The sequence below is a fragment of the Coffea eugenioides genome, chromosome 4 (assembly GCF_003713205.1).
Source record: "Coffea eugenioides isolate CCC68of chromosome 4, Ceug_1.0, whole genome shotgun sequence".
NCBI lineage: Eukaryota > Viridiplantae > Streptophyta > Magnoliopsida > Gentianales > Rubiaceae > Coffea > Coffea eugenioides.
The window spans coordinates 3989939-4057881 of NC_040038.1; the positions used below are offsets into that span (position 1 = coordinate 3989939).

General features: G+C 35.5%; 5 protein-coding genes across 5 annotated transcripts; 1 reads left to right on the plus strand and 4 right to left on the minus strand.

The window, feature by feature from the left end:
* Positions 1-5111: 5111 nt before the first annotated feature.
* LOC113768186 (probable protein phosphatase 2C 21) lies at positions 5112-12439 on the minus strand. Its single transcript, XM_027312446.1, has 11 exons — positions 12227-12439; positions 11096-11218; positions 10597-10660; positions 9221-9329; positions 8508-8661; positions 7565-7690; positions 7044-7167; positions 6855-6931; positions 6589-6641; positions 5662-5716; positions 5112-5553 (listed from the first exon to the last, which is right to left on the minus strand). Exons 2-11 carry the CDS (start codon positions 11210-11212, stop codon positions 5356-5358), a joined length of 1077 nt encoding a protein of 358 aa, XP_027168247.1. The 5' UTR covers positions 11213-11218; positions 12227-12439; the 3' UTR covers positions 5112-5355.
* Positions 12440-23809: 11370 nt separating this feature from the next.
* Positions 23810-28050, plus strand: LOC113768222 (shikimate O-hydroxycinnamoyltransferase). Its single transcript, XM_027312490.1, has 3 exons — positions 23810-24024; positions 24142-24589; positions 26901-28050. The coding sequence occupies exons 2-3, from the start codon at positions 24182-24184 to the stop codon at positions 27795-27797; spliced, it is 1305 nt and encodes a 434-aa protein (XP_027168291.1). The 5' UTR covers positions 23810-24024; positions 24142-24181; the 3' UTR covers positions 27798-28050.
* Positions 28051-28308: 258 nt separating this feature from the next.
* LOC113768559 lies at positions 28309-29072 on the minus strand. The gene is made up of 2 exons (XM_027312966.1): positions 28745-29072; positions 28309-28673 (listed from the first exon to the last, which is right to left on the minus strand). Exons 1-2 carry the CDS (start codon positions 28887-28889, stop codon positions 28465-28467), a joined length of 354 nt encoding a protein of 117 aa, XP_027168767.1. The 5' UTR covers positions 28890-29072; the 3' UTR covers positions 28309-28464.
* Positions 29073-30539: 1467 nt separating this feature from the next.
* Positions 30540-32981, minus strand: LOC113769497 (heat shock 70 kDa protein). The gene has a single exon (XM_027313952.1). It carries the CDS (start codon positions 32705-32707, stop codon positions 30740-30742), a length of 1968 nt encoding a protein of 655 aa, XP_027169753.1. The 5' UTR covers positions 32708-32981; the 3' UTR covers positions 30540-30739.
* Positions 32982-35787: 2806 nt separating this feature from the next.
* On the minus strand, positions 35788-39211 carry LOC113767932 (putative leucine-rich repeat receptor-like serine/threonine-protein kinase At2g24130). Its single transcript, XM_027312137.1, has 2 exons — positions 36619-39211; positions 35788-36166 (listed from the first exon to the last, which is right to left on the minus strand). Exons 1-2 carry the CDS (start codon positions 39209-39211, stop codon positions 35844-35846), a joined length of 2916 nt encoding a protein of 971 aa, XP_027167938.1. The 3' UTR covers positions 35788-35843.
* Positions 39212-67943: the final 28732 nt, after the last annotated feature.

A 67943-nucleotide genomic window follows, 5' to 3' on the forward strand; every position in this document is an offset into this window, starting at 1 on the left:
AAAAAAAAAATGAAAAAAGTGAGATTGACAGTTTTGGTATGTGAAAGTGGACCTCAATATCGCGATCAGATCGTTGGTTAATGGCATTCCTGTTCACGCCTACTGAAAACTGAACTCTCTCATCCATTGGTTTATCAATGTTATGATATGGTTTGCCTTATTAATTATATATCTGTTTGCATGTCAAGACTCAAGCCAACAAGTAGAGGATTCATTAGCTCGACGTACCGCTGCGTGGAGAATTGGATATGCAGTGGCATGCAGAGGCAAATTTAGGTTATATTTGACTTGAAATACTTATTAGAAGCCGCAAATGGCAATATAGGCAAAAGAGCTGATGATAGTCGAAAAGGGAGAACAATCTAAAATTGTGTGTGAGAAATACCAAAAACACACTTGAGAGACCAGAAATTATTCCGAGTGGCACAGTTATAGAGCTTTATATATCTAACTAAATGTATGTTATCTAAAATGAGACATAATGGACGGTGTAAGTCAAGATGATACTGCAGTGCTTCACATAATATTACTTTTCTATTTATCAGAATTACATTTACGTTGACAGAAGCAGAATTTTTTTCCTGACATGCAAGTTTCCTGTCTAAGATTCCTGGCAAAAGTGCGTGCGTCCAAATAATCACTAGCATAGCAAGAAACAGAATAAAACAGCAGTTCTCCAGTTTCCTATTTAATCAGTAAGAACCATCGATCGATGCAACTTTAGGACGAGGGGAATCAAATAGTCGTAGTTGTTGTTGTTTTTGTTGAGAGAGATGGGGTAAATGATGAGATCAATATCTTGATAAAGAAATATTTGGACATGAGATTATTTGAAATATTATTTAAAATAAGTATTATAGTATATATTTTTGGAATACAATGTATGTGAGATAAAAAATTAATTGAAATAATAAAAAGTTGTTTGAAAATTGTGTTTGGAATAATTTTATTATCCAAACATTCCGTTAGTTTCGTGAGTAAAGAATTATGTCCCACATTAGTTCGAGATGTAAAGAAAGAGCGGTTAATATGTAAGTAAGAACTCAAAATTTAATAGTTTAAACTTTTGAGTCAGAGTTGAATTCTTGACTTATATATTGGACTCTTTGATCGGGTCTATAGAGGTGTTTTTCCCTAACAAATGGTATTAGAGCTTCTAGTTGCAAGATTAAATTACTCATGGGCAAGTGAATTTGGACTCTTTGATGGACTCTCTCGAAATGTTTCTCTCTAACAAGTGGTATCAAAGTTTCTAATTGTAAGATTAGGTTATTCATAGGCAAGTGGATTTTTTTGGTGAAAATTCTCTTTTTGGTGGTGCGAAACTGGGTTACTCATGAGCAAATGGATTCTTCTTGTAAAAATTCTTTTCTTGATGGTAGATCGAAGTGTTAAGGAATTTGGTTACGAAATTGAGTTGCATGGGCAAGTGGATTCTTCCGGTGAAAATTCTCTTTTTGGTAGTGGATTGAAGTGTTAAGGTGTTTAGTTCCGAGACTAAATTACTGATGGGCAAATGAATTTTTCTCACAATTGAGCCGATGAATATTTTTTCTTGGTGGTGAACAGAAGTGTTAAGAAATTTGGTTCCTATTGAATCAAGTGCACCATGAGTTTGACAAGAGGTTCAGTACTTTTAGACCAAAGAGTCAAGAGTTGGCAGGGGTCTATAATTTAGCTTGGACGTTAAAGAAAAATGGATCCATAATTGGAAGAATAAATGACTTTAAGTGTTAAGGTGAGTTTGCATGGAGTATTAAAGTGGCAGAGCCAAGGGTTGGTAGGGGTCAAAATCCAATTTGGATGTTGAAAAATAGTGGATCCATGATTAAGAGAAGATCATCTCAAGTTGGATGCTGTGAGAGGTTACTCACAAAGGGTTGTAAACTTAGGTTTAATAGAAGAGGTTACTCGTGAAGGTTTGGATGCTGAAAAAAAGTGGGTCTGTGATTGAGAGAAGAGATGACTTTAGGTGTTAAAATGGATTTGTATTGAGTATTAAAGTGAGTTGAAAAAGAATTTGTAAATTTAGATTGAATGTGAAGGGTTACTCATGAAGAATTGTAAATTTGGATTTAATAGGAGGTTTTACTCATGAAGAATTAAATGTTGAAAAATAGTGAGTCCATAATTGTGAGAAGAGATGACCTTAGGTATTAAGATGAGATTGCATTAAGTATTAAAGTAGGTTTAGAGAAGAGTTTATAAATTTGGATTTAATATGAGGGGTTACTCATGAAAAGAGAGATTTATAAGAATTACTAGGAGGGGAATGCTCGCGCATCGCACGGGTGTTTGGTGCTTATGGTTAAAGAAGATTTTACGGTAGTTCAAGCGAATATCAAAAAACTCACGCACATTGAGTAATAAAATGAAGTAACAAAATATCTAATGTATACTGGGAGATGGAGAAGGAAATTATGCATGCTATCTTGCTCAGTTCATATATTTTGAAACAAACACTTGTATATGAGCTTTTCATTAATAAGACTAAATAAACTTTAAACAGATACCCAAACGATTCAGAGAATGGCAAATAAACAAAGTGATTATCCACTTAAAGATGCATCTACACAACATTCTTGTTGATGAAAGTAGCCAACTATGGCGGAGGCTTTTTGATCAAAGTAGCCAACATTCTTTTTGATCGAAGTAGCCAACATTCTTGTTGATCGAAACCTATTCCAACAAAACCACACCATTTAAATTATATAGAACAACCAACTTTGTGGGGAAACAATAATATCAACATTAAATTGCGCTAACGGAGTATCCAATTTTGGAATGAAAGCATTTAGCTAACAATAGAAATTACGGTTTTCCAAAGCAAATCATACCTTTAAAAAAAAGAATGAAACCTCACCTCAAGTTGAACCACCAAAAATAACTTCACTAGAGAACCATATTGAAATCTAGAGTACAATAGCAATACAAATAAGTATTTACCGGAAGATGAAAGGAACATAATGGAAGAATGTGAATGGGCAGACATTTGAAGAATTGAAGTTGAAACTAATGCTCAATCATAAATTCCTTAATAAACCACATTGTCCTTGCTTTAATTGAGATGAAAATGACGTTTGAAGTTCTTCAAGTTATAATAGCAAAGTAATAGTGATAATTGATTCAAACCAAAATGAATGTCTCTGCAAGGACATTTAAGTAATTACACCAATAAAGAAGCTATTATGGGTTGTACCTATTGTAGAAAAGATGACCAAATAATCTCACATTCCCAAATTACCCAAACCTTTGAACAAATCATCACTGCATCTTTTAGAATACAAGGACATTTCAGTAAATACAATAATACACACGCTATCTAAAGTAGTACCCAATACTATAACTACACTTAAAACCACGTCACAATCCCAAAATACCCCTACTCTTGCGGTTGAAATTCAAAGCTATTCTTTAATCCAAACTCATTCTTATATAATATAAGGATATCCTACATTGGTTCGAAAGATGAAAAAAGAACGATTAATATATAAGTAAGAGACCGAAACCTAATAACTTAAATTTTTAGATTAGAATTAGATTTTTGATTTACATATTGAACACTTTGATAAGCTTTCTTGACGTTGTTCTCCCTAACACATACTAATTGGGATGATGCCATACTAGTCTAGATCATGCTGACTTATTAGGGGGAAAATGGTGCCACCCTAGTCTAGATCATGCTGACTTATTACGGAAAAATCCTTTCTTCAATATGATAATTTACTGGAAGAAGCAAGTCTTACTTAGACATAATATTTAAAAGGGTTAAATGTAGAAAACCCTCATAAAATTTTATAGCTGTCGCATAATATACCCCAAAGCATATTTATAGACACTTTGCACCTTAAGAAAATTATCGTTCACAGATTTCACGATCAAACAAAAGCACGTGTCTTGCAAGTTTTGTCCGTTGAAATTTCTTGATAGAATTGTCCTCCTTCCAAACGAACATAAATGACTATCTCTACCTGACAAAATATTATTAAGAATAATTTTGTTGTCGAAAAAGAAAACAAAAAGTACAAAAAAATTTTCTTATCAAATGAGTAAAAATTTTCTAAAAAAGTGTCGTTAACCAATAATATACTACTACTAATATTTTTTTTATTTTAATCTTATTATTTGTCACTTTGCTATTAATAATTAGATTTATTATGAGCTCATTTGTTTTAGATGTATCTAAATAATTTGAATACTATACAAAATATGCTTTGCACATAGCTAACATATATTTGCAATTATTATTACTACTAATAATTGAACACAAAAAAGAGATGAAAAGAGAATAAGTTGAAGTTCATTAAAAATAATATACAAATAATAATAGTAAAAAATTAAAATAACTAGTCATACAAGACAAAAAAGAACAAGAAAAATGTAAAATGGAACAAGGTAAAGAGTAAAGAAAAAAGTACAAAAAATAATTGATATATAAATAATATTCCAAGTAATAGTTTTTTTCGCATACATCACATTCCAAAATTATTTAGATATTTTATTGACCATCACATCCCACTCCATGCAACACAATGGCCATGAAGGGTGCTTTTGTCCATTCAATTATCATTTAAGAATACAGTTATCATTTCAGTGGTAAGTAAATGGTGTATCCAGATTCGTTAATTTTTAGTAGAATTTGAGTACAAAGTGCCTATAAACATATTTTGGAGTGTATTGTGCAACAGCCATAAATATTTATGGGAGTTTTTTGCATTTAACCCTATTTAAAATACTAGTAGTCTTAATTTCACCTGCCGAGACATTCGTGTTTTGTTAGGCCTTGCCCAACTGATTTTCGGAAATACAAATCATGAGCTGGCAGAGGTTTAAAAATTAGGGGACACGTTTCCCTAGGTCTGTTTGTACCTTTAATTGTGGTTAATATAATGATATCATGATTTTGCCAACAATAGAAAAGGTTATCAAGATTTTACCAACGATAGAAAAGGTTAAAAAATACTGTGTTTGGATATGAGATTGTTTGAGATAATTATTTTTAAAAAAATACTGTAATATTTTTTTAATGTGACATATATGAGATAAAAAGATGATTGAAAAATGTGTTGATGATACAAACGAGTCAATCTGTAAATAAACTGTAAATAATGTGCAATCCAAACACACTCACTCCTTGACATCAAGTGTTTCATTAGATGTGTACTACAGAAAAGGAAATCCACACGTTAACAACTGGATCTTGTCATCGAACAGGATACAAAATTCCTAAAAACACTATTTTAAACAGAATCTCCAAATTTACAGAGAGGTTTCACATGAACTATTTACTTTCTGCATGACTCAGCATGGGCTTAACCTGGACTCGATTCAACATCTGCTTGATGTAGCTTAGGTTCAATTTCTGCTGGGTCTTTCATCAGATTCAGCTTGCTCATCAGGAGGAAATGGATGATCCTTGGAAGAAGCACCATTGTTCAAAGGTTTATTGAACTGGACAAGTATCATGGTCATGTTGTCACAGCCTTCCCCACCAGCAGTTGGTGCCAAACATTTGTCAAGCAACCTCTCACACACTGTTGAAAGCTTTGTCTCCTAAGTAATTTGTAAAATACCGGATGCATCAACAATCGTGTCATCAAATGACTTTTACTTTACAAAATTTATCAACAGCATTATTTGAGATATACACAGAAGACTTACGTTGTACAGCTGCTCTCGAACAAAGTCCACTACCTGTTGACTTGACATGCAATCCCTACCACAAAAAGATACATAATTAACATGGCAAACCATGTTACAAGAAGACAAACTTATGAATTAAAAGTTCTAACATTCAGCAGGGCATGCAAAGCAATGCCATCAACCAAAGCTGTAGAGGCAAAACAGTGGAGTGTCTTGTTGTACTCGTAATCTTCAGGTCCACTTTTCACATTGCAATTTTCATGCTAAACTCTTACCATAAAGAAACTATGGATGTTTAAAGTATACATTAATTTATGTATAGAGTACACATAATAGGCTAAAGGGCCAAAAAAGGGACAAAGGTTGCAGGCTTTTAATTCTTAGGGACAAAAATTCAGGACATATGTCGATGAACTACGTGACTAAGAAATGAAGTAGCAGTTAGATGGATTTGATATTGTCAATTTCATAACACACTACTCTTATCACAGAAAACATGTTAAAAGATCATCCACTATGCATCAGTTATCTTACATAAGTTTCATGAGGAGGAGATACAGCTCTTTTGCTAGAATTAAGAGTTTTCAATCTTTTACAAGCAAATCAGTTCTAACTAATTTTCCTCCTAGAGCACTATGGTAAAATCTCTGAATTAGAGACCTACCAAATTCACACAAATATAACTTAGTTTTGCCTCTGCATGAAAGTCTAACACAGCAATGCAGAGCAGCAAGTTCATGACATGCATAGGTTAGCTACTACAGACAGTTGCAACATATCCTGATATAAAACCACTGGCTCAAAATCCTTTAGAGGATGTTTTTAAGTCAAATTGATTACCAAGAAAAGTAACTATAACTAGGAAAAAGAAAGGAAGTCAAATTGATTACCAAGAAAAGTAACTATAACTAGGAAAAAGAAAGGAGACAAGCCGAAAAGCCCTACCATATCCCATCACAGGCTAGAACAAGAAACTCATCGTCATCTTGGAGATCAACCTAGTATCAAAAGGACCAATGGAAAAAGACCATGTCATGTGAAGATACCTAAATATTCCAAATCTTAACTAGGCGATTGCCAAATTGAATTAAACTTAAATCAATAGCCCTTTCCCATAAAGAAGATTGTAAAGCAAGACGTTGAACATAATATCACTTCTAAAATCATCGTTTAGCAGATTCAGCTCACAATAGCAGTCAAGTCATAAATACCATGGTAATGTCAGGATCTGCTGTTACAATTTGCCTTTCAGCAGGAAGTGCTTTGTTTTGCTTTAATTCCATGTCACCTGAAGTCATAAAAATTGTCACGTCCATGCAATCAAAAAAGAAACAAATTTCATTTTCTTGATAAATACCAAAAGTAAAGCTCTCCGCCTCCCAACAAACCAACATGGGTACCTATTGCCCTGGCCAGGTTCAGGCTACCATTGACACGTCCACATTGGACATAGCCACCAGCTTGCAGTATCCTTTCTTTTTCCAATTCATGGTCAGGCTTGTGATCTTTTGACAGAGCATAGGCCTAAATTAGAGATAGTGAATTTCCTATTAGCACAGTTAGGACTGCCCTATAGAAGTAACCAGCAACATATTCCCTTTGGATTAGAAAACTAACAAGTTGCCTAAGTTCTTTGGTCTAAAAGAGCAAGTGAGTGGGACATGGAGAGCAAGACCAGATTTACTCTTCCTTCTTCAAATAAAAAGAATGAAAAATAAAAGTACATTTAGTTAACCATACTATATAATTAACTGATAGCATAGTTTTATTTTGGTAGGGATGCTATCAGGTCTCCAAACTCTTTGTATATCACGAAATCCAGTATCAAAAGTATAACCTAGATGGATCAAGACAAATCAGACTTCTTTCAGAAAACACAAGACTACAAAATTATTACCCAAAGCTTCAGCAAAATCTCTACCTGACCACCACGAGACATCACGCAACGAGAATCACCAGCATTTGCAACAACAAGTTGATTGTCACGGATAATTGCAACACAAGCTGTGGTACCAGAAGTTGGTCCAATATAATCAGAATGTGGTCCCTTCACTCACAATCATGTTTAATATGCCTTAGTTTCAAAACAAGATCATATGGGCTTATATAAATTTAATTAATAACACTATTTAAATATTTGCTTGCTGACACAAAGGAGGACAATAAATCATCTCAAGTCTTAGCAATGCTAAATGACATACAGGTAAATAGTTAACCACAAAGAATCTGCATTGTAGCAGAAAATACAGGAATGATAAATTCCTCATCTCAACTCAGGTGGTGCATGCAAAATAAAACAATCAATCCTCAAGCCCCTGAAAAACCCATGTTATATAACAAATTCTCAGCTTTGGATCGATGAAAAATAGTAAAATAACAACATGGCACTGATGTCAAAATCATATATCGTAGAAAGAAAGAGCATGAACAATTTTCCATACAGGATATGTTTGCAGACTAGGGAAAGATGCTGCCAAGAAAATAAGATTGTCTTTAAAATTAAAAAGTGAAAAGATCTCGGTGCTTGGAAGTAAAAGAAAGTTTATCATCACTTCATTCATTCTCATAATATAGACAATACATACAGGAAAATTTATTGTTACTTTCATAATATTATCTCATGATGGAGCTAGCTTAACAGAACATGGCCATCACCTCCTCATGCAAAAACTTACAATCCCCATTAACAGAACAGCACAAATGACTTTAGTATTGCAGCATGCAAATATAAGCTCCAAAAAACATGTGATATACTAAGAGGGGGAGGTATGCAATGGAAATACATAGGAGGTGATATATATTGACATCTTTAAAAATCATATTTGTATCTAGCGTACTAGACAGATGCAAGACCAAGGGCTTACCTGCTCAGAAGGCCAATCATGGATCTGGCTGTTGGCTTCGCCGCTCCTTGGGGACCATATCAATCCTTCTATCATGCCTGTGACCTTTTGCATTTTATCCCCAAGTACTGATAATTCTCTCCAACCTCTTTGCCCACACATCATCTCATCCATCCTGAAAGATAAATGACCACAAAGTAGACACAAGGTTACGCGGCATTTACAAGTTGCAACGCCTAAAAATTTGAAGAACTCTGTCCTATATAAGATTCTTCTAGTAAGACAACCACAAAATACAAATTGCAGAATCAAAATTATCCAAATTAAATGCTATTCCGACACTTACTGGGTATTATTTGTAAATTCATCAATCTGTACAATAATCAAATGATTTTTTTTTAATCAAATGACTTAAAACCATCAACAGACTAACAAAAATTTTAATCCCATACAATTATAAATGACTTCATACTCAAATGAGAAGTGACCAGGGTAAACTCCTACTTCACAAATCAAGGTATTACATAAAACTCAACTTGTGGGAATTACGACAGTTTCAGTGGCCAATGTTGTCATGAACAACACAGTCTGGTTCCATAATGCTAATCTAATATGAATAAGTGTTTTGCTAGTAATAACACCATACTGAAGTTATACATGCATTCCAGCTATGGTTAGACCGTGTCAATAACACATGTAGGTAAGGAACTAAAAAAAAAAAGGATTGGAGTAACCTGAGAAAAGATTTCTTCATCGAATCTCCTAAATCACCAGCTAAGTAGGCTTCATTTTTTAGCACTTGTTCATGAAGATACTTGGCACAAAATTTAGCAACTGCTTTTCCTGCAAGAAAATTAAGGACACATATAATGAACCCACATATATCTGACGTCAAAAGTTCAAAGATCATATTCCTATTTAAACCCAATCTCCTCCTCCCCCAACCCTCCAACCACTCCACACCCCTCCCCAAAGAAAAAGAAAGAAAGGAAACAGACACATACACACGACACCAACGATGATCTCCAACAAGCAAAAATTAGCTCAGTGTGAGATTAACTTATTCCAATCATTTTGTTTAGTGCAGCAAGAATATAAATCTCATTCCAATCATTTTGTTTATTGCAGCAAGAATATGTCTTACATTTGGCATCTCAATTAATCATATTTGTAATTAACTAAATGGAATCAAGGTCATAATTGTAGTGCCCTGAGCCCGCCAGACTGGCCCAATACCATTTTGAGCTGAAACCACGGGCTCAAAATGGTTAACCCAAAGTTATTAGTTACCTGATGGTCCGGACGTTCTATACGATTCTTTTTCTTCTCTTGAGTCCGATGTGGGATATCACAATAATAATCCAGTATTAGCCGATTTTCCTAGCTCTAAATGGAGTTATATGAATCAAATATGAGCAACTCTTTATTCCAAGAGAAAAAACAATACACAAATCTCGCAGGTTCTTAACTCATCTCTGTAATACTCTACTCTACATAAATTGCTATGCTAACATAAGCAATTAAGCACTTTAGTCAAAATTACTTGTGAGCAACAATACTATGTTTGTGATTATAGGAATAGATGTCTAAATATGTTTCCATTGTAAAGAGATTAGTTTTAATTATCTAACCAAGTTGCAGCCTTTCTTGTCAAATCCATCTTACACCTTTGAAGTTGTTTTTCAGTATATTTAATCTCTTTCGTCAGCTTGTTTATACATATCAGAATTGCCTTTGAGAAGCTATGCTATTTACTTGCTAAAATAATAGAAAGTATTAAATAGAAGGTTACAGAAATTGATAGATAAGAATAAATACCATTCAGCACTCCTTATAAGGGAAAAAATAGTATAAAATTAACTGATAGTAAGTCATGCAACAGGGGAAAAAAAATCAAGTTCAGTTTCAGATAGAAAAGGCAAAAAAGGTGATGTAAGGGGAAAAAATATAAAGGAGAAGGTGCTAGAGAGGTGGATATTTTCTTCCTAAAAGGCTGAGCCATATCCTAAAGATGTAGCCAGAAAGCAAGGCCAAGTACAAGTCAGCTTCATTTCAGCATTCATATAAGTCAACAAAGAGCTATAAAAACTGACTCCATTTAAAGTCTTACCTCCATGGCCATCATAAACTCCAAAGAAAGACGTAGCCTTGTCCAAGTTGGGATAAACTGCATGCTACAGAAAACAAGATGCTGTAACTAAGTAGCAGATTCTTTTAGTGCTAGTGATATTGTCCACATCCAAAGATAAAAGCAATAAAAGAAACATTTAAAGCTCACTGTACCATCAAAGAAGAATATACCAAGTATCTAGGCTTCATATATAAAGGTCCACAGGAATCTATGCATATATAAGAAAGCTAACACTTAGTTAATATCTCATCAAGATACCTGATTGAAATGCCAAATGGTGAATGACCTAGTCATGAGCTATTTGACAATGAACATATATTTTTAAAAAAATTAAAAACAAAAAACTAAAGAAGGTGATAGAAATGAAGAGCATGAACTGCTAAAAAGTCAAATGCCAAGCTGCAATAGGTTTCATTTATCATTATTTACTGCTGACTAGTACTAGATTCCCAATAATTAGAAGCCAGAAGATACTTACAGCATCTTCCATGGTAGAGCGCCATCCTTGCATGGAGGACATGCCATATCTGAGTCTATCATTCTCGCCGTCATCTGATGACTTCTCCGTTTTAGGAGTGCTTAGATATACCCCCATACTTCACTGCAGCCAAACTCAAGAATAAGCATAGACTACAAATTTGAACAAACACATTCTCTTTTCTTTTGTTTCACAGCAGCCAAACTCAAGAATAAGCATAGAATACAAATTTGAACAAACATATTCTCTTTTCTTTTGTTCTTCTTTTAATAATTTTTTAAAAAAAATAAATAAATCAGGAAAAGAAAAGTTTGTTTATGTACGAAAAGGCTCATGTAGTACAATGGAAAAATTAACTCAACTCGCTATGACAGAAATACGTAGAAACGCTCACAAAATGAAACTGTGGAGCCAGTTTACACTCTAAATTCACTAAAATTTAGTCAATTGAAAAAAATCGTACAACTATTTATGTTATCCACAACAGCCTACTTGGCATGTGTTTTCATCTGGTAGTTTAGGAAATTATACTAATTATTAAAGAATTAACAAGATGCATGCCACCAGCAAATAACTCATTTGAAATCCTTTTCCCCGATTATTTCTAACTTAAGAGAATTTGAGATTTACAATATCACCGCAAAAACTTGCCCAGTATAAAGTGCAATAAAATTGTAAAATAATTCCAACACAGTTCTTTATACTCTTAATATTAGCACGGAAATTGAATCAACAATGAGAAATCAACAGCAATTAAAACATTTTCAAACCAGCACAGCAAAACTCTATCGTTATTTCTCTATTTTCGTCAAGATGCCCGAAAATTCCACAGAGTTGACTCCATTTTCCACACATATACGATGCATTTTTCACATAATACGTAACAATTCTAACAACTCCACATACTTATAATCTTCTCTCTATCGTTCCAATTTTATTCGAACTATCACCAAACAGCTAAATAACATTCTGCGCTAATATCGATCATAACATAAGAAGTTACAACATAGAAAAGAATGAAAACGGTAAAAAAGCAATTCATCGCCATGATATATGGGGAAAAAAATAATTGTACAATTGATCACGAACATAAACTAACACAGATGCTTGGTAACGATTTAAAAAACTTACCAAACAAATCAAAATCGCATCCGAAATGAAGTCGAGAGAGTTGATGAAGCTGCGTTAGGGATTTTTCAACGAGCTGGCAAGCAAAGTTATCAATGTAGAAGCACCCGGAGAGTGAGAGTATTTTGTGCGTGTGTGTGTGTGTGTGTGGGGGGGAGTGAGAGAGAGAACTGATCAATGGAAGGCAGTTTTGGGTGACGAGGGATGACTCGGCAGCGGTGAGCTGTGGATTAACGGTGGATTAACTACGGTCTATTTATTTTTGGACTGTGATATATTTTATTCTCTGGGTTTTAATTATTTACTATGTGCTGGTTTAATAAGTGGGCCCGATGATGAGCGGATGCTATCCTTTTGGGCTGGACAGCTTTTTCCTAGGCAGAGAGTTTTGTGTTCCCAAAAAAAGGAAAAAGAAATGGATAAAAGGGGAAGATAAAATAAAAAGTTGGTCACCACTTTTCTTAGTCATGTAGATGATTCCGAAAGAAAAAAGAAAGAAATCTGGTGAGAGATTAAAGGTGCAGGTTTAAATTGTAACTTAATTTGTAAAACTTTCCTAATAGTGGTTGATTACAGGCAAAATTTTAATCTGGTTCATGGATTTGTAATGATTAATTGCATTTTAACGAAGTTTAGCTCGCCATGTAATAGAGGACCATGCTAGAAGCAGCTAAATATTAAAATCCTCATTTAAATTTAATGCTTTTTTAATCAAGTAAAAAAAATGATTTTTAAGAAATTGAATTCTCATAGCATGTAAGTTAATGTGAAATTCCGTGACTTGGAACTTATGCCATCAGAGGATTCACCTTTGTTGACCATTTCTAAGGTTGGCCCGACCGATAACGTAGACTACTTAAATTGGACTTCGATCTAATGGTCAGGCATAGGGATGGCAATGGGGCGGGGTTGGGGCGGGGTCCCCCGCCCCGTTGCCTATTAGTTCCTCCTGTCCCCCGCCCCGTCCCCGTTTCCTGCTCCCCCGCCCCGCCCCACCCCCGCTTCCCCCGCGGGGCACCCGCGGGGTTAATAAAATTTTATTATATAATTTTATTATAATTAAATTTTAATAAATAATCAAGTACTAAAATATCAATACATCACCAAATTATTATTCATTGTAATTTTACAATTGAAATTCATAAAAACAATCAAACAGAAGTTATTTGAATACAATCCAATATGATGAAATAAATATAACTAAAATAGTCAAGTTTTCACTTTTAGTACAAATGCAATCACTAATTCTTTATTGTGTCTGTGCTTTTTTTTGAGAAAAAAATGTTATTCTATTAAGTGTAATTAGAAATTTAGTATAAATGTATTAGTAAATTTAGTATAACTAATTAATAAATTCTATTAGTAGACATGCATAATTATTCATATAATTGATAATATCAATTATATTACATAAACTAATATACATTATATAATACATCTAACTAATAATATCATTATCATAAGTTTATAACTAATTAACTTACATATTATATATTTTTATATATATATTTTTTTGTTTTGCGGGTGGCGGGGCGGGGGTATACTCCCCCGCCCCGTTTCTAAGCGGGGGGAAATAATTCCCCCCCGCCCCCGCCCCAACCCCCGCCCCGAGAGCCCCCCGCGGGGGCACCCGCTTCCATTGCCATCCCTAGTACTCTGGCAGAGTCCCATAGAACTCTCTCTCTCTCTCTCGTCGGAGGTTCAGACGCCATTTTACAATGAAACATTGTGCTTTATTTATTCAAAAAATTTAGAGAGTATAATAGTACACTTATATGGTTTAGAGGTTCTCTCGCAACCCCCATACAATGCCTAAATGATGATACTTGCTCCATCATTTTCATGAGCCACTAGTTGCTAAAGGAATTGAAAAGTTTAAACTTCTCGCCTCCATCAATTAAATTTTCATTTCAAGTTTTATAAATGGATCAATAAGTGTCTGACCAATAAGTGTCTGACTTTTTTTTTCTACCTATATTCTAAGTAATTAGCCGAATTTGAGCCTCTAAACTAATAATTAAATTTCAGCTTAGACTTGAAGTCTTGAACAGTCGAAACTAGGAAAATTTCAGCGCGGTCAGTGGGTCACCGGTGAATCACGCATAATGATAAGAGTTCTTACACACCCAGTAGGATTTTGGACCTGAAATTGAAACTGACCATGAAAGTGAAGCCTAGTCCAGCGGGTAGATCTAAATATCGTGGCCCGAGTCCAAACTGCAAAATCAATGGATTTAAGGCTCATTCTGGCCCAGTCCTCTCCAAATTTTCTTTATTTTTTTTCATTTTTCCTTTTTCCTCGCCAAAATTTATGGGATCACAAAATATACTTCATGGCACTAAAACAATCAAATTTTTTTCGGGCCAAAAGGAAACCTGAATCCGAAATTACATAAAAATAATGCGACTATGAATGGTCCCCAAGTAATCAACGGACGAAAACTACCAAATTTATTCCACAGATAGAAAAGTAACTCTAGGTTGTATGTTAAGGCTCAACTTGGCTCTAATACATTTTAAGTTACTCCCCCTGATAAGGTTCTTACTCGGTAATGTTATAATAGTATTTTGTTTAGTTTTTATTTTTTTCTCAAATTTAAAAGTTTTTAGGATATATATGTTGGATTTGAAATTTTTTGAGTTTTCTCATCAGATCTCAGTACCAATTTTGAACTTGAACTAGTTAATTGACAGATTTGAGGGAATAAACAAGCACAAATATTTATGGAACAACACATATATTTAGTCAAATCTAATGGTTTGTGATTCATAGTGTAATTTTTTTTATTTTATAATTTTGTTAAATCTAATGATTTTTAAAATTAAATATATTGAGATATGTTCTATATGCCTTTTGTCATTAGTGCAGCTGTCTTTAATGATATTGGCTTCTGTTTTATCAAAAAAAACTATATGGTATTTGGCAGTTTATAAATATCTTGCGACAAGAATGTTGGCAACATTTAAATAGAATGAATACCTTTAGACTATGGCACTCTTCTGGTATATAAAAGCATTTAGCTATTAAAAGATCCATCTTTTCGTTTTTGGATGCTCATCTACAATGTTTAAAGAAATTTTAGAGGAAAAAACCGTCAATACATGTGAGTGAGAGACCTGTACAATTAATAGCGGTAATTATCTAGTGAGTATTTGATGGTGAGATTGTTCCCTTCGAACATGATTGAGATCGCTATTGAAAAACCACCGGCCTTTGGTTTGGTGGCCACCACCAAAGCATTAAGGCTTGGTGGGGTGGGAGGCAAGGGTTCAAACCTTGTCCTCATCAATTTGCCACAATTAAATGTGGCCTTATTTAAAAAATTCAGACAGGTGCGTAATACACCCGTCTGATCCGGTGGTGGTTTAGTCCCCTCTAGATTACCCCAGGATCTCTTCAGGTCCTCCCCCTCCCCATAGTATAGGAAACTATCGTATTGACGAAAAAAAAAAGAGAGATCGCTATTGAAAACTTTTTTGAGTACCTGGTACCAACAAACTTTCTCAGCAACGTAATATCTTGCCGGTCCACTCTTTTGTACTCCGTGGTGACGTGAAGGGCTATGTTTGAGCAAAATTCGTTATTTGTAGTCCGCTTGCCAATCACTTATGGCTGACATAGGAAAAACAAAATATGAGGGATATATATACAACATTTGACTCAACTGTTATGTATTTTGCAGACTATTCAACAGTTGAAGTTAGGGTTACAAACGAATCGAATCGAGTCGAATTTTGATCTAATCGAGTCGAGGCTTAATTTATTTTTATTGAACTCAAACTCGAGCTTGAGCTCGACGAGTTGGTAATTTAAAACTCGAGCTTGAAAAAATAAAAATTAATTATTCTATTTTTAAAAAAATAAATAAAATAATATTTTTTCTTAATAAATAATAAAATATTAAGGATATATATATAATTTTACTATTAAAATAAATAAATATATATATATACTCGAGCTCGTGAGCCTGCTTAATATTTTGAACTTGAATTCGAGCCAGATCGAGCTCGAGTCGAGTTTGACTCGCGAGCGACTCGATTCGTTTGCAGACCTAGTTGAAGTGATGCTTGCGAAGGTATACTCATATTCTCTTGCCACTATTCTTACATTTTCACCATTTTATGTTCTCCTCTTGTGTTACTCTCCTTAAAATGTCAAGGACTGAGCTCAATTTAGTAATATTTCTTCATTAGTAACGTTTATATATATATATATATAAAAGAAAAGCAAGTTATACACTATTAATTACGGGAATTGATTTAGTGGTCAGAAAAGGATTCTTAGAACCTCTTTCACTATAAGGTTCATGATTCGAATCTTATGTTTAATAGTTAGAGGGGAAAAAAATGAGGAGAGGTTAAAGGGTAAAAAAAAAAAAAAATCTTTTTTGTTTTTTTGAAGGAGCTAACTCTTTAGACTTTGATGTTTATAACTTTATCCATAACGACAATCGTAACTCGAACACCAATTATGGGTATGTAAATCAGGTTTGCTCTGATCCATACATCCGTATGTTTTATTTGAATCCTCTATACTTGACCACAGGACAAAAATATCAACCAAATTATTTAATACTCAAATCGAATTCGACTTAGTAAGAATTCATTCGAATTAGATTCGTTAACTAGTCAAGCAAATTTGAACAACATTTTATGTTTAATAACTTTCAAATTCGATAAAAAAATCCGTTCAAATTTGATTGAACGAATAAACAAGTCAAAATTGAATTCAATTTCAAATTTGTTAAAATAATCAAATAAATTTAAGCACTAAGGCGTTCAATTTGACTGTATTTATTTACACCCGTACTTAACCATCCCACAAGCAAGTATCGAAGTGGACTAAATCACAAAAATACAAAATAAACCGGATTTTGTAACAAGACCGCCTAAAATAAGATTATTCCGTAAAATGAGTGCGTGGACTTAACGCCTCAATAAAACTTGACCCGGTATACCTAATAAGAGTGAATGGCCCAAAAGATCACTAAACTATTAAAAATGGCACCCTTTGATCACCAAACTTTTTTTGTGGCCGAAAAGGTCACTAAACTCGCAAAAACTCTCCAGCGAAGCCATTTTACCGAATTTCAGCGGTTTCTCATCCGGTGGCATGGGCAACGTGGAATGGAGGAATATAGTCAAGGGGCAAAAATGTCTGAAAGGTTATTGGAATAGGTGAAGCCATAGATTGTCTCATTCCCAAACCACTTTTGAACCCATATATTGACTTCGTCTTCTCCGGCGGTAAAAATAGAGACTGTAATTTAAAATGAGAAACAGGGAATGATTAAAGGCGGTGGCAATAATTTAAGAGTATTATCGTTGAGCATGAAGAGAGAGGGATGGGGATGAGGACAGGAAGTGAATCAGTAAAATCTGCTGCTTTGAAATCAAATTGAGATTTCTCGTATTTTAAGAGCTTGACTGAAGCTATTGGAAGTGACTCAGGCTATACTCCAAAGTTGTCTGGGCTGGGTCCCTCAGCCCAATAGTTCGCTAGGGCGGTGCTCAGATCAACACAAATAAAAGAAGAAAACCCGTATGCCGTGTAACTGGCTCGTTGACTAGCAGAAGGCTTTATTCCTTTTCTTTTCTCGAAGAATAGGATAGCACAGCACTCCCTTCAACGGCTGCCCTCGGCAACCCACTGGTGACGGATGGGAGCACACGGCTGTGGAAATACAAAAAAAAAGTATCATTCTGTTCTTTTCTTTTTCTGTAAAAGAAAAAAAACATTTTTCTAGGTAAACATTTTTTTTTTTTTGGCTGGGTGTAGTCATTGGAACTGCCAAGACTCTTTCCAACTCAGCTAGGTGGCTGGCGAAGGAAATCGAAGACTGAGCAAATAATGGGTATGGCTCGAGAGACCAAATTGAGAAAGCAGTGATGAAACCTATGGGCTCAAAGGGTCATCATCGTCGGAGTTGGATGTTGGGTCGGGGTTAGTGGTGGGGCGGATAGGGATAGTAGGGAGGTCGGAAGTGACGAGACAGAGAGGAGAGTGAATCTCGGTCACAACCAGTAAACTTCTACGCTGGGTCAAATTGAAAAGTGAAGTGTTCCCAGCTAGTAAACTTCACCGGAGAAGATGAAGTGAATGTCGATCGATTGGTCAACTTTAGGAATGAAACAATCTGTGAGTTCACTTGCCCCAATAATCTTTTGGACATTTTTGCCCATATCAGAATATTTATTCAACTCAAGACCCTTGTAACCGGATGATTCACCGCTAAAATTCGGTAAAATGACTTCGCTGGTGCGTTTACGTGAGTTTAGTGACTTTTTTGGCTACAAAAAAAGTTTGATGACCAAAGGGTGCCATTTTAAATAGTTAAGTGACCATTTCGGCCATTCACTCTACCTATAATTAACAGTTCAAGGCTTCAAGCAGTTTATTATTACTATTTTTTTTTTTCAAAAAGCCGCCATTAATCCTTTTTTTTTTTTTCCCTTTGGGTTCTTATCTCAGCTAACTGATAATTATGGACCAACCAACCTTTACCATCACCCAATCTCTAACATTATTTTGGGCCAACTAGCAAGAAGGCGTGACTATTTTTTTTTTTTTTTTTTTATTAGTTGGATGCATGTGGCCTAATGTGCACATCCACCTCAGCACATAAACAATTGTAAGACTGAGGAACTCACCTCCCTACCTCCCAAAATAATAGAAAAATAATATGTTTGTGGAATATATTTATATTCCTTACTAGTATTGCTAAATAATTCAAGACTATGCGAAATATTATTATCTCGTAATCACAGTTTAGTCATAAGTGTGCATCTAAAACTGTTGAACCAAAAGAGGGTACATGGCAGGCTTCATTGTTGATAGTCCACCACTCGTAGCAAAGCACAAAGCATCGTAAAAAGACCAAAGAGAAAGTGGGATTTGTACGATTTGAAGCTAATAAACAATAGCCACTGGTCATTTGGTCTGGTGGTCATCACCCTCCTTGGTGATGTTGGAAGTCAGGGTTCAACCCTTACCTCTCACAAATTTGCCATTTTACGTTGCTGGTCTTCTGTTCTCACCGGATAGCTCGAGCAGTCCGCTCCTCCTCCTTAGGGTATGGCGACCTTCTTAACTTGGTTAATAAACAATAACCACTGGTCATTTGGTCTGGTGGTCATCACCCTCCTTGGTGATGTTGGAAGTCAGGGTTGAACCCTTACCTCTCACAAATTTGTCATTTTACGTTGCTGGTCTTCTGTTCTCACCGGATAGCTCGAGCAGTCCGCTCCTCCTCCTTAGGGTATGGCGACCTTCTTAACTTGGCTAATAAACAATAATAAAAAGCCAAATTTAATGCTGGAATTATTGATTGTACAAGCAATTTTATTATTCTTCATTGAAAGTCATGAAATTCCTCTAACAAACTTGTTAACATTTGCCCCAAATAAGAAGTTGGTCCCATACATTTATAATTTGATTATGAACAGGATTTTTCTTGACTAGCAGCCGTTTAATTGGTTCCAACTTCCAACTCTTAAGCAATTGGATGCAGACACCAACACTAATAACTATACGTGAATAATCAATCTCCACCGGCACAACTTCATCTGAAATTAAACTATTCCTGTTATCCTTCCCATTACGTTTATGTTATGAGAATCTCTCCGCACTCAAATTCCGGGATTCCTAAACGGCTTTTCCTAATGCTCGAATTTGGTATTCGAGGATATTAATTGTGAGGAGAGGAGAAAATTTGGTACTCCCTCCGTCCCACTTTGATAGTCCTGTTTCTTTTTTCACACAGTTTAAGAAAAAGTAATTAACTTTGTTGGAAAAGTAAATTTAGATTGCTATTTTTCTAAAATACCCTCACATTAAATAGAGTACAACTTTATGGGAACTTGAATTGATGGTAAAAAAAGAATAAACTCTCATTAAATGGGATAGGTTTATAGTAACAACTTACATTGAATAAGGGCATTTTAGAAAAATTAAAATACAACTACATTCTTCAATTGAAAAGTGGACTACAATTTGGGACAGACGAAAAAGGAAAACATGACTATCAAAGTGGGACGGAGGGAGTATTCGACATCATATGTTTGGATTTTCAAAAAAAATTTTGGCTTGCATCATAAATGCATTTCCCAATTCACCTGTTAGGCCTTGTTTGGAAGTCAAGTTTGTTTGCTAAAAGTTTTTAAAAAACTTTAGTTACAGTAATCTCAAAAAACTTTTCAAACTATAAATTTCAAAATATTAAAAAAAACACACTTCATAAATTTTTTTAAAAATTTCTATAATAAGTTACAGTAAAGTTTTAAATAAACACCCAAAAAACTCACATTCCAAACTGGACAATATGATTAATTTTGAACCCAAAAGGAGTCGTAGCCAATCTATGATTGCTAGCTAGAAACATTGAAGCTTTTTGGGTGCAACAACCACCAAGAAGCATTAAGTTGTCGGTATCCCTCTAATCGCAATAATCATCCAATGACTTGAAAATTAATTTATGTTTCTTATTAGAAAGGAAAATCCGATGGAGAGTTCTACAACCCCTTTTGAGTATTACATACATTGATGAAATTAAATTTATCATTGAACTAGAATAAGATCTATCAACTCTTAGATAATGTAGCTACTTATGACATTCTTTCTTTTTACCCGTTTGTTTAAGAATCATATAGAACCAAGAGCAGAAGGCTGTTGCTATGGATCATCACGAAGGCTGAAGCTACAATCAATGTAAATGAACCGGTATACTTCGAACGAACGAGGGACGATATTGTCCTGGTCCTGGTCTTGGCTTCATTTCTAGTGAGCTGCCACTCTTGACCAGGCAACCCTGAGTCCAGAAATGTCAACGATCAGGGGGAGTTTTTTGTTTTTTGTTTTTTTTTGGGTCAAACGATCAGGGGCAGTTGCGACTTGCGACGCCTTTTCCCGTGCAGGTTTTATCCCCTTAGCAAGTGGCAACTTTCCCCTCCCAGCGGGGCAGCTGATTACCGGGCAATGATTTCTAGATTGTGAATCGTCTTCATTCTTGAACTGTACCTCCGATCTTGTCCGGCAACTGCCAGATAAAGACGGTGGGGTGTAATTGACCACATCAGACAATTAATCCCAACCGAAATCATTCAACTAGATTTGCTCTAGCAGGGAAATTGCAAAGAGATTCAAGAATAAGAAGTTTTGAGCAAGAACACTACCACTAGTTCATCATGATCAGAGTTACAAAATGGTTGGATTGTCAATTCAAGAGGCAGAAAGAAAACTGAGGGAGGGCAATAAAAGTAACTCTGTAACTAATATATAATAAATATTTGAATTAGTAACCTTGATTCAACATATCTCAAGAAGTGAAAATTAGCAATGTCAAGTTTGATTCAAGTCTTTATTTTATCTTCACTCTAGACAATTTGGTCTTCATTTAATCTAATTTAGACATTTTAGCCAACATTTTTTGGGCTCCAGCAGAGAGACAATTTTGAAAACTAGTCACGTTCTTCAAACATAAAGTTGTGGATATCTGATAGATTCAAATTATGTGGTTCTGAATAAGCTATTTTCCGTTTGTCAACACTGGAAACTTTATGGCACCCATAAACCATCCCATTGAAGTTTTGAGTAATGACTCAACCATCCATCCAAATATATATGTATATATATATTAGTAGTAGTAAAATAATAGGTTCATTTAAGGAGAAGCAAGTGCCTCCACGTGAATGGGCTGGTGGTTGGCGCCTCTTCCTCGGGATCGTCAGGTCCTGGGGTCGAACCTCCGCAGCAACATCAGCTTCTCCGTGCATTTAACGTGCTAGGTTTGATTGGGGCGTCGGGCCGTGCCGGAGTGGGATTAGTCGGGCCGCCTTTACGGAATTGACCCGGACACCCACTTCGTCGAAAAAAAAAAAAAAAAAAAATTTAAGGAGAAGCAAGTGACATAAGGTGGGCGTAGGATTCAACAACCACATGTGGGACCGAGCAACTCATTGAGTGGGTGGATGCAAGGCGTGGCTGTGCCGCTACACTGCATGAAATTGGATTTTGACCCTCTTTCCCAAGATCGGCTTCACCATCAAGAAATACACACTTGTCAATTCTTATAGCGCACTTTTTTCTTTTTTTTAGAAAAAAAATTCTTATGACAAACTGCAACATGTACTATTGTTTGAGGAGTTAAATTACCAAATTTCAGAACCTTTGAATCTCCACCCAAAAAAAAAAGAAAAGAAAAAAACCAGAACCCTTCACTTGGAACAGCATCTTCACCAATCTAATACTCATCTTCATCGAAAAAATATTGGCATTCGAATTAAACGAAGAGCTATTAATTTGGGTTGACGGTGATTACCTAATTTCAATACCCACATTTTAACAATTAAGCCACTCAAGACCAGTCCTTACCAACTACACAAGTGCATGCAACTCAAAATCAATTTGAATCAATTTTCGATGAGCCATGTGGATAAGAGACTTGACAATGAGAGAGTTTTTTTTTTTTTCCTGAGCTTGACAATGAGAGAGTTGGTGAGATTCTTCTTGGGGCAATTCCAAATCCCTCATTGGGAATTATAGTGGGTATCTGGTCTTTTGCTTGAAGCGCCCTAGGTCACCATCTCACCAACCTCCGTGATACCCACAACCGTTGGCCATTTTCTCCGTTTAGTGATTTTTTTTTTTAAATAAAAAATTTGTGTGGGTTTGACTTCAATTATCGACACGGATTAATGCATATTGTCCCCGGAATCATAAGTTACGTCTTACACATTACCCACCAATACAATTGTAGGTATTTCATTTATCTCAGATCAGAAAACACCTTGTTTAACCAAATCTAGAAGATATCTCGGACTAATTTGCTTTTGCCAGAACCCAACTTGGGATGACCTATTTATCTGAAGTATTAATAGTCTCGACTTATCTCTATGACATAACTGATGATTGATATGACAGTTAACCACTCTATAATTCAACCCTATTGCTGACATTGCTGTTATGTCTTATTTTACGTGGTCAGATTATCAGTAGACCTCATCATTTCACTCTCTAGATCCTCTAGTATAAATATTGGGATCTTGCTCACTTGAGAGGCATGCACTTTAACTCATCCAATATAACTCTCGACAACTACTGATTTAAGTATCAAAGTAAAATCGAGGGATTTAACCCTAACTACTCCTTATTTTGCAGGTGAACTAGTCTGACGTTTGGCCTCGGTTCGGCTCGCTAGTCCCTGCTCGCACAACAACCTTCACTTCGGCGGCGGAAATTCGTTCTTATTAATTGAACCAACTTGTGTTAGCCCCTTTAGCGTGTGCATGTATGTTTTTTCTTTCTTTTCTTGTTTTTTAATTAATATTTGTTTGGTTACGGCCACTTTCTCCGTCACTCACAACCATGTTTTCTTTCTTTTTCTCTCTATCGTTGACGGATTTTAGGAGTTAGTACTAAAAAACTATTTTCCCATTTAATTTATGCAATCTCTTTTAGTTGGGCCATTGATTTGTTGTGCGGCGAACCCGTCAATAACTTTCTTGTAGTGGGGTTACAAGTAAGCTTTCTTAGGCGCGGTAGGTAAGTCCCCCAAAACAAATTATATAGTCCCCCTACGGTCTCGCACTCTTTAACATTTTTTTCCCGTTTTGTTAGGACGCAGATCAGATTCATTTCGATTAAAGTCCAACCCACTTCGAACAACACCATACCTACAACATCATTGTCCTTACCACTTCTCCCATTAGCCAGCCTGCCACCTCCTCCTCCTCCTCCTCCTCCTCTTCCTTTTTGAATTTCTTATCCCACCACCCAACATTCTTCTTCCTTCTCAACTCTTCAGGTACGTTTAATGCAAATTTCACGTAATATTTCACGTTCAAAATCCATTCTTCATCACCATTAAACTAATCAAAGTATGTTTATTGCACCATTTTCTTTTATGTTTTTTGGGGTACAGTTGTTGTACGTGTCAAGCAAGGATCATACAACTTTCAACCATGAAAATCGAGGTGAAGGAATCGACTATGGTGAGACCTGCCCAAGAAACTCCTAGGAGGAACTTGTGGAACTCGAACGTGGACTTGGTGGTGCCAAATTTCCACACCCCTAGCGTCTACTTCTATAGGCCGACCGGATCATCGAATTTCTTTGATGCCAAAGTGCTAAAGGACGCTTTGAGCCGAGCCCTTGTCCCGTTCTACCCAATGGCTGGTAGGTTAAAGAGAGACGAAGATGGGCGGATTGAGATTGAGTGCAATGGTGAAGGCGTGCTTTTCGTGGAGGCCGAGTCTGATGGAGTAGTTGATGATTTCGGTGACTTTGCACCAACTTTAGAGCTTCGTAGACTCATTCCTGCAGTTGATTATTCTCAAGGAATATCAAGCTACGCTCTCCTAGTGCTGCAGGTATGCTAACTCCTTTTCATCTTTTTTTTTTCCGATCAATTTTGTATAAATATATCTGATAATTCGTGACTAATTAACCTGGATATATGAATATCCTAGTCATAAAATTGTGTTCACTGGTTCAAATAAGATATACGTTAATCATCAGCTTGTGCAACAAATCATGGAGTTTTGCTTAATTTATGAGTTAAGTACTTATTTTTATTTGATTACGTTCTTAGCCCTTAGGAATTAATGCATTACTAATACTTTATGCGCTACTGCATGGACAGATTAATTATCTTTTGTTTTAGTTATTCGTGAAATACTTTTTTTTTTCTCGACTCTTGAACAGTTGCACGTTAGACTTATGAGCTCATACGATGTGAAAGCTTTACCTACCCTGACAAAACACAAAAGTCTGTGGAGGTTGAATTAAACTAACAATCAATAAATTTTTTTTTTTTTTGGGAAGTTTTATGTTGATGAAAGCAAGGTGATCTAAACTCTGACAACGAAATCTGGGCGTAGATTAGACTTTAGAGCAAAACATGTCAACTTCATTTGGCGTGGAGATTCAAACCTTGTACTAGTAAGTTTGTTTAGGTACTAATTTCAGATATCAAGAGAAACTAAGCTAGTAAAACTTTACTCCCTCCGTTCCGTTTATTTAGTTATGTCCAGGGAATCAAATTTTTTTAAAAATAATGGTTTGATTGTGATGTTTGTATTTTTTTTTTAATTTTATCTCTACAAATTTAAAATCTAAATTTGAATGGTAACGTGTATATAATTAGAAAGAATAACTATATTGAAAAGAGAGACCAAAAGGTGTTTTGACTTTTCTAATATGATAATTATTTTAAAACATCGTAAAATGGAAGGTATGACACTTTTAATGTGACAGAAGGAGTATAAGTAAGAGTAGTTGGTGAAGTCGTTTTCCTTTTGGCTTTTTTCTTTTGAAGGGTGTATTATATGGCTTTGGCACCTTTTTTTTTTTTTACAGCTTGTATTATTGCCTAGACCAATTTTTTTTAGGTCGATTAAGCTTTACACAAGTGGTCTCAAGATTGGATGGTTTCACTAGGAATTGTCATTACTAGATTATTACCATATTCTTCTTGTTCTTTTCTTTTTGTTAAACGAAGCTAAAGGAATATGTGCCTCATACGCTTACAGTTTTAGCATCTGTTTATCCTCCAATAGGCATTTTATTTTTCAGTGAATGAAGTGACTTGCCGAGGAGAGATTTTGTTTTTTTTCACCTCAACCCTATTCTTAAAACGCCAAATGGAAAGAAAAAGATTCATACTACTTTATTAACCGACAACCTTTTTCGACTTCTGTAATTGACATTATTACTTCTTTTTTTTTTTTTGTAAGCAACATTATGAATTCTGTGATTAGCTATCTTTTTGGTAAATACATCTCAGCCTGTTAGCTTCCCAGCTGCCATGTAGGAGCCTTGAATAATCGGGTTGGTTGAGTTGGTGACATAATTTATTATCACTAGGTATTAGTTGGAGTTGGAAAATTTTGATCTTGATCGGTGACGGTGCTCAAATTGAAGGAAAAAAAAATCAGCTAACACTTCTGACAGCGCATCATAATTTATTTTGTCAAATTTAGATATATAGACACTATAATATAGATTTATAGACATTATCATAATTAGATTTTGGGGGGGGGGGAATATATGTCCAGTTAATTTGGAAATTGTGGACCATCTAATTCGTTCAATTACAAACCTATTTAGTAAGTCCAATAATGGTACAAGTATTAATGCGTTATTATTACATTCACCTACCGGCCTACCATTTAAGCATTGATACGTAACTATTTATTTCATGAGGAACGGGTTGGGTGGTTCGAAATAGGGAGTGTGATTGAGAGGTCTCGAATTTGAACTTTACTGCTTGTATTAAAAAAAATTAAAAAAATATTATACATGTGTTTATCTAAATTAGACGTACACACAATTAATTTAGACACTTTTTATAATTTTATTTTGTTTTGTATTAAAAGATTAATATCTGAATCTCCTCTTTGGACAAACAGCTATATACTAGCCTTTCTAGTAAAATTTGTGAGTTGAAACACTGAATTCAGGTTATGATTTCATACTGGGTTAGGTTGTGCAGGAATCATACGCACTAGGTAGCATGTAGCAGGATGAGAAGAGCTACACTTGTAGGTTGTTGCTAGTGATCGAATTCCTGTTAAGAAGAGAATGCAGAAAAGACTAACATGTCTTTGTTAATTTCGATTTGCTATGGCTAATAATAATGTTAGTTAGCTCATGAGATTCTTGATTGTAACTTTGGATCAGGTGACATATTTCAAGTGTGGTGGAGTCTCTCTTGGTGTTGGCATGCAACATCATGCAGCTGATGGATTTTCAGGTCTTCATTTCATCAATTCATGGTCTGATATGGCCCGTGGCCTTGATGTGACCCTGCCACCATTCATAGACCGCACCCTCCTCCGTGCCCGCGATCCGCCCCAGCCTCAATTCCAGCACATTGAGTACCAACCTCCTCCAGCCTTAAAAGTTTCCCCGCAAACTGCAAAATCTGACTCAGTTCCTGAAACTGCAGTGTCCATCTTCAAGTTAACCAGGGAGCAAATCAGTGCCCTGAAAGCCAAGTCCAAGGAAGATGGAAACACCATTAGCTATAGCTCCTACGAAATGTTGGCAGGCCATGTATGGCGCTGTGCTTGCAAGGCACGAGGACTCGAAGTTGATCAAGGAACAAAATTGTACATTGCTACTGATGGACGAGCAAGACTTAGGCCTTCGCTCCCACCTGGCTATTTTGGCAATGTCATCTTCACGGCAACCCCGATAGCTATAGCTGGTGACCTTGAATTCAAGCCAGTCTGGTATGCTGCAAGTAAAATCCACGATGCATTGGCGAGGATGGACAACGACTACTTAAGGTCAGCTCTTGATTACTTGGAATTACAGCCTGATTTGAAGGCCCTGGTTCGTGGTGCCCATACTTTCAAGTGTCCAAATCTGGGGATCACAAGCTGGGTAAGGTTACCCATCCATGATGCTGATTTTGGCTGGGGTCGGCCCATATTTATGGGTCCTGGTGGTATCGCTTATGAAGGTTTAAGCTTTATATTGCCTAGTCCAACCAATGATGGAAGCATGTCAGTGGCTATTTCATTGCAGGGCGAGCACATGAAACTCTTCCAGAGTTTCTTGTATGACATTTGAACGGGAGCACATCACATGAATTTTCACGCTTGTATTAATAGCTTTCGGTTCCGGGCCAGCTATTCATGCGGTGGTGGTTTCTTGAGTAATTGTTTAAGCTTATGAAGAACCACTGTTCTGTTTTGTACCTAAGTGGACAATAATTCTTGTCTAAGTTCCTTGTGCATGTAATGACGATGAAAGGATAAGGTTCATTTCATTTTATTGTTTTGTCATTTAAGTTCTAAAGTTGTAATCTTTCTAACTTCACAAATTCGTTAGTTATTGTTTCTTTTTTAGTATTTGATGAATTTAGGACGGTTGATGAGATGAAAATATTCTGTCCAAATGTGCAGGCTTGGCCAAGTAATGTCTGAAGAAATTTTAAGCTGAATTACCAATCAGCGAAGGATCAAGTGTTGTATGGTTCCGCAGTTAAGATTTTGACCAAAGAATTAGCAAAACCATCCCTCGAATTCGCATCTATGGGTGCGACAGGAAAAAAAGAAAAAGAAGAAGAACTCCAAACCAGTGGCATAACCAACATTCATATGAAAAAATTGGAGATGAGCCAAAATTAAGAGCTCATGCGACAGTCTGCTCAAGGAAGAAACTTAGTAGTCCAAATCATAAATAGCTGAAGACAGAGAAGTGGTGGAAACTTCTGTGGTTATACTCCAGGGAGCATTTAGGCAACGAGATGAGGTAAAATAAGAAGCAAAAATAAGCCAAACGGGCTTTCTAGGACTGATGCTGCAGCCTTCTCACCAGGCCTTCGATGGACTACATTTGCACCGCCATAGGTTCCCCTCCCTCTCTGTGCCATCTCTGTATCGGTGGTGTGATCCTTTGCACCACCATAAGTATGGAGACTGAAATTGCCACTGCTATATGTTCCTGCAAACAGTACAAAATCAGGCTATTTCAAGCAACCGTTAAAAAACACAAAAAGGAAAAAAGTAACTTACCCTGTTTTTCTTGGGCTACTGGCGGAAGTTTTTTGATCTTGGGATCTTTATTTTGGAGTGTAGGAACTTCATCAAGAGACAAGCTACACAGGAATAATTGAGAACACAGCAAGGTGAAGAACCATAACAAGTAGCCTTTCCTCATCTCCCTTTCTATCAGTCCTGGATGTTTCTTCCTAGCTTTGAGGGGAATACCCTTCCTTTATCTTTGTTTATTTACTGCTGGTTGAGGCTACCTGGTTTATTTGCCGCTGTGGGTCAAATAGAGTTCTTTGCTTGAAGGAAATGGTTTTACGCTTTTCTCTTCAGGAATGAGGAAGTTATATATAGTGGCTAGTGGTTATCTTTCAATGGTGATCAAATTCAAAATATTCTCCACAAAGTGAAAAAATTTTTAAAAAAAACTGCAAAAACGTGGTTCCTCCTTTTTCCCCTAAAAAATAGTATTAATATTAAAGAGCGGCCCGAAGCATTGGAGCATCCTGTCTGCAGATCTAACTGTAGTGCCATTTTCCTCCTTGTGGAAGTATTCGTTTTAACTGTGCCTACACCAAATTGCCTTGACTGTTTACAATGGAAATGAGAGTATAATTTGTAGGATATAACTGTTACCACCGCATCTTCCTAAGACAGATCTGCGAGAGTTCGATCATCTTTCACTAGTTTCTGGCGACAAGCTTACTGCCTTTGAGTAGCTGTAAAGAGATGCCAAGGCGAATATTTAGCTGATTAGAATACAAGAATGCATCCATCTTGAGGGTCCCTTAATTAACTAATCCATTCAGGAGGGAATGTGATTCCATCATCTTCTCTTTAGCTTTAGAAGTAACTACAAGATGCTAGTCGATGTGAGAAACAAGTAGTACCTTGGAAGCTAATGAAAATCATTTTAATGTCAAAATCCTGCAACAGTCGCCCATAATGAAAAGGAAACTTCATCTAATACCCCATTAATGAGAATTGGAGATGAAAGCAGTTCAAAATGATCTTATATTACCCAAAACTCTAAAGATGTGGAGTTTGCTATTTTGCAACCTGGTTTCTGCTCAGCACTGTCGGCGGCATTTCAAGCAAAACTTGTTACGTAATTAATGGTACATTGTATTCTCGTCTCTGTAGATTTTGAGTTCCCAAGCAAATATGAAGATGATCATGGTGGTCTTACTAATCATCATTCAATCTCAGAACCCGACTGACAGGCCGTCTACAGCTTCACCATATAATTGATAAAAGGAAAAGAGTTCAGACGATCCCTGTTGACTTATTCAATGGTAATTGCATCCATCATCTAGAAAACAGATCAGTGATTAGAAAAGCTAATGAAAGCATAAGATGTGATCACTGAACACTTGATGAAAGCAGAAAATGTCCGAGATTCAAATTACAGGCAACCAAGCTGTAAGTTGATTACGATTGCACTGATTGAGTTGTAAGTGCTGCAAAATAGAAACCAAACAGGAATGTGTTGAAGTGAGGGAATCTCAAAGTAGCCGCGCAACTAAGATGTAAAATCAATAGAAGATTTCTTAAAAGCCTAGATTCTGAGGTCTCGTAGGAGTCCCAAAATTGCAGCAGACCTGCGCTCCATTGGGAGAGAGAAGGATTTTGTCTGCTCTCATTATTTTTTGAGTTGTCATATTATTATTTGTGATTATTGTTACTTCTTTGGGTTGAGACTTTTAAGAGTCTCATGATGGCTCATCATGTTTCAAAGCATATTGTGAAAGTCCACACAGAAAAAGAAGTTGCAGTGAATCTAAAATGCAGAAGAAATCAGAAATCAGACCCCAGTCAATTACAAAAAGAGGAAACTTTTATTATGAAGGACCTAAAGATCTACATCTATTACAGCTTTTAATCTGCCGCTCCCAACTGTTTCTGTCACTCCCAATTTTTGATACTACTATCATACAATAAAAACAGAAAAATAAAAAGATATGCGCGGGTGAAACAGAAAATCATAAACAGGCCATTTCAGCAAGAACTTTTAACTCTTCAATCAACTTCCTCAATCTTAGGCCCAGGACCATTGCTACCACTATCAGCTGTGCCACGACCAGCTCCAGGCATATCAGCACCTCCGCCCATCGGCACATCTCCACCAGCACCCTGGTACATTTTAGCAATAATTGGATTGCAGAGCGCTTCCAGCTCTTTCTGTTTGTCTTCAAACTCATCCACTTCAGCCAATTGGTTCCCGTCCAACCACTCGATTGCCTCATCAATTGCCTTCTCAATTTTCTGCTTGTCAGATGGATCCAATTTCCCAGCAAACTTCTCATCTCTCACAGTGTTTTTCATGTTGTAAGCATAGTTCTCCAAGGAGTTCTTGGCTTCTACCTTCTTCTTGACTGCCTCATCTTCAGCCTTATACCTTTCGGCTTCCTGGACCATTCTCTCAATTTCATCCTTGCTCAATCTTCCCTTGTCATTGGTAATAGTAATCTTGTTCTTCACACCAGCGGTCTTGTCTTCGGCAGACACGTTCAGGATACCATTTGCATCAATGTCAAAGCAGACATTAATCTGCGGTACACCTCTTGGAGCTGGTGGAATGCCACTTAGCTCAAATTTACCGAGAAGATTGTTGTCCTTGGTCATTGGCCTCTCTCCTTCATACACTTGGATTAGCACTCCAGGCTGGTTATCAGAATAAGTGGAGAAAATCTGCTCTTTCTTGGTCGGTATGGTGGTGTTTCTCGGAATCAATACCGTCATCACTCCACCAGCAGTCTCAAGTCCAAGACTGAGAGGGGTGACATCAAGAAGCAACAAATCTTGAACTTTTTGATCTGTTTCTCCACCCAAAATTGCTGCTTGAACAGCAGCTCCATAAGCCACAGCCTCATCAGGATTAATACTCTTGCAAAGCTCTTTACCATTGAAGAAATCTTGCAATAGTTGCTGGACTTTTGGTATCCTTGTCGATCCACCAACAAGAACCACATCATGAACATGGCTCTTGTCAACTTTAGCATCCCTCAAGCATTTCTCCACGGGCTCCATGCACTTCCTGAACAAGTCCATGTTCAACTCCTCAAATCTTGCCCTTGTAATTGTAGCATAGAAATCGATCCCCTCGTACAAAGAATCAATCTCAATCGTGGTCTGTGCAGTGGATGAAAGCGTCCTCTTTGCCCTTTCACATGCAGTCCTCAACCGCCTCAAAGCCCTAGCATTACCACTGATATCTTTCTTGTTCTTCCTCTTAAATTCTTGAACAAAATGATTGACAAGCCTATTATCAAAATCTTCACCACCCAGATGTGTATCTCCCGCTGTGGCCTTGACTTCAAATATCCCTTCCTCAATAGTCAGCAGTGAGACATCAAAAGTTCCACCACCAAGATCGAATATCAGGACATTCTTTTCGCCGGTTCTTGAGCCCTTCTTGTCCAAGCCATAAGCAATAGCAGCAGCCGTTGGTTCATTAATGATCCTCATCACATTAATCGCAGCAATCGCGCCAGCATCCTTTGTCGCCTGCCTCTGAGAATCATTGAAATAGGCAGGCACAGTGATCACAGCATTCTTCACAGTTTGCCCCAAGAAAGACTCAGCAACCTCCTTCATCTTCGTCAAGACCATCGAAGAAATCTCCTCGGGAGCAAAGTGTTTCTCCTCGCCCTTGTACTGAACAACGATCATGGGCTTATCACCTGGGCCAGCAATCACCTTAAACGGCCAATGCCTCATATCAGCCTGGACAGAAGGGTCAGAGTAGCGACGTCCGATAAGTCGTTTGGCATCGAAAACAGTGTTCTGAGGATTCATAGCAACCTGATTCTTAGCTGCATCACCGATTAACCTTTCAGTATCGGTGAATGCAACATAAGAAGGGGTTGTTCTGTTGCCTTGATCATTCGGGATGATCTCAACTCGATCATTCTGCCACACCCCGACACAACTGTAGGTTGTGCCAAGATCGATGCCAATAGCCTTGCCTTCACCTTTTGCTGCCATTTCAGCAACAAAGAATTAACTTAAACAAGTCAAGAAACGAAGAATTAGCTCAGGTCGATAAGAGATCAAGAAAGAGAATTTCTTGGAAAAGGCGGAGTTTTTAGATTTTCTTGAAAAGGTGTTGGTTGTCAGATTGGTCTTCTTTCTTATTGGTCTCGGATGCAGGAGGACTAACGAGGTGTTGGTGTATATATACAGGGTTGAGGGGTGGGGTCGGGGGGATTCGAGAGATGGCTGGAGGGAGGAACACGAAAGCAGGAAACTGGAGGGATCGGGAAAGAGCGAGGTTGAGCTGGAAGCAGGAGTCCTTTTTTTCAAAATATCGTTGGGGACTGAGGGAAAATCAGAGACTTCTGGAGAGGGCGGGAAAGGACTGGGGAGTCCGGGTTCTGGAGGGAGTGGGTTATGACGTAAGATGGGACAAATGGGTCGAGTATATTCACAACTTTGGGCTATGTTGTTTTCAACCCCAGAATACGTGGATCACTGCGCCTGTGTAATTTTTATGATGCTCTGGTGTCATACCATAATGGAATCATTGGGTAGTTTCTGGTTGTGGGCTTGGCCGGATTATATGGGTAATCCACATTTCTTTGTTTTTGTTTCCTGGTTGGTTCCCTTATGCATGCTACCCAATCAAACAATAATAAATTGAGAGTCCTCTCTAACCAAGAGCTGTAAACTTGGTGTTCGGGTTGTAGTTTTTCTATTAAATTTTTTTTATATTTTTTATGAATACATTTTCTAATTATCTTTTTTATCTCGTCGATATCAAATCATTATAGCATATTTTGTTTTACAATAACTTCAAAAAATAGCAATCCAAATGGGAAGGCTTTGTTTAAATTATTTTCTATTTTTGTAAAGAAGATTTTATTGAATTTACGATTAGAAATTAGGTTTCTTAAAAGAAATCATATGCTTTTGTTTACTGTTAAAAATGCTATTTAGGTGAATCTATGGTGTTATAGGGGAAAAAAAATGGTGCACTGTAATTACGGATGACCAGACCACCTTTGTATGCTACATAAAGAGGTCTTAGTTACTTTTACTAATTATCATAAAATTTTGAGGGTATTTCTATTTGCATGAAAAAAATATAATCCAAGATTAGAATCCTAAAGCAGCGTGAGCCATGAGTTTTATCTGCGATTGTTAGCTTTTCTTGGCCCAAAAAATTTAAAATTAAATACAATAAAAAAGGATTGAGAATTTCACAAAATAATTTTGTGAAAATCAAAGCTAAAATCCAGGTTACAAAAGGATTGAGATCAAGCCCAACAGACCAATACAGAAAAGTCTTGTCAAGCCCGACAGACCAATACAGAAAAGTGAAAACACGATTGTCTGAGATTTGGAGTAAAACTATCAATATTTATTTAGTTTTGCATAAGTGTATCAATTTTTGCATAAATAACCGGTAAAACGTGTTTGCATTTGGTTGCTTATTTATACTTTGTATCCATGCTGGTCGTTCAAGCATCGTCGCCATTTCTGGGATTCAATTCTGCTGTTGGTTTTCTGTCTCCTTACCATATCCAAAGCCAAATTTCAGAACCCCGCATGATCATTCACTTAAGTTTGGTCAATACATCAAATATGTTTTGAATGACCCGTACCTGTCTTTCAATGACAAACTTCTAGTTTGCAAATGCTTAAAAGGGTTAAAAATGGTTGCTTGATAAGATTGAGAATCTTCCTTTAATAACAGAAGTAATAATAAGTTATCAGCTTTGCAATTCAGCACTTGAGCTGGTTTCTCTGTTGATCAATTGCCAAGCGCAAATTCTTTTGGGCGATCTTTTTCACCACTTTTTATCTACTTTCCAGAAAGAATGGTATTGTTCTATCTTTCTTTTGCACAGCAGTTGATCACTTCTTTAATTGACCATATAGAGCATGCACTTAATCCCTCATTCCCTCCTAGAAATGAATCAATATGGTGAGAGGAGTAAAGATTTGATTTTTATGGTATCACCCTTGTAACACTATTACTTCTGCTTAGTTTCAGCACTGGGTTTTTCCTGTTCCGGGAAGATGAGAGTAGGACTGTTCTAATGAGAAACACTGAAACGGGAATGCACCAGTTGTTTTAAAATTCCCAAGAATCATGAGATTAGCAACTTTTCAACACTACCCCTTGCCAGTGCTGTAAGTAATATGCCTTTTTGGCGGGACACTAAGACTTCGATAGCAATGATGCTTAAAGAACTTTTGTTGTTGCTACGAGGACTAAGTTTGTTGCTGCTGTTGCTAATGGAGACCACATAAGGGGAAAGTGATGGCTATGTTGTGAGAGGTTTAATCAGTTCTACAGTTCTTCACATGATGGCGTTGATATTGCTGGAAGTCACTTTTAATGGGACCTTTGACATATCTTAGCTGGAAGTCAATTTGATAGTCTAAGTAACGAGCAAGCAATATTCAGGAACAAATTGTAGGGCTATCTTAACAACATTGACTTTTTACGAGGAGTTTTATGCTAGATGATTTCACAATGTGATTCAGCAGCCATTTCATCTTGTCTGCTGCGGACAAGGTGTAATCAGGATAGCCTAGGTGCATGAAGTTGCTGTCTTGTCAGTTGTCATGAACCTTGATGATCTTTACGGTATTGTGTGTTTAGTTTTGTGCTTGTGACCATTTAAGTTTTTCTCTTCTTCATGCAAAGTGCCTTCAAGCCATAACCACCCTGAGGTATGGATGGAAATTGACATATTCTCATTCATCAATACAACAAGTTTCACTATGGCTCAAATTAAAAGTAAGAAGTTGTTGTAGTATAGCTGATTTCTCTTTCTACTAACTAAATGGATAAACTTAAGTTTGATCATTAGAATATTATGTTAGTATGGTTCTCTTAGACTTTTTAACTGAATTGTTTTGCTTGTGATCAGTTCGTATGTTGTCCCTTGTTTTATGTGACTGTATGAGTGGACTATACTTGCCTTTGAGAGTATATTATGTTAGTATGGTTATTTTAGAGTATAGACCATAGCCTTTGATTTCGCATATTGATATCATATGCTATACCCGCTCTGTCAGGTCAAGTGATTAGTAAGTAGTTCACAAAAGACGGATGAAAAAAGTCAATGAGTTTTGTTGTAAGAAGCTTAATTGAACTAAATCAACACAATCACCAATCACTACTAAAAGTGGATGATGATATTCCGAGAGATGAGGCAAAAGTTGCAGTGGTATCCCCACCTAAGTATTTCTTCAGGCGATTCAAATCATCTGCAGCATCGAGCATTGTAGGCCTCGCAGAGGGAGAATCCTGAGTGCAAAGAATGCCCAGTTCAATTAGTTCTCCTATAGCAACCTCCGACATTTTCTTGACTTCGGGAGTCTCGTCTTTTACAGCTCTTATCAATGAGGAGTCTACAATTTTCTCAACCTCTCTATGATAATAACATTTTACATATCTGTGCAGGCTTAGACCACCAACAAACATGTCATCTGTCGGTCTCTTCCTAGTCACCATTTCAAGAACCATCACACCAAAGCTGTATACATCTCCCTTTGTGGATGCGCTTGCCCCAAACCCATACTCTGCACAGTGCAAGATAAGAATCAGCCACCAATATCTGAACTAATATAAAATGGCCAGCCAAAAATGTTGTTTCTGGTCATTGACCTATAATCTGCCCTTTGTAGACAATACTTCAAACTAAGAATGATATTTATGACGTTATTCATCATCCAAAGCGTTAATTTTTCGTACATTGCAGCAGATTTGCTTTACTAATCTGACATAAAAACTAATTAATTTCTTTGCTTATGTTGTTTTCTTACTCCGTGCTACTTGTTTTTGGTGTAGATTTACTTTTGTCGAGTTTCCAATTTGCATTATTACTTTTTCTTTTCCTCGTTTCAACTTCAGAGGTGCACAAGTCAAAGGGAAATTGTACCTGGTGCAATATATCCAACAGAACCACGCAATAAGTTAGCAGTAGAGTTACCCATATTCTCCATTACCCCAGCATTTCCTGCACCAATTGTCATAACCAATCTTGCTATCCCAAAGTCAGAGACTAAAGCTGTCATGTCATCATTGAGAAGAACATTGCTTGGCTTTAGATCACAATGTATGACTTTTACAGGAGAATGATGGTGTAGATAAGCCATCCCTTCTGCAATATCACTGCAAATATTAATCCTCTGCAGGAGACTCAAGTCCGAGGAGCCCGAACTTAGACCCGTTCTTGGGTGGGGGTAGAGACGACTATCTAAGCTCCCATTTGCCATATAGGGAAGAACAAGGGCCTTGAAGTCAGGCAAACTACATGCGGTAATAATTCTCATCAGGTTCCTATGACGAATCCTTTTTAATACTTGGCATTCTCTGTTAAAACTCTTGGTAGAATTGCCAGTTTGTAAATGCAGAACCTTGACAGCTATGGATGTGCCATCTGGTAGAACTCCCTTGTAGACGCGTCCATAGCTGCCTGATCCAATCAGCCTCTGGTCTTCAAATCCTCCGGTTGCCTCTGCCAGTTCTTTATAGGTAATTCTTGGAAAATTGTGCATCACTTCTGGGGGCATTTGGTTTTCTCTTTCAGGCTGACTAGTAGAGCCAATTAATACTTTGAGTCTCTGACATCCAATGACACAGCATATCGTTGACAAGAACATTGATACAGATACGACTGAACATAAGATGATCAGAAACAGATGCGAGTGGAAAAATTCCAGTTTCTGGTGGCAAGTTGGAAATCCAGGAATAATCCCACAGAGATGCTGATTGCCCACAAATGATAAGTTCGTGGCAAAGTCAAATATGCCTCCAGTGGGTATTCGTCCATCGAAGTTGTTGAATGAGAGATTCAGAAAAGTAAGAGTACTGACTTTGTTCAAGCTTGTTGGAATCCTCCCAGACAACTTGTTCCATGCAACATCTACAACTTTAAGGCTCCAGAGCTCACCTAGGGATTCAGGAAGCTGACCTTCAAGAAAATTATTTGACAAATTTATTGTCTGCAAAGCAATGCAGCTTGAAATCTGAACAAATATAATTCCCCCTAGCTGATTTGATGAAAGATCAATCTCTTGGACGTTTTCAAGCTTGCTTAACTCAATAGGAATGTGTCCTTCTAGCTGATTATGAGAAAGATTCAGGAAAATCGCTATCCCACGGATTCCCATTTCTGGAGGTATGCTTCCTGTCAGTTTGTTATACGACAGGTCTAGCTTGTTTAAATCCCTGCACTTCCCTAAACTTCTTGGTATTTTTCCCGACAGAAGGTTGTTGTTGAGGAATAAATAATATATGTTCACTAGATCTCCAAAACTTTCGGGGATCTTACCCGAGAGTTGATTATTTGACAGATCAAGCAGGCCCAGACGAGACAACTGTCCTAACGCTGCTGGAATCTCCCCAGAAAAGGAGTTAAATGATAGAGAAAGTCGTTCCAAATATGATAACTGACCAATTTCATCTGGAATGGTACCATTAAACTGGTTGAGTGTCAAATTCATCAGTTTGAGATTGGACAGGTGTGCAATCTGAGGAGGAATTGACCCGTGTATATGATTTTCCTGCAGCAACAAAATCGCAAGTGTTTTAGTAACTCCTCCAATGGAATAAGGCAAGCTCCCTCCGAGGCGCATGCCAGCTAATTCCAGCTCCTCCAGTTCGCTGCAATTTGACAGGGCAGTAAAGAAAGGTTCCAGATTAGTGTTGGCATCTTGACTGATCATATTATTGTATGACAAATGAAGATAGTTGATGCTATATAGCTTTGAAACTACGTCCACGGGCAGTTCACCAGAAAGTTGGTTGTTTTCAGCATCGAAGTTGAATAGTTCTGAGGCATTGGTTATAGAGGAAGGGATTTCTCCTTCGAGTTGGTTGCTGTAAATGTTGAGAGTCCATAATTTTGGGCAACTTCCAATTTCAGCCGGAATTTTGCCACTCAGAAAATTCTCAGAGAGGTCTACATTGTGCAATGATGTGCAGTTGGAAAAGAACGAAGGTGGAATTGTACCACTCAAGTTATTTCCACTCAGAGCGACCAATGTAAGGTTGGCAAGAAAAGAGAACGTCTCTGGGATTGGACCACACAAATTGTTGCCGTCAAGCTTGATATGATGAAGGTTACGAAGGAAGCCAAACTCTGATGGAATGAAGCCAGAGAACTGGTTATTGACTAGCTCTATCACTCGCAGCTGTGTTAGGTTTGATATGAATGGCGAAAGTCTACCAACAAGACGAGAATCATTGAGATTAAGCCTCACAACACGATGATGATGCCGTCCGTCGCATGCAATGCCAGTGAAGCGGCACACATGAGTGGTCTCATTCCAGTTTGCAAGTCTGGAGTATGGATCAAATGATATGCTCCCTTTGAACGCCAAGAGTGCCGCTTTATCTGTTTCCAGAGAGTGGCGAAATGGGAAATGGTGTTGGTGAACAGAAAGACCTGTTGCAGAGATTATTAATAAATGTTGTAGGAAGTAAAGGATTACAGTTCCCTCGAAGACCATATTGGAGAAAAATGCCATGCCCTCATAATAGTTGATTCCCCTATTTCGTTCTAGGGGCTAAATATTACTCGCATGAATGGAACGCAACTTGCATACTTTTGTGTGCTTGTGGGCTGCTGCTTGCGTGAAATGCGTGTCGCAGAAAGCATAGCTTTTGTTCGAGGACGTCTGCACGTAGGGTGAAAGGAGATTTTTTTGGGATGAACAGTTGTATTGTGCTATGATTCGTGGAGGGACTAAAAAAAAAAAATAGTATGCTAAATCAGATTTGCTGCTGTGATGAGTAGATTTTCAACTCAGAGGATCACCCGTTTGGGAGGACAGGCCACTAGAAGAAGTGCGGCTGCAAGCCATTGGTCGAGAATCTGCTTCAGTTTTGCTACATTTGACTGATGTAACATGTCACATTTGTGTCCAATGCAGTGCAAATCTTAAACGGTGGGGGGCTCCGAGGCTGTGATTTTAACGATGCAAAAACTGATATTTACTTGGCTATGATCATTATTGTATTGTTTAGCAATTTTTTTTTTTTTTTGGCGTTCATTCCATGATTCCAACCTTGATTATCCGTCGTGTTTCATCTTAAGCTCCATTATAGTTTGGGTTTTCACTTTCCATTATAGTTTTATCAAAATGTTGCTGGAAAACCTTCTTGTTACATTGCTAGTCAGATTCTTAACCACAGCCACAGTTGATTGATTCTGTGCTTTACACCGAGGGGACAAAAGCATGGCAACATTCAAAGCAAAAAAAATAACCGTTTAATTGGAGAGGAAAAGATGACAAAACATATTAATAGGATTTGGATCATCCATTGCATTGCTGTAGAAAAAGAGAGGGCTTACAACTTCCAACCTACGAGAGATTGTAGTAGACATACATATTATTAAAATTGTCAAGTGGCCAAAAGACGCATAAATTAATTTATTAAATAGCGAATTCGGCATGCGCAATTGCGCATTGCTAAAAGTGGTGGTAAAAGATATCCTATAATGGCAGGGTAATCATATGCTTGTATTATTAGGATAATATGATGTGGTTTGATTGGTTGTATACGTATTTAGTCATTGTTGATACCAAGAATTTCCAAAATCAATACCCAGAAAGTGGAGCATCATTATTCTTTTGCAACTTTTATTTGTTTATTTACTCAACTACTCTCCTCTCACCTTATTCAAAATTTAGCAACTTTAATTTGTTTATTTACTCAACACCTTACTCAAAATTAATTTGTTTATTTTCTCTTTCTCACTATCTATGTTTTCAGTTCTTTTTTTTTTTTTTTTTTTTTTTTCTAAATGCTTATGAGGTAGGTGTGATAAAGACGCTAGAATGAGGTACACGTAACTTGACATGTATTTTCTGTTTTTCTTTTGCAGGCTAAACAACAATATGATGGTCCTTGCTGGAACAACTGATGTTACATTGATTTTGAGGCACATAAACACAACACAGCAGAACATTTGGGGAAATGGGAGGAGCATAACACTGTAATTTCCAAATTTATTTATTGTGATGCCTTAGTTGTAATGACAAATCAATTTTAAAATCCTTTCATATTTGAAAACTTGATGGATGTGTTTTTTAAGTAAAAAAATTATAAGTTTAGAGTTAAGAAATGCTTTAACAAATCTTATCTATAATTTGGAGACAAAATTTTAAATTGAAAAATCATAAATAATTAACAAAAGTATGTAAAAACTATTTGAATTATTGTAAAGATGTGGAAAATAACTTTTTTTCATCTTCTAAACATCTCAAGTAAATTCTAAATGTAATTTAAATTTTTTTTACTTTTCTAAATTTTCAAGCCATTGATTCAAATAAATAAAACTTAAAGATTCTAAACCATTCATAAAATTTATTAAATTCAATCAAAACATTTTACATAAAAAGAAATATTTTTCTCATTTGATAATCTAAGGGCATGTGATAAACATATGGATAAATAAAGGTTGGACATATGCTGAAGTTTTTAAATTATAACTAGCCTCCTAAATTACAACACTTTTGTAGAAGAAATCTGCATTTTTGTCAAAATATAATAACAATAATATCAGGTTTATTTCTTACTATGTGACCTTAGAGTACCAAATAGACAAACCTTGAACGAAAAAAATTACTTTGGAATTTGATAACGTGTTAAATAAAATTTTATTATTTGTTTGTACTTTAAAAAAGTATATTGTTTATGGTTGCAATTATTATATGTTGTTCCTTTAAGAAAAGAACATTTTCATGCTTTTTGTACTTATAATGCCCTGAGATTGCAATTTTGTACTTATTTTTAACATATGATTATTATTGGAAAGAAATTATTTCTCTTTCTTAAATGAGTATTTTAATCATATAATTTGAATTGGATTGAAAATGTTACAAAAATTTAAAAATAGAGAAGGCAAGTAATATTTTTAAAATTTTAAGAATGCTAAGTGAAATTATCAAAAACCTCAGGAGAGGTTTCTCAAATTACCCCTATTAGTAAAGGAAGAAATGAAGAAGACAACAAATGTCTCGTACCGTGGAGCAAATGCCATGTCTGTGTTTGTGCAACACAGACCGGCTCTCAAATAGTTCCCCGTTGGTGTTGCATTGCCAATCTAAAACTTTGATAACAACCGTACTACAAATTCCACTTGGCTTGTGAGCAATAAGCGTGGGACATGGTTGCAAATTTGGTTTTACAGATTTCGCACCTCCAAGTCATGGCGATCTGTTCCTTGTTTTCTTATTTATTTCTTTCAGTTTGAATTGGGGTAAGAGCTAAGTGGGTTGAGATTCTAACTTGGTTATCTATACTATATATAATTTTTTTGGGGAGGTGTTGTGTGTGTGTGTGGGGGGAGGGCCTCCCATTTGGTGTAAACAATGCATGTCACTTAATGTTAAATACAAAAAGTAACCTCTAAAATTAGTTTTTGAATTATTTAAGTTCCTTCTTTTCTCCAGTCGTCTCAATTCTCAAACACAGCTATTCACAACCCCTCTTGTTCTTTACCGTGATTTTATATGCAATGGATGCCTTAAAAAATTTAGAGTAGTATTTATAGATTTGAAAAAAAAGACACATATATGCTCTAAATGATTCTATACGTATAATAGCTTACTGTGGAAAGAAAAAAATTAATTATAGATTTTTAGAATAAGCACATATATAGAATGTGCTAAAAGCACTAGTTTGTGTTTAATCTTGAGCTCCTAATTTGGGTATTCACTTTTCATTATAGTTTTATCAAGTCAAATCAGATTTAGGATAGGTTTGATAAACCTAAAGTCTGAAAACTGAAGTTTAAAATCTGAAATCTGAATTCATTAACTTATTGAATTGTTAATATGAAAACTAAAGTTTAAAATCTGAAATCTGAATTCATTAACTTTCCAGTTAGTTGAAATACCTGCCTTTCTTCCTCTCCTCCTCAATTCTCAATCTCCGTCCACTTTGAACCTTTCTTCCTTCCTTGTGAATTTTCTTTTTTGTTTTTTTTTTGTTGGGGGGAGCGGGCTGGAGGAGGTTCAATCTCCATCATCATTTTCTTTCATTTACTTATCTTACTACACATTCCACTTGGTTTGTGAGCATCAAGATGAGACATTGTTGTAAATTCGGTCTTACAGATTTGGCACCTCCAAGCCATGGCAAGCTTTTTTCTGATGTCTGTCTTTCAGTTTGAATTGGGTAAGAGCTGAGTGGGGACGATAGAAAATGGTTGATATTCCAACTTGATATCTATGCTATATACAATTGGGGGTGATAGTGGTGGGGAGGGGATGGGCCTCCTATTCTATATATAATTGTTACAAATAATTGTCAAATGAAGGAGCATCTTGCTAAATACGTAGCCAACAGAAAATGTATAGTGGCGAAAAAGTTATCAAAATAGACAAAAAGATGTCTTGCTTCAGATCAACCTTTTCTTATCTTCATGCATAGCTCTTACAACTCGATTTACCTATACTTCCCAAAAATTATCAAATAGAAATGAGAAATTGTCTTGCATCAAATCAACATTTTCTTACATTTATACATAGCTTCTAAAATTTCAATTTAGGCCTTGTTCTGAACTGATTTTACAAACTTATATTACTTGCAGCACTGGCAAGTGATAGTGTTGAAAAGTTGCTAATCTACCTGGACAGTAACAATCCAATGCTGAAACTAAGTACAATAGTACAGGTCTGATACCATAAAAATCAAACTTTTGCTCCTCTGCCTCATTGATGCATGTGCCGTCCTGCCAATTCTTTGCCCCAACAATGCTCCCACTGCGTAATCACTCGCGTCACACATTATTTCAAATAAGAGGCTCCAGTCTAAGGTTTGAATGACAGGCGGTGAGATTAACGATTCCTTCAATTTGTCATATGCCATCTTGCACTCCTCGGTGAAGTCAAATGCTACATCCTTTTGCAACAGCTTGAACAATTTTTGAGAAATCTTTGATGAATCTTCTGTAAAACCCTGCATGATCCAAAAAGGAACGCACTTCCCGTCATTTACGGGGTAAGGTAAAGCAGAAATAACGTCAACTTTTGCTTTGTCTACTGCTATACCCCTAGCCGACACTACATGTTCTAAGATAATACCATGCTCCACCATGAAGTGATATTTTTTTCAATTAAGGATTGAATTTGTTTCTATGCACCGTTTCAAAATTAAAACTAAATTATCAAGACATTCTTCAAAACTATCTCCATATACACTAAAATCATCCATAAACACCTCAATAATCTTTCCTACATATTCGGAGAATATACTTATCATACACATCTGGAAGTCGCTGGAGTATTGCAGAGGCCGAAAGGCATCCTTCGGTAGGCCAACGTGCCAAATGGGCAGGTGAATGTAGTTTTCTTCTGGTACTCCGATGCTATCGCAATTTGGAAGTACCCTGAAAAATCATCAAGAAAACAATAGTAAACACGACTAGCTAATCTTTCTATCATCTGATCAATAAAAGGAAGAGGGAAATGATTCTTTTTTGTCATGGCATTCAATCGCTGGTAGTTGATGCACTGGCGTCATCCTGTGGATTTTCTCACTGGGACCATCTCGCCTTCCTGGTTCTCTTCTACCGTTACTTCCGCCTTTTTCGGAACTACTTGAATTGGGCTCACCCATTGACTGTCCGAGATGGCGAAAATGATTCCCACCTCCAGGAGTTTGAGTATCTCTTTCTTAACTACTTCCATCATAAGTGGGTTCAATCTTTGTTGCGCCTGTTTCACCGATTTTGCATCATTCTCAAGCCGTATCCGGTGCATACATAAGGATGGGCTGATTCCTTTGATGTCTGCTATGCTCTACCCAATCGCCTCCTTATGATCCCAAAGAAGACGAACTAGATTGTCTTCTTGACTCGGTGACAGGTGTGCAGAAATTATCACTAGTAGTGTCTCCTTATCCCCGAGAAATGCATACTTCAAATGCTTTGGGAGGGGGTTAAACTCCAACTCGGGTGCCTGCACAACGGAAGGCAACAATTTCGTCTGAGTCTCGGGTACAAATACAGAAGGGATCTCATACCTTGAGGAAATTGGTGGAAGTGAGTGCAGTGCTTCGACCGCACGATACAACTCATCACTTATTTCCACACTAAGAGTTGCCACCAACTCAATGTGCTTCGCCAAAGCCACTTCCAATGCATCCTCCCCATCCAGTTCAAATGTTTCCTGTACAAGGGGTTCAATAATACTTAAAGCAAAAACAGAGCTAGATTTCTTTGGGTATTTCATCGCATCAAAAATATTGAAATTTACAATTTCTCCATCAAATTTCATCGACAAAGTACCCTCATTCACATCTATTTTTGTCCTAACAGTGCTTAAAAATGTCTACCTAACAAAATAGGTGATGAATTTAATGACCTCTCATCCCCCATATCTAGGACATAAAAATCTGTTGGGAAGACTAACTCATTGACATGTACCAAAACATCTTCAACTAACCCTTCTGGATAAGCATTGGTACAGTCTGCAAGTTGGATTATAATGCCTGTGCCTTTTAATGGTCCAAGATTAAGAGACGCATAAATAGTCTTAGGCATTACATTTATCGACGCCCCTAAATCCAACATCGCTTTCCTAATTGAGGTACCTCTTATTTTACATGAAATTGTGAACATACTTGGGTCCCCACACTTTGGTGGGAGTTTCCTTTGGAGTTTCCTTTGGAGTCCCCACACATAATTGGTAAGTTAGATTTAATAGGGGGTGAAGGAGTGAATGCTACCTTAAGATCCTCGCGATTACGTCCTTCCTCTTCAATTTCCTTTTCTATCTCCTCCTCACTTTTGCTTTTCGAATTTTTCAATTTAGGTCCCTCTACTTCCTTGTCACTCCTCAGTATCATGGCACTTACATTTTTTAGATTTGTCTTGGGTTGCGATGATAATTTTTCATAAACGTGGGACTCCAGGCGATTAATGTCAGTTGCCATTTGGCTCATTCGAGTTTTCATATCTTTCATGCCTGCTCTGGTGTCCTGCTGGAATTGAGTAGTGCTCATGGCCAAGAATCTGGTTTCTTGCTAGAGCTGAGCAGTAGTCGTAACCAAGGATCTAATCTCTTCCTGGAGCTGAGTGGTAGTCGTGACCAGACTATTGACAATATCCTCCAAAGAGGTTCCTGAGTTGGAGGATGAAGGTTGAGGCTTTGGTTACCATAGTTGCTGAAACCCTGGTGGACGATTTGAGAATGAATTCTGTGGCCTATTCCCATAACTGAAATTGGGATGGTCTTTCCAACCGGGGTTATACGTGTTGGAGTACCGGTCATACTGCCTACGGGGCGCAGGCACACCTCCGACCATATTTACCTATTCCGCCCCATCCTCTTGCAAAAGGGGACATGTGTTTGTACAGTGGTCCACGCTTGTACAAATTTCACAGACCTTCGCTCACTGCGTATTCCCCATGACTAATTGCCTAACAACAGACGTCAACTCAGATAGTTGCTGCTGAATGGATGGCGTCTCTACCTCATTGACCCTACGGGTGGGGTTGCTCTCACGGAAGCCAAATTGTTGAGAGTTTTCTGCGATGGGTTCAATAAACTCCCACGCTTCCTTCGGTGTCTTGTTTGCCAGTGCTCCTCCACTAGCAGCGTCAATGATACTCCTGTCAGTTGACTGGAGCCCTTCATAGAAGTATTGGATCAATAGTTGTTCACTAATTTGATGCTGCGGGCATCTGGTGCACCATTTATTGAACCTTTCCTAATAGTCATACAAGGACTCCCCGGGATACTATTTAATGCTGCATATCTCCTTCCTTAAACTCGCAGCCCGGGATGCAGGGAAGAATTTTTCAAAAAATTTCTTTTTCAACTGTGCTCATGTGGTAATATTACCTGCGGATAGGTAGTATAGCTAGTCTTTAGCTGCATCCTTGAGGGAGAAAGGGAAGGCTCTTAATCTAATTTGCTCCTCAGTGACCCTAGGAGGTTTCATGTTAGAACAAACCATTTCGAACTCCTTGACGTGTTTGTGGGGTTCTTCACCAGAGAGACTATGGAACGAGGGTAAGAGGTGAATCAACCCCGACTTCAGCTCGAAGGCGGTATTCTCAGCCAAAGTTGGGAAAGTAAAACACAATGGCTGGTGAGTCAACTCCGGGGCGGCTAGCTCCCTTAGTGTTTGGTTGTTTGCCATGTTATATTCGTCTTCTACTGACTCGTTCGCAGTAGATGATTACTTTTCTTTTCGTCTCTTGGTCTCTTGCCTTCGCCTACGCGCTGCCTTCTCAATCTCAGGGTCATATATCAATTCACCTGTGCGAGAAGAATGAGACATAAACTAGCAAAAATACCAAGAAGAAACTGAACTCAAAAAGAAATAAATAATTCAAACGCTAGTCCCAGGCAACGGCGACAAAAATTGACAGGTGCCGAACCTGTGCAATAATAATAAATAAAACCTAACTACCACCAAAAGTAGTCAATAATCAATTTTAGGTACTGGAACAGGGACTCTAGGTGTGCAATGGGTTACTTGATTCACCATGTTCTGCAAGAATTTGCTTAATTCGATATACCCGAATTAATTATTTGACTAACTTCACTAACTAGTAGACAGTGGCAAGTAGGGTCATCTCCTCAAGGACTGAGGAGAAATTTATTTCCTTCCGAGTCAAGACAAAAGGGAGTTTTCGAGATTAAATGCTAACTAAATAAATTAAATGCATAAAATAATTAATTAAAAGAAATAATTGTGAGAACTCTAGTCAATGGTACACTTCAAAAATGGTTCATGCACTAATTATCGATTCACAGATAATTTCACATTTATTAATAGATTGGTTATAGTTGTCATACATGCGATAAACAACCATCCTTTCCTTAATTTCTCGATAGTTAAAGTACGAACGTTAACTATTTCTCTAATCCGGAAACAATCCTAAGTACGATCGTAGAATTTAATTTCTAGATTGCCTTAATAATTAGAAAGATTCAATCCTAACTAACAAACACGCTACGAGGGTTTGTTTAAGTTAGATCATATGTTTCCCTGACATAAACCCAATTACGCCAGTTGCTACTGAGATAGAGATAATTGAACAATTACGGATTCAATTACCCCTAATTAGTAAAATAGCCTATATGAATAATTAATTATTGCGCACTAATTAATCATACACAAGAGTTATAACAATTAAAAATAGGAAACATATAAATACTAATAAATAAAAAAAATAATTAAAAATAATTTAGATCTTACAATAGTTGTTGAACCAAATTGTCAGTTGCACCTTGATTAGAATTAGGGATTTAGTTCTCCATAATTAGAGAACAGCCCATGCGAATATGTCTGACCGGAGCCATCAATTCTTGTTTTTAGAATCGGTCAACCCAAGAAAGAAAAGAACAAGGGATTTCGTACTCTCAATTTGTTTCCAAAGCAGGCGTACGAAGGAGTTTGGTTTCTCTGTTTTGTATCAGTCAAGCAAAAGTAAAAGCAAGAACCAATAGTCAACAATGTCGGCTCAATTGTTGCTTTTTCCCTAATTGTCTCACAAGCGGGTTTTTCTTCCTCCTACAATTCGGTCAATACAAGAATGAAAAAGTGATTTTCAAAAGTCAACAATGGTGGCTTTTTCTCCTGATGCTCCTTTCATAGCAAAGCCAAACGAAAATTAAAAAGCCAAGCAGACCTCCTGGAGTGAGTCTAGTTCCCCTTCTTACGTTGGTAGCCACGAAATTAAAGGCATTGGTTTCCTTCTACTCCGCCGGCTCCACCAAAGAGTAAAACAAAACGATTCCCCAATTCTCGTTTCTTTTTACTCCTTTCCAAAAATCGATATTCAAATATCAAAACTTCCTAAAATAAAAGAAAACCTATTACAATTTAATTTCTTCAGCTTCTTTAGCGGACCCCATTGTTTGAAGTGTCCCACGTGCGACGAATCCTCTGAATTTTGATTTTAAGTACTTTTTAACATTAATTCCTGTAATTAGCACCAAAATCACGTCTGAGTAGAATCCACCCAATTAATACAATATTTAGTCAAACAATTGTGCAATATTATCCAAAATATCCCACTAAAATGCACCCTATCATCAAGCAACCATTTTCCTTTTAAGAATTTCTAAACTAGTTGTTTGTTATTGAAAGACAAGTACGTTTCATTCAATTCGAAACACATTTGATTTATTGACCAACCTTGGGTGAATGATCATGTGTGGTTCTAAAATTTATTAGACTGAAAACCAACAGCAGAATTGAATCCCAGAGACGGCTATGATGCTTGAACGACCAAATGATGATGGGTGTGTTTGGATCCCTTGTTTTTGGAGCTGTTTTTGAAAAACTGTTTTTCACATTCCAAATGCTACAGTAAATGTGTATTTCCAAAACAACTCCAAAAACACCATATCCAAACATTATATCAAAAACAACTACATATGTATATTTCAATTATGTATATTATATATATTATATTAATATAAATTGAAATGTACAAATTGAAAATTATATATATATATTATATTATATAAATATTTATATACATTAATATTATACATAATATAATATAATATGTACTGTGCATATTATATATATATATATAATATAAAATTTTTATACATAATATATTATGTACATTATATTATAATATATACATTATTAATGTATAATATTATTATGTACATTATTGTGTATAATAATGTATAATAATGTTAGGTATAATATATAATATACATAATATGTAATAATGTAATAATGTATATTGTGTATAATATAATATATTATGTATATTATATTATATATATACAATAATAAGTATATTATACAAATTGAAAATTATATATTACATATTTATATATTATATATTATATGAATATTTATATAATGAAATATACAATAAATATTACAAATTGAAATATTATATAAACACCATATTTATAATATTATAATATTTATAATAATATTAATGTATATTATATATATTAAATATGTATGTATTTATTTATATATATTATAAATATTTTATTTTATTTAAATTTTTTTATATATTTATAATATATTTATATGAATATTATATATTATATAAATTATATATAATATATAATATATAATATATATTACATATATTATACATTTATGTAAATGTACATTTATACATAATATATATTAATGTATATTTATAATATACATTTATAATATGTATTATATATAATATAATACATTTATACATTTATACATTTATATTAATATACATAATATTAATTTTACATTTATACATAATATTAATACATTTGTACATTTATATTAATTATATTAATACATTCATACATAATATTAATATATATTAATAAAATTATAATTTATACATTTATATAATATTCATTTGTAATTTATACATTTATAATAATATACACTTATACATTTATAAATATATTTATATTTTGTATTATATGTAATATAATACATATATAATACATTTATATATTTTTATATAAATACATAAATATATTTATTTATAAATATATTATAAATGCATAAATGTATATTTATATAAAAATATAAAAATTATAATTTCTAATTTCTAATTTCTAATTTATACATTTATATAATATTCATTTATAATTTATAAATTTACAATAATATACACTTATACATTTATAAATATATTTATATTATGTATTATATATAATATAATAAATTTATAAATATTGTTATATTTTTATATAAATATATAAATATATAAATATATTTATTTATAAATATTTATAAATGCATAAATGTATATTGATATAAAAATATAAAAATTATAACATATAATTTATACATTTATATAATATTCATTTATAATTTATACATTTATAATAATATACACTTATACATTTATAAATATATTTATATTATGTATTATATATAATATAATTCATTTATAATACATTTATATATTTTTTAGCGAATATATAAATATATTTATTTATAAATATTTATAAATGTATTATAAATGCATAAATGTATATAAAAATAAAATTATATAAATTATAAATTATAAAAATACCCAAAATATGTTTTAAAAATATCTCTAAAAATAATCCAAAAAACATCTACAGTAAAAGTTTTTCATATAGTTTTTGAAAAATAATCTCAAAAATAACTAATCCAAACGGACTTGTATTTCAAAAACGAAATGCTATAGTGCTGTTTTTGAAAAACAATCCCAAAAATAGCTAATCCAAACGGAGCCGATATTCTTAATCAACTGGGCTTGGATTTGGACGGTAATTTGAATGAACGTAATCAAAGGTGTCAATCATAACCTCATTATGTTGATTCACCCAAACCCACCCACTAGTAAGCCGGCCACTAATTTTAAATGGGTCTAAATAGGTACCCATTTAATTGGTGGATAATAAGTTAACTCGACTCATCCATTTATATTCATGTAAAAATAATTATACATTTAAACTCAACTTTTAATGAGTGTTAAACAAATAAATTTGAATTTAATATAAATCTAATAATAATAAAATATCATTATTTCTTGTCAAACAACATGTGAAAAAAAAAATATAAAGTTGAATTATAAGTGATTCATAAATGGGTAATTGGGTATATTCGTTTTGTACCTATTTATTTAATTAGGTATAAATGAGTTGACCAAATTATAAGGTGGGAGAAATTATAAGTAGATGGTTCTAGATTCAAAACCTTCCATTTAAAAAAAAAATGTTAGTTTCCATCTAATGGCATACATTACTACATGGCGTCATCTGGAGATGCAGAAAGTTGAAGTGTTTTTGTTAATTGGGAACTTTTTATTTTAATTTTTTTCCCTAAAGTATAACAAATCCACTGCTGAAAATTTCGATAATAAATTTCATCCACACGCATGGTTAGGCTTGCAGCTACCGGGCAATGGACTAATAAGTTCACGTCGTATGATCGAAAATCCACAAGCTCGTATGATTAGTAGATATGATTAAGGAATCTAACTTAAACTATCTCAACCAAACAAATATCCTTTACCTTCAAATGGAAAAATTATACAACTTATTTGGATGCTAGCTAAAGGAATATGGAGGTTTAAACTACCTGTTGATTGAAAATTCTACTATCATATCTCATGTCTAACAGTTGCTGTCATCACGAAGATGAATTGACCATTGTTCAATGTTCTTTTCACCATATTATCGGTGCTGTTATTTCACTGTTGGCCTTTTTAAGTTAGTGAATGATAGGGATATAATTATGCATTTTATTTGTGGTTATTTGGTCTTAATTTTGGCAGTTTAGTATTTAAGGTATTGGATTTCTGCTCATAATTAGTATTTGTGTTAATTACAGGCAATTAGTGTTGAAAGTGACGAAAAGGAGACAAAATCCAGAAGACTCTTGCCTCTAAGGCGTGTCCACGCCTTCGAAGGTGGACGAAACCGAAAGACGGACCATGGTCCATGTGAACCCGAAGCACTGGATTGGAACCTTGAAACAAAAGTTGTGGGCCTCCTAACCCTTTGAAGACGACTGGCGGCTACAAAAGGCGAAAAAGACCAAAAGAAAAGGGAATTCACGTTTTTGTGATTTGAGAGATTAGCTCTAGTTTTCTTATTTTTGTTCCCTAGCCGTCAGACGTTGGGAGACCTTTTCGTTTTCGCACTTGGTCTTGGATTTTTCTTCTCTCGGCTTTTGCTTTATCATTGTGAGTGGCTTAGCGGCCGCATTGTTTTTCACTTCGTCTTGGGTTCAGCAAAAACTTCATGAAAACTATGAATTGCTTCGTCGTTATGTGGCAAGGCTGAATCTTTTATCTAGTTGAGGAATAAATCAAGAATTGGAGCACCATAACTGTGAGATCGTTTTAATTGTTTTATTTTTGATTTATATGTTCATGGGTATTTGATTATTCTCTATTTTTCCCTGAGTTATTACTGTTTAGATTTATTGGATAATTAGGCCTGTTATTCGATTGTCTAAATAATTGATAGCCAATTAGGATGTTGGCGCGTCGCCTTTAAGTATCTTGATTAGTGGCAAACGAGACAATTTCACCGCCTCGCAAGCGGTTTAATTTGGATCGTGGGGATAATTAATCTAGCCTAAATAAACCCGCATGTGTGTTTGTCATCTAGAATTGGGTCTTTCTAATTCCTAATGCTGTGGCTACATTAAATCCTGTGAGCATTCCTGGGGTTGTCTAATCACAAGAGGGTAGTTTATGAGCGTCTCTTGACTACCATAAAATTAAGGAAAGATTGGTGGTTGGGTGCGTCGCTTGACCACTATAACCAGTTTATTCGTGAGTATATGAATTGTCCCTTGTATCTGTGATCAGTTGTGTGCTTCGGTGCCAAGATTAATTCCTTGACTAGGTTGTTTTAATTAATTGTTATTTGTGTAGTTTGGTTCCTGCTATCTTAATCAACTTTAAATTTCAGTTTTTATTCCTTTTTAATTAGTTGGTACTACTGCTAAAAATCCCCCCCATTTTCCTGTGTGATTTGCCTACCTGTTCCCTGAGGAGACGACCCTACTCACCACTATACTCATTCAGTTTTGGTAGTAGGTCTAATATAAATTTTATTTTTGGTGGTTTGACATCCACCAGTGAACAAGCACCAAGAGTCACCAATCACTCGTACATCTTCTAGTAGCTAAGAGTTTTTCATCTAAATTTAAAATCCCTCGATTCCTGTCTTCAGTTTATTAGATCAAGAGTTGCATATTTCCTTCAAAATCACAACTGAGTTATGGCCATTCTAAGAACATATGAGACGGAAAAGACCTCTACCTACGTTCCTACTAGACTAATCTTCGTGTTTACAAGTTAGAAGAGATTGAAGCCACGAACCCCTATTTTCAAGTCCTTGTGATATACTCAACTCAACTTCATTCATATTAGCTTTGCCTACCATCTAATCAAATCCTATCTTTTGACAGTTTTCTGTTCCTTCCCACATATGGGGTGCCCGCATGCAATGCTTTTCATTTGAAATTGCATACCATGCATGCTAAAGCACCAGTTTCATATCATTAGATTGTATAACTATATCATCACATCACATTTGCATAACATGATAAGCCCCCTGAATAATGATAGCGAGGATTCAAAGTTTTGCAAGATGCTAGGTACACTATGTTTATCAGAATCCCTTTTTTTTGTTCGTTTTTTTTTTTTTTAATTTGGCAATCCGAATTAATGCTCTTGAAAGTGAAAAGTACTGAAGCATCATTTGTCATTCATCTCAAGATTCTGCTTTATATTTGAATAGTTCCCAATTCTTAAATTTGTGTCCTAAGGTAAAAATTCCTCTCAGTTACGAGTCTTGTGAGTTATTAGAAAACAAGGTACTATTGTCTATTGTTAGTTTTATGGTGGGAACCCAATAACAGAATGTTTCGCTTTGTTAATCCCTATTTAATCAAGTACCTCTTTCCATAGATGCTATATGAAAATTTGTCTGCTCATAGTAGGTTGCATCTCATGCTTTAGTACATACCTGAGATCATGGCAAAACTAGAAATACCAAATGTCAGAGTAAAATCATTCTTTACCTATTCGGCGAACTTTTTTTAATAAAAATTTTTTGTAATCTTTCAGTTTTCGCAACATGAACTTCAAAATGTATGATTCCACTGAAGAGAATATGAGGCAAAAATTATGATTAGACTGTTATTTTCCAAGGGGGGCTGAGTTTGATGAGTGAGAGATGTCGTGCAACATTCAAAATGAAAAATAACCATGAAGGACAGGAAAAGATGATAAAACATGTCATTTAATTGGTTTGGATTCATCCATTTGTGTACAAAACTATGTGGTAAGATAGAAGAAGGCTTACAACTTCCAGCCTACAAGATTCTATCTTAGTATACGTGTTAAAATTGTCAAATAGCAAGGTAAACTGTGCGGAGTTCAGTTTTATGCGGTTTTATTTAGTCATCGTTGATGCCAAGAATTAATACCCAGAAGTGGAGCATCATTCATTCAACTACTCTGCTCTCACATTTTCTCGTCCAAAATTTGCAAATAAAATGTGTAAGCGATTTGTGTGATGTGTAAGTGGCAAATGTAATTTGTATTTTGGGCATATCCACTCTCCTTGCACATCCTTCTTCAAGTAACAACAGGTATACTGCTCAAAAGTGATAAAAAATAAGTATCTTGAATCCGCACATCTTTGGATCATCTGAAACTACTCACAATAAGTCTTTCACAAGGATTAGATGTCACACTTCAAAGTGCTTGTTGAAGCAAAAGTAATGAAAGTTGATAACAAAAAGCACGGTTCACTAAAAACTCATCTGTGCACCTAAGGCAGGAATAACAATCTTGAACAGGGTCAAGTTTTGGAATCATCTACCAGTTGAGTTGTTCTTCAGTAATGTGATGATCTGCACTTGGCTCAATCCAACAGCTACGCAATTGCTCCGGAGTATTATATAGACTTGCACTCGAGAAATCCGTCAGCAATGTGTGAAACTTTTTAGTGTCGAGTGAATAAAACACACAACACCCTTTGTGCAACCTTGAAAAATAGATCTTATTTTGCATTCCTTCTATGACTTTTTTTCTTGAAAAGGAATTTGTGGGGCTAATAAACACCATATTATCACCCAAATCAGATACCTCTTCCCAAGCCATCTTTGTCTCGTCCAACCTAAAAACAGAAATCTGTGAACCCAGCCGCCGGACAAACACGGAGATGAGCTCCCCATCAATCTCAAGTAGATAGCTTTCATGGCCTCTTTTATAGATTTTCTGGGGTTTGACAAGAACAGTCCACTGATTGTCCTCGGGACTGAAAACTCCCAAATTCCCTCCTTCACCCAAGCAGTAAAACATGCCCTTGTGGAAAACTGGATTGCAGTAAGATGGAATGATGGGCAGATTGTTTTCGAACCTGTAGAAGTTCCAATGTTTTTCTCCACGACGAATGATTGAAATCGCCACATGCCTGTAAAACAAGGCCGATAAACCAAAGACCAAGCAGTCCGGAGATGCTGGTGTTGACAGAAACGTTATACCTCTTAAGACGTAACGCTCAGGATCAGGTACAAGTGGCAAATACATCTTTGCTTTGGTGAATGGATTGTAAAAGAATACCGAGAAGCGCCCTTTCGACATTAGCAACCAACCCCCCTTGGAAAAACGTAGCACAGAAGAAATAACTGCATCACCACCAGGAGGAGGCTGGTGAGATGGCTGTGAATGCCCAGACAATTCAGGGGAACCGAGGCAGTATGCATCTCTATAAACTGGATGGCTGAATTTGCATGTCCCCCGGCTTAAATCTTTATGCATGAGCCACTGCGACTGAGGCACCGGGAATCGGATTGGGGATTGTTCGATGGGATCAGGGACCGATTTCCATGTTCTACACACGTTTCGGAAACGCCTGGCATCGTCCAGAAATAGATGTGACAAGATCAAGGTCAAAAGCTCCTCTGGAACGTTAGTCCAATCTCTCTGCTCCATGTCCATCCCTTCCACAACGTCCATCCCTTTTGATTCTAATGGCTGTTTGATTTTAAGGAAGATTGCAATACCTCTTGTAATTAAGACTTAATTAAAAGAAGAAGATGAATGGAAGACAGCAATTTCACCAAGATATCAATCCAATATCGCACAGAATTCTGAGCCATTGTCACCGTCTAATATTTTGACTTCAATCCAATGGTAACTATTTAAGCCACAAACCGCAGTAAAACAAGCGCTTAGCTTTGATACGAGCAATCAAATTGAAACAAACTTGATTCTATCTATCAGTAATTCTATCTATCAGTAGGCTTGTTTAACGGCATAGGGCATAAGTATTGTGACGAGTCTCACTAAAATTTTTTCAGATGACATAGCAAGAGAATAGAGTCAAAGTTAGTAACATGTTAAAACTTACTAAGCAGAATCAGTAAACAAGTGTAATCAGGGCGTACCTTTCAGATTGAAGATGCAAAATATGTGTGCATGTGTCTAACGCTGGTTCTTATACGTGTTTTTCCCTTCTTTCTGCTTTTATATTCCCTGCCTACCCCTCAAAATTTCGACTCATCTACTTTGGTTATCGGCTTCGTTGGAAGGTATTGTCCCCAAATTCTATTTTATTTTTTTCTGTGTACCTGTGTTCTTGTCTAAATTTTACATCATATTATTCGGTCCGAAACTTTTTTTTTTCTTTAATCTCTCTCTCTTTTTCCCCCCATATATTTACCTGAGGCGGCATATTTCCTATTTGTTTCGTCCGTTGATGATCATGGACGCCAGAACATCTGGAGAAGTTCCGGGAAGCTTACTGCCATATTACAATCCATTAATGTTAATTAATAATTCTTCAAAATTTTGATCATACCAAGCTTAATTTGTTACGGTAGTCGTGCATATTGGAAGATTAGGAGGCTCGTTGAAGTATAGTGCCAGAGTGCAAATCTTTGAGCCTTTTTTTTTTAATGCTTTGCTGCTTTTTCTTTCTTTTTATTATTTCTTGGTTGCTTATTATTACCTGTGATAATCACGAGGAGACTGAAGATTAGGAGAGCTCTAAGAAAGTTTACACTTGCTTGAGTACGGTACTGCTAATCTTTAAGCTTTCTAATGTGAATTACTTTATGGGGTAGGTATTGTTTTATCTTGGCTGCTTAGAATCTTGCTGCACATGTCCCCAGTATGTGGTAAAGTTTACATTATCACCTCTTTCATAAATTCGACTAATTAATGAACCTAATTAAGAGAATTAAAAGAGAAAATCATTGGGAAAAATGTAGCATGATGCTCATCTCTGCATGTGTTTATTTCTTTAATCATTGAAGAGAATCAGACGTCAATTAAGCACTCTTCTTTTTATATGGTTAGCTTGAGTTCATATTGATCACTATAGTGTAGTGGAAACTGATACTACTATTATATATATATATATATATAATCAAATCATTCTTAGAGTAGTCAAATGTCCTATCACATAACAATGTATTGACTGACTAGCTAAATTTGTACATCTTGTAGATGATGATGATGATGATGATGAATATAATTAGAGACAAGGGGCGTTCCTCAGTACCCCCAACCCCGAAACCTCATCGGTGGCTCATGTTCTCGCATGGAAGACATTCAGATATCCAAACCTTCTACAGCATACCGGAAGACCGTTACTGCGTGAGAAAATTACCAGACTTATCCGGGAAAATTATTAGCGCAAGCTGTGAAGGATGGATGATGATAGTAGATAACCATAAGGATCCGATTGATTGCTTTTTGTTAAATTTAGTCTCAATGGAGACTTGAGTTGAGGAAATTAGGAGCAGAAGAGGCACCTTATTGTTTGGTGCCTGGAATCATTGGATCGGATCGTTACTTGATTGAATGTAATGGAGAAATGTTCCTAATTTTGTGGAGAATCAGAAACACGGATTCAGAAGATTGACGTATTCAGATATCTAAATATATAAAAGGGAGAGTTGGAGAATGAACAGTGAATTTTGGTCAAGCGGTTATGCTGCTATTTTTGTGACTTTGAGGGGCTTTTTGGTCTTTTGGTCATTGAGAAGCCCCCAGTCATCCTTCTGGTCAAATGCTACGGTGATGAAATCTGAGCTGAAAACCGAAGCATAATAACGAAAAAATAGAAAGGCAAAAGGCATAACTTTCTTTGTATCTGTACAAAGAGCAATAAAGGGACGCAGCAGTGAAGCTTCTGAACTTGTATAGATTTTCTCTAATTCAGTCAGATAAAGCTCAAGAATCATACAAATAATCTGGGCTAAAAATAAAAATTGATAATCAAGTTGGATTAATATATTTTTTCTAATTTTATTTTGAGGTTTCACGCATTTCTATCTGTTTCTTATTCTTGATAATCTGTGCATTTGTTGGCTTTTTCCTTCTTTTTTTTTTTTGCACAGATTAAAACATTTAATCAATATAATCACAACAATTATTTTTCTTTCATATTTTTGTAAAATGCCGCTCACTAATATTAGATCATTAATCTACATTAAGAGCCATGTATTATTACATTGTTTTTGAAATTTACAGTACTTTAGTTTTTTTAATGTAAGAAACAATCTAATTAATGTTGAGTGTTCTGTAAATATACAACTATTGAGGAAATAATTAATAAATTATTATTGGCTTTAATGACTTTAAAAAATGGATTTTATTACTGCGACATGAAATAAAAATTGTTTGGAAAAAAATGAATGCATATATTGCAAAAAAATGAAATAAAATAGTGCTCTGTAAAATTGTTGAATGCAGTGATTGTTTAGCATGTTCAGCAATAGCTTTTGACTGCATGATTCCCAAAAATTGAAGAGCAGTTAAAAAAAAAGAAAGAAAAGAAATCCAACATTGTTATCACAATTAATCAAAATCAGTTAAGGTGTCATGGACTAAAAATGGTTTCTAATCCTACTACTTTTTAAAACATACAATTATAAAGATATATTAGTCTATATATCCATATTACTTTATATAATTATTACAAATTTTTAATGCCCATGTTTTTATTCTTATTTTTCGTTCTATAAAAAAGAATAATTAGTATGTTATTTACTAATAGTTCGGGCATCCAATAACAACTGCAAGATAACCGCTTGACAAAAAAACATTTTTCATGGGGCAACTCTCACTTTTATATTGTTAGATAAATATCCATATTTAATGTATATATATATAATTATTATAAAAGTTTTCCTAATGGCTCTAAATTTAATGTATATATATTCATTTTTCCTAATGGCTCTAAATTAATCTAAATTGAAAAACAATGTTGTATGCTATTTTTTTATTATTTTTTTATTCAAACATGCAACATTAATTACATTGTTTCTTACATTAAAAAAATTAAAGTACTGTAAATTTAAAAAATAATGTAATAATACACGGATCTTAATGTGGATTAATGATCTAATATTAGTGAGCGATATTTTACAAAAATATGAAAGAAAAATAATTGTTGTGATTATATTGATTAAATGTTTTAATTTGTGCAAAAAAAAAAGGAAATAGGCCCATATTTATGGAACTTAGTAAGTAATAGAGATATACATAAATATAGAGAGGTATCTTTATAATTACCTCATCCAGATCACATAATTTATACAAATCATACCACACAAAATGTCGACGCTGCATTGTCTCAATTATAATACTTTATTAACCATTATGTTACAAAATGTCCTCCATAGTTCACAAACTATTAACACTATATTCACCCAACCAATTTATAGCACTATTATTTTATAATTCAAGCCAGACTTATAATAATTATATCTCTCTACATTATAAGAAATATATAACAGCTAAAAATTAAACAACTTAACACGGGAAATATTAGTACTCCTGCGCAACGCGCAGGCCGTCTCACTAGTCTAACTATATAAAAGCGGGAGTTGGAGAAGGAACAGTGCAATTTTGGTCAAGCGGTTATCACGTAATTTTGGGCAACTTTGAGGGCAATTGTCAAGCGGCATTTTGGTCTTTTGTCATGTGGCTGGCTCTGGCTTTAGGAAGAATCGGTTAAGCTGGCTATTTCATTGATTCTCTTTTGCCGGAAAAAGACAACAATTATTAAGATGGCTCTTGGCATTATATTTCAATAAAAAGGTCTGGCTGTGGCTGAGGCTTGTTAGCTGTATTATTGTGCTATGTGGGCTACAGGGGCTAGGACTCACAAAAGAGAGCTATACCTGTACGCTCTCTATTGTAAGTAATGCTGCAGGCCTTGTTTTAGAGCTCTGCCATATGCCCTTTTATCTTCTCCAATACAACCCACCCCGGGCCGCCTCACCAAGAAAACCAGAAAAAAAAAGAAGAAAATCTCTGTCAAGCTCTCCAATATATATATATATCTAATCTAAATATATAAAAGGGAGAATTGTATAATGAATAGCTCCATTTTGGTCAAGCGATTATGCTGTAATTCTTGAGCTAGAGGGAAAAAATAACAAGTCCAACATTATCATCATATAAGTAAGCAAAATCGGTTAAGATGCCATAGGTTTCAACTAAAAATGGCTTCTAATTCTATAGCTTTTTCAAACGTACAATTAGAAGGATATATATTAGTCTATATATACATATTTAGTCTATATAATTATTGGAAAAATTTTAATTCCCTTATTTTTATTATTATACTTTTCATTCTATATATATATATATATATATATTCTATAAACATGAGCTTACTTTTGTCTTCTATGTGTGCTACATTATGAGTCTATTTCCTTTTTAAAAGAATAATTAGTTTGTTATTTTACTAATATATCCATGTTTAGTGTATATATAATTATTATAAAATATTTTAACATATTTGTTTTCTCTAATAGCTCTAAATTGCAGTAAATTGAAAAGCGATATTGTGTGCTGATCTTTTTATATTATTTATTTAAACATGTAACATTAATTAGACTATTTCTTACATTTGAAAATTAAAGTACTCTAAATTTGAAAAATAATGTAGTAATACACGTCTTTTACTGTGGATTAATGATCCAATATTAATGGAAAAAGAAATAGGCCTATATTTATTGAACTTAGTGAGTAATAGAGATATACATATCTAACAATATAAAGGAAAAGTTGCCCTATGCACAGTGATTTTTTTTGTCAAGCGGTTATCCTGCAATTGTTATTGGATGTTAGGGCTATTTTCATCAATTATTTGTTTGTTTTTTAACAGTTGCTATAGTTTTGGTGTATTTATTGGACATGTTGACTGAATTCATAATTGGTGGTATAAAAAGTGAAACCTATGAAAGTTGATTTTTTGTGATTAATTATTTGCTTTTGAAGTGTTCTGAAAATGCAAAATTACCAAGGAAATAATTGATAAATTGTTGTTGGCTTTAGTGACTTTAAAAATGGCTTTTATTACTGTGACATGAAATAAAATTGATACATGTTTTGTAAATGCACAATTATTGAGGAAACAATTAATAAATTATTGTTGGGTTAACATAGAATAAAATTGTTAAGTGTTCTATAAATGCACAATTATTGAGGAAACAATTAATAAACTATTGTTGGCTTTAGTAACTTTAAAAAATGGGTTTTATTATTGTGACATGTGGTGATTAATTTTTAGCAGTGTCAAGTTCTATGGTTCAAGTGTTTAATTGATTTTCAGGATCCCCTATTTTTTGTGTCAATAATGATTAATACTCTTTGGGAATGATTCACTTTACAATTTTCTAATTATCCTGATCCAAATGCAAAATAACCTTATACAATTTTTTAATTTATTCTTATGCATTCTATATATTATTGTTCTCATGTATTCTATATATTTCATAATAGTTAACTTTTAACAAAAATTATAATTCCCTAATGATCCGCATGAATTAAATAATAACAGAGATATATACTAATAAACTCATACAACAAAAAACAATTAACACGGGAAATATTAGTCCTCCTGCGCAACGCGCAGGCCGTCTCACTAGTAACAAGAAAAGCTTGGGTTGATGACATAGGTGATCGCGCTTTCTTCATTTCTCAACGGGCTAATTCTATGTCATGTTGCGGTGCTTCAGAATCAGGGCTCAAGGGAAATTCCATCTACTTCACTTACTGGGGAGACAGCAGCCTCTACGTATTTGATCTCAAAGGAAAAACCATCTTTGCGTCCCGTCCTTGTCCAAAACTGCCTAATTTGTCACCAGCTCATCACCATAATTTCTTACCGCTTAACTAGTAGTAAGTGCCTAATTTTATTGAGTCGACCGGGTTAAACGCATAAAATCCCTACAAGGTTGTTCTCTATTATGGCTGCAAAGATTTATCTCGCGTTTTGGAGTTCAAGGTGTTTATTTTTCAGTTGATAATTCATATAAGATGGAAATTCCTTCCGCTGATGCAGCTTTATTTGAATTAAATACCATGTTTTGTAAACACCCTCTTTTCCCCCACAAAAAATAAGGCTTGTAGTTCTTTCGTTTGAATAGAATGTATGCTGACCTGCTTTGTCCTCTGATGCACCAGCTGTTGTCATGCTTTCAAATTGAAGGCTAACCAACAATGTAAGCTCGGTAGCTTCATTGGTTCTTATCCAGACGTCACCGTTTTGAGTCCCACTTATTACTGCGTAGTGCATCTTTACTCTGGCACAAGTCAGGATATCATCCCTGCGTTAGGATACCTCCTCCTGTTTCTTAGGAACATTATTGATTCTTTCAAGATTGCACACAATATGCCGACAGAAATCCCTCTTGAGGGCGGATCCTAATTTTTAACATATTCGTCTTCTCGACTAGCTAAATTGTGGTTTTTTAGTCGGAGTTGCATAGGTTCCTTTTGTAATTAGTCCAATAAAGTTTGAAAATTGGTAATTTGCATGTCAAAATCTATTGTATGCACTCCCAAAAGAGGCAAACTAATCAAATTGAGTTGACTTTTTTTTTTTTTTGAATTTTTACATTAATTATTCATTTATCTTTTCTTCTTTTTGCGTAGAGCTGAGTGTTTTTTTTTTTTTTTTGGTGTATAAGTGAGAGGATTTGAAGGAGGAGGGTTGGATAGGATGATAAGATGGGAAGGATTTTTGTGCTTTCAGTTGCACCATTGTTATTCAAACTAATTCCAAAAAATATATATATAAGGTACAAGAAACGAAGGAGAGCTACAAAAAAGAATGAAAAAACAAAATGTACACCAAGTGACAAAAGAACTTGGGCTATTCTCTTGAAGTAAAATTTTTCCAAGAGTTAAAAAAAAAAAAAAAAAACACAAAGGCTACTCGTCACATGTTGTTTCTTCTTCTAGTCAAACTAGTAGTTAAGTGAAATATTAAAGAGATGAAATGTGTTCATAAATCAAATATGCAATTATCTAGTATAATTGATGCAATCGTTCAATTAGCATATTCTAGCTAGAGCAGCAACTTCACTGTAAAAGAAATGTATTCACAATATATTGAAAATATTGAGTATCTTCCATGAAAATGTATGATATGTTGCCTCCATTAATCCCTTTTTTTTTTTCCTAAGGGGAGATTTAAAGCCTTGTAAGGAAGAAGGGAGAGGGCTTCAAAATAGGATGTCACGGTCATCTAACTAATTCTCCATTAATAATTTTAGATGTTTATGTAAGTAAAAGTAATGAGGAAAAAAAAAAGATTTGTTTGAGGAAACACCAGAAAAAAAAAAAAGTATATTTGCACTGTGAAATATCTAAGACAAAGAACAGATACTTAACAAGAAAAAAAAATAATGAAAAAAGAAAATAGATGAGAAACTTAGTCCTTGTCTAACCCAACCTGAGAAACAGACGCAGTTGATGGGCCATGTCCAAAATTTCCACGCGAAGCCGAAATGCTAAATCCAAGTTCTCTGAAGATGAACAGAGTTGTTATTTTTTTGTGCACTTTGCTATTGGCTTTTAAATTTTGTCAACGAATACTTTGAAAAACAAAATTCAATTGCTTAAACAAATGCATTTTTGCAGGCTTGCACGTCTTGATCTTGTTTCTGCTTCTCGTTAGATAGTTTACCTGTCAAGAATAAAGAGAAACTCCACATTCCCTGAGCTAGCATCCAAATAAGTTGAATAATTTTTCCATTCAAAGGTAAAGGATATTTGTTTGGTTGAGATAGTTTAGGTTAGATTCCTTAATCATATCTAATAATCGTGCAGCAAGCTTGTGCATTTTGAACCATACAACATGAAGTTGGTCCATTGTATGCATGAAATTTATTATCGAATTTTTCAGCAGTGAATTTGTTGTACTTTAGGGAAAAAATTAAAATAAAAAGTTCCCAATTAACAAATACACTTCAACTTTTTGCATACAGTTTTTCCCTTTTTTTTTTTTTTTTTTCAAATGAGAGGTTTTGAATCGAGAACCATCTATTTATAATTTCTCCCACCTTACTATTCAAACCAACCCTTTCCGGAAAACTGACACCTTTCCTTATGAGTAGAAGGAAAATAATACCCAAGAAAATGCATTGAAAATCTCGGATTTCATTGATTAACACACAAGTGTTCTTCAAGAAATTATTCGACATAATGGAATAATGGACCTCAACTATGTCTGATATTATGAACTGTGAGAACCCGTAACTTTTTCATTTCCTAGGTTTTATATCTTTAATGGCATGTTTTCTGCATTTTCTTGCTTAGGAAAAATTTCTAGATAATTTTTATGAGTAAATAGAGTTTTTAGATGATTTTTCTAGTATCGAATAGTTTTTGAGAAATTAAGAGTATATATCGGACGTGGGACCCGCTAGTGCGAAAAGTTCGGAAAAATTCGGCCAACTAGGTTAAGTTTTGAATACTGGAATTAATTTACCGGATGTTAAGAGATAATTAGAGGGTGCTATTTGGATTGGTGTGAGAGGAAACAAAAAGATAGGGATGCATTAAATAAAGTGACAAGTGTCACTCAATGATTGGTTGGACTTGAAGACCACTATTCACCTTTTTCCATTTGACCAAATAAATCACAAAAAAATTACCAAAATTGCACCATTTTCTTCTCCTCTTGGCCGGCTACTTCAAGGAAAAAAAAAAGGGAAAAGCTCACCAAGTTTTGCTTCAAACTTGCTCCAATCTACCAAATCAACCATTAAATCTTGTTTTTGCTCCATAGAAACACTTAAGGGAGTGATAGTGAGGTGTTGTGTGGAGTTGTTTGGAAGGTTAAAGTGATTAGTTGCTCTCTCTCTTGTGTTGCCAAGGTGAGTTGTTAAGGACCCCTCTCCTTTCTCTAATGATACTAAATTCATGATTGGTGGTGGTACAAGATGCACTTTTATGGATTATATCTTGATTTTTGGTTGAATTGATGAAGTTTTGTAATTATTGGAGATTTTTCTGTTTTCATATGAATATGATTATGTGGTTATGTATGATGATTGGAAATGATATTGAAGGAAGCTAGAAGGTGGAAAAAGTGGTAAATTGCAAGCAATTTCTGTTTTGGAAAGAAAATTGGAAAGTTAGGGTTTCTTTGAATTACATTATGCTCGGTTTTGTAGCTCATAGCTAGAGACCGAATTGGCCTTGGGTTAAAACATGAAAGTTGTAGGGAATGATATTTTAGAGGTGCCTGCAAAATTTCAGGTCAATCGGAGTAGCGTAGCTTGAGAAAAGACGGAATTACCCTTGCTGCCCTGGTTTTACCCGAATTTGAGAATTGCTTCTGTAATTGGTTATTTTAGTTGGGAATGCTTCCGAATTGGTTGTTGAGGTCTTCTGATGAAATGTAGCTCTGTTTCTTAGCTTTCAGATGGCTTTGGAATTTCTGGATTTGGACTTAGGTAGGCTGACTTATGATGTTTGCACCAGAATGCGTTCTGTGAATCTGTTTTTCCGGTTCTGGTGTAGTATTTTGCATTTTTGACCTAGTTACACTCGAAACTGGACAGAGTTGCCTTCTTCAATATTGTAACCCTATCTCTTAGTTTCGAAACGGTGAGTCTTTCACCTTCATCCGATAATCGTAGTGTCATTGGTACCAAAACCGCAAAATGATGTCAAAAACTGTTTTTTTCGGGTTAACGCTTAACTCCATTTCCGGATTTTCTGGTTTCCTCTAATGCTTATGTATGCTTATGGAGCCCTATTTTGGTGATATTTGGAATTGGTTTATGACTTGTAATCGAGTCTTATTGTGCTTATTGGAATATTTTAGAGCTTGACTTTCCTTTCCGGTCATTTTCCTAGCTAAATGACTTGAATGACTTTGAGCCTATTGAACGGCTGTTGTGATGAATTATATTTCGTATGACTTTGGGGCTGGCTGAGGAAATAATGAAGCCATGACGGCTGGAAAAGTAAGCAAATTTAGGGGAAATGCTGTCCAATTTTCTAAGCCGTTTGGTTCCTTTAAGTTTGAATTGCCTTTTGAAAGAAATAAAGGCCTTTTGGGTTGTTTGAGCCTAGGTCTTCATGTTACCTTTTCGTTTCAAAAAAATCATGTTTTGCACCCTTGCATTAGTAATTATTTGGCGAGGCATACGACTGGTAGTCGAGTCTCACATGTGCATTCTGTATACTCGATTTTTGAAAATGGAACCTTCAATTGTTTTCCTTGGATTATTTTAGGGTTTCTTGGTGATTAAAACTCTCTTTTGGGAGGTATATGTACTGACCCCTGTGAGTGTTCCACTACCTGCTACCCGTTATGTGAAATATCTGAATATCTGAAATACTTGATTTATGACTGTTGGAGCCAAATACTGTTTTGATAAAAGGGAGGCGAGGTGTACTTTATCACACTCGTTCTCTTGTCTGTTCATATGCCAATTTTGAGTGCGCATCTGAATCTGCTATCTGTGTCTGTATCTGTTATCTGTATCTGGATCTGTATCTGTTCTGACGTCGTTTGGAAGCTTGTATCCAACGACCTTTCTGTGACCTCTGAACTCAACACCTGTGGCCAGTTACTCGAGTCGGGCCGGCAAGAGCCTGGTCGATTAGATAACGAACCACGGTAGTCTGTTTTGGGATCTTTGGGTATTGAGACCCCTTGATTCCGGTATACTCGAGTATTACCATTTCTGATCTGATTGAATTTCGGGCCCGATAGGGGTATGTGAGGTGGAAGGAATTGAAGAAAGTGGAGTCTACGGTATTGGTTACTTCTTTAGTGTTGACAGAGTGTCAACTATTATTTCGATCAAGTTTCGGTGACGCAAATGGGAATTTGGCTCCTGAGAGCCACCTGTATTCTTTCGATTTGAATCATTGGTTCTTTTACTTTACATCTGGCATGTGTACCTGATTTGTTAAATGTGAAATGTCATGAGTTTACTGCTATATGTCTGGTACCTCATTAAGCGCAAGCTCACCCCTTTCTGTTCCTTTTTGTTTTCCTTACAGGAAAATAAATACTTTTGGACTGGATTTGACAATTGGTTGCCGAATTGAACTAGTTGGATATATCTTTTGTATAGCTCATTGATTAAAACCCTAAATGTACTTTTGGGTCCGTTTCTCTTTTGGATTTGGCAAACCGTACATGTATCCACTTTTGAATCACTTTGGTATGTCCCTTTGGGTTGTATATGCTAAATTTCGAGATGTAAATATTTGCTTGACGTTTGGTTGGATTTTGATGTGTCAGTTACTATTCATAACCGACTCCGTTTTCATTTTTTTTATTTTGTGATTTTGACTTGTTTACGCGCATTTGTATGTTCCGGAACGTATTAAATCACTCTAAACTGAACGACTGAGTCCCAGTGAGAACTGGGCAGGCGGTCCGTCGAATCCTTTGATTCGCCTTAGGGTGAGTTGGGCTGTCACATGAACGTTATAAACGCTAAAAAATCCAGAGTCATCACCACAACTGAGTACATCTTGCA

Excerpts from the sequence above, each read along its gene's own strand:
- LOC113768186 (XM_027312446.1), bottom strand. The coding sequence starts at position 11,212 with ATGGGGGTATATCTAAGCACTCCTAAAACGGAGAAGTCATCAGATGAC. Across the intron at positions 10,661-11,095 it reads GCTCTACCATGGAAGATGCT|CATGCAGTTTATCCCAACTT; the intron begins GTAAGTATCTTC and ends TGTTTTCTGTAG. Across the intron at positions 5,717-6,588 it reads CTAGCCTGTGATGGGATATG|GGATTGCATGTCAAGTCAAC; the intron begins GTAGGGCTTTTC and ends TTTTTGTGGTAG.
- LOC113768222 (XM_027312490.1), top strand. The coding sequence starts at position 24,182 with ATGAAAATCGAGGTGAAGGAATCGACTATGGTGAGACCTGCCCAAGAA. Across the intron at positions 24,590-26,900 it reads ACGCTCTCCTAGTGCTGCAG|GTGACATATTTCAAGTGTGG; the intron begins GTATGCTAACTC and ends ACTTTGGATCAG.
- LOC113768559 (XM_027312966.1), bottom strand. The coding sequence starts at position 28,889 with ATGAGGAAAGGCTACTTGTTATGGTTCTTCACCTTGCTGTGTTCTCAA. Across the intron at positions 28,674-28,744 it reads AGTAGCCCAAGAAAAACAGG|GAACATATAGCAGTGGCAAT; the intron begins GTAAGTTACTTT and ends TACTGTTTGCAG.
- LOC113769497 (XM_027313952.1), bottom strand. The coding sequence starts at position 32,707 with ATGGCAGCAAAAGGTGAAGGCAAGGCTATTGGCATCGATCTTGGCACA.
- LOC113767932 (XM_027312137.1), bottom strand. The coding sequence starts at position 39,211 with ATGGCATTTTTCTCCAATATGGTCTTCGAGGGAACTGTAATCCTTTAC. Across the intron at positions 36,167-36,618 it reads TGTTGGATATATTGCACCAG|ATGACATGTTTGTTGGTGGT; the intron begins GTACAATTTCCC and ends AGAGACCGACAG.